Source organism: Pholis gunnellus, assembly GCF_910591455.1.
Source record: "Pholis gunnellus genome assembly, chromosome: 16".
Lineage (NCBI taxonomy): Eukaryota > Metazoa > Chordata > Actinopteri > Perciformes > Pholidae > Pholis > Pholis gunnellus.
The window spans coordinates 14709077-14779971 of NC_136543.1; the positions used below are offsets into that span (position 1 = coordinate 14709077).

General features: G+C 42.5%; 2 protein-coding genes across 3 annotated transcripts in view; one reads left to right on the top strand and one right to left on the bottom strand.

Moving 5' to 3' along the window:
• Window positions 1-3444: 3444 nt before the first annotated feature.
• Window positions 3445-58706, top strand: col16a1 (collagen, type XVI, alpha 1). Of its 2 annotated transcripts, XM_079175853.1 has the most exons (70): window positions 3445-3684; window positions 8808-8913; window positions 16172-16240; window positions 16319-16436; window positions 21351-21474; window positions 22142-22423; window positions 23298-23378; window positions 25424-25492; window positions 28598-28630; window positions 31511-31546; window positions 31890-31922; window positions 32067-32111; window positions 32562-32600; window positions 32748-32810; window positions 33789-33830; window positions 33932-34027; window positions 34425-34463; window positions 34679-34723; window positions 34843-34878; window positions 34972-35094; window positions 35763-35798; window positions 36220-36255; window positions 36535-36663; window positions 36902-36946; window positions 37320-37355; window positions 37444-37497; window positions 37996-38046; window positions 38134-38262; window positions 39097-39132; window positions 39800-39907; window positions 40294-40416; window positions 40545-40598; window positions 40706-40747; window positions 41284-41319; window positions 41401-41454; window positions 41568-41636; window positions 41733-41786; window positions 42157-42183; window positions 43036-43092; window positions 43390-43434; window positions 43585-43656; window positions 44373-44426; window positions 47023-47076; window positions 47281-47403; window positions 47609-47650; window positions 47756-47821; window positions 47932-47976; window positions 48612-48656; window positions 50231-50284; window positions 50374-50427; window positions 50543-50596; window positions 50682-50726; window positions 50839-50892; window positions 50986-51021; window positions 51109-51171; window positions 51259-51330; window positions 51450-51503; window positions 51635-51679; window positions 52895-52939; window positions 53188-53241; window positions 53389-53442; window positions 53543-53593; window positions 53740-53829; window positions 53958-53993; window positions 54106-54150; window positions 55462-55656; window positions 55872-55935; window positions 56071-56244; window positions 56366-56443; window positions 57208-58706. In XM_079175853.1, exons 2-70 carry the CDS (start codon window positions 8838-8840, stop codon window positions 57399-57401), a joined length of 4782 nt encoding a protein of 1593 aa, XP_079031979.1. In that variant the 5' UTR covers window positions 3445-3684; window positions 8808-8837; the 3' UTR covers window positions 57402-58706. The 2 variants fall into 2 exon arrangements, with proteins under 2 accessions (XP_079031979.1, XP_079031980.1); XM_079175854.1 differs by lacking the exon at window positions 44373-44426.
• A 2112-nt stretch (window positions 58707-60818) lies between these two features.
• col9a2 (procollagen, type IX, alpha 2) overlaps window positions 60819-70895 on the bottom strand; it is a gene marked incomplete at both ends in the record, with an annotated part of 14791 nt that continues 4714 nt past the window's right edge. The window contains 26 exons of the mRNA XM_079175732.1: window positions 60819-61024; window positions 61428-61505; window positions 61594-61782; window positions 61940-61994; window positions 62080-62226; window positions 62363-62395; window positions 62826-62870; window positions 63010-63045; window positions 63392-63463; window positions 63544-63597; window positions 63679-63732; window positions 63837-63890; window positions 63989-64033; window positions 64785-64838; window positions 64938-64991; window positions 65096-65149; window positions 65259-65312; window positions 65419-65472; window positions 65951-66004; window positions 66154-66207; window positions 67856-67909; window positions 68018-68074; window positions 68167-68217; window positions 69831-69884; window positions 70004-70057; window positions 70175-70198. Coding sequence (XP_079031858.1) covers window positions 60819-61024; window positions 61428-61505; window positions 61594-61782; window positions 61940-61994; window positions 62080-62226; window positions 62363-62395; window positions 62826-62870; window positions 63010-63045; window positions 63392-63463; window positions 63544-63597; window positions 63679-63732; window positions 63837-63890; window positions 63989-64033; window positions 64785-64838; window positions 64938-64991; window positions 65096-65149; window positions 65259-65312; window positions 65419-65472; window positions 65951-66004; window positions 66154-66207; window positions 67856-67909; window positions 68018-68074; window positions 68167-68217; window positions 69831-69884; window positions 70004-70057; window positions 70175-70198 — 1740 coding nt within the window. The remainder of the gene's footprint in view (window positions 61025-61427; window positions 61506-61593; window positions 61783-61939; window positions 61995-62079; window positions 62227-62362; window positions 62396-62825; window positions 62871-63009; window positions 63046-63391; window positions 63464-63543; window positions 63598-63678; window positions 63733-63836; window positions 63891-63988; window positions 64034-64784; window positions 64839-64937; window positions 64992-65095; window positions 65150-65258; window positions 65313-65418; window positions 65473-65950; window positions 66005-66153; window positions 66208-67855; window positions 67910-68017; window positions 68075-68166; window positions 68218-69830; window positions 69885-70003; window positions 70058-70174; window positions 70199-70895) is intronic.

A 70895-nucleotide genomic window follows, 5' to 3' on the forward strand; every position in this document is an offset into this window, starting at 1 on the left:
ACATGCAATGCATCAGGACTGGTTTTGAACATATTTGTTGGAAATCCCTGCTCAGTATATGACAAATGCATTCTAAAAAACTGCCTTTGTGTTGAAGGTCTCTATCCTCCACCTAGCTATTTCCTCTTAGGTGATAAAGGCTATCCATGCCATGAAAATCCCATTACAATCATAACCCACTTATGGCCAGCCGCCAAAGGATTGCACCCAAGAACCGTTCAGCAGACCCCATTCTCAGGCTCGTTCTTTGATTGAGCAGACCTTTAGGGGGGGATGAAAACAAAGTGTGGCAACCCTGATTAAAGCTCTGGAGGTGGAAACACATTTTTGAGGTAATCTGAGGTAATCCTTACTTGTGCCTTCCTGCACAATATATATATATATACCTGTATATGACATTGTAGGAGATGCCATCGAGGAGGACATTTTGCCGGTTCTCGAGAACGACAAGAATATGTGGGCTTCAAGAGGTGTTCATATTTCCATATTTCACCTGCCAATTCAGCTGAGAGAACATGATTATGCAGCTCTGCAAACTATGTGTACATTTCTTTTATTTTTTTAGGTTTACACCTTTCATTGTGCTTGTGTTTCAGAAATACTTTCTGTGTTTTCTTTTATACAAAACAAGTGAAGCAACATATAGTAATAAACAATGGCTTACAAAAACACAGAGCTGAGTCAATTAATGTTGGCAACAATTTTGCCAAATAAGGAGATTCATTTGTCTAGTTGGTCTTTTCTGTTCTCTCCTCTCTGACTGGTCCTCCAGGTACCTTATGCCTTTGCATTTGTTGGTCTGTGTATTCCCTAAGAAACTCTAGTGGTTCACCGTGTCTTTTTTTATTGGAAGATTGACTGGGTGAGGCTTGACTGGATAAGGCTTGGTGGACTAAGGCAGCTGCAGGTGGTGATACCAGGGGTTCTGGTGAAGCTCTAGAAGAGTGATAAGCTGTGGAGGGGTCAGGTATACTATGTTTGTTTCCAATGGCACGGTGCATGGCAGGAAGAATTTCCAGCTTGCAGCTGTTGCTTCTCCACCCTCTGTACCCATTCCAGTTTATAAAAGAATGAGATTGTGTTGAAAAAAAGGTAAGGATGAATAATTAGCGACCCCTTTTTTACACCAGCGACGTTCAGAAACCGCCCCAATTCACCAAGCAAATTGAACAGAATATCGGTTTCCAGCTATCTGTTGTTTTATCCTGTATCTCCTTTTGGGGTTCTCCCTTTTCTTTTTGGCTTGCTCCCTCGTCTCAGGACCATTTAGCTTAATTTTATTGAAAAATATTCTGGCGAGAATCCACAGCATTCTACAGAAACGTCTCTTTCATTTTCTTCTGCTATGCATAATGAAACATGTGCCACTAAGTCGGTTTAGCATAATCCATCATTACCATACTCGCACAAAGCCCTCAGCTGGGGAATGCCTCACACCTGAGAACAGGTGGTCCTATTGCTCATGCGAGTTGATGAATCTCAGTGTCTGCTCATATGTCTCTGTAGATTAAAGGCTTTTTTTGTGAGTGAACAAATTATATTCATACATTTCTATAAACATATAGGCTACATTTAAATACAGAAATGTTTGGAAATAGCAGATTAATTGTTTTTGTTTTTTATACTACATATTTCTGTGTCATGATGTGGTTTCATTATATTTCTAGCCCACATGATTCAAGTCACATTTTAAAACCGTAGTCTTTTTCACATTCTTAATCAATTTTGTTTTTGTGGTCGGCAATTGGAAAAAAAACGATGTGGGTAATTAAATCAGTGAAGTCTGCATCCCAGTCTGATATCCCTTGTGGACCTAATGAATTGTAGATTTGGACAGCCCTCCCAGACTCCCCAGGAAGTCCACAAGTGTGGTGAAATCCAGACAGTTTATCTTTCTGTGCAAAATGTTGTGCCAATCCATAAAGTAGATGTAGAGATGTCTCACAGGATAAGTGAAAACTTTGATTTTCACTTATCAGAAAAGGAAAACTATATTCATGTTCCTTTAAATTAATTCTTTTAAGTAAATTAAGATTAAAATCTGATAGCAATTGGTTTGGAGAAATTCAACAAATTCCAATTTAAACATACTGTCTGCCAAAAATGAGCAATCGATCCTTGCTGAATTTGCACTTAAAATGAAATTACTGGAAATTTCAAAGAGAAGAAATCAAACCACGAAGATGAAACCATTTCATTGCTATTCAGTTGAATTTGGATTTGAACATTAAGTATTCAGCAGTGGGTATTTCAAAACAAGGTGTAAAGTTGCACATAAAGTTATTACGGCCTTTGTTTGCTTCCATTTTATTGTGCCACCAGCACATATGAAGGCACATGCATGCACACAAACACACACTTATCCAGATTCCCCACAGGCAGTGGCCTAATGACTTTGTTTTCACTAATATTAGTTCAAAGGGGTCGTATCCAGATGTCCTTGCAGTTCAAAGGTTGCAGGATTGCTAGACAGCTGCTAAAGTCATCCATGGAGCCTGAACGTCTTGTTCCTGTCATATGCAGAGAGGCTTTGCTAGAATGCACCAAGTTGTTGTCAAGCCTTCTTTCTTATTATGCTGTTTGAACTTTTTTTTTTCCTGAGCTAAAGGTTGAAACTAATGAGAAAGTTAAAGATAATGGCTCGGTGGAAGATTTGACCTCTGATCATAGTACAGAAATAAATACCTTGAAGATGTGAGCACTCCTCAGTACCTATTCAGCCACAACAGGGGGGGAGGCACATATAAATCAAATGCTCGAGTGATATTTATTCACCTCCTGAACTATTTACTTACTGACAATAAAGGTGGAATTTATGTGGCTATTAAGACAAGTGTTTCTGAATGATCAAGGGTTGGAACTGAGACCACTTTATGGATTGGATGCAATAAAACCCAGTGATAAAACAATATGGAGGCTGTGGACCTGCGCCGTCAATCAAAGGTAAGTATGATAAGCAAGTTCATTAATTTTAATGGAATAAATTCTTCTCAATAATGCACCAGCCATTACCGCAGTTATCCATATTTCTTGTCCTAATACAGTGCTTTAACCCCAGACGGAATGGACGTTTTCCTCACCCCTCCGGTAAGCCATGAATCAAACCGTGAAAGGTGAAGGATAGATGGAGGGAGGAAGAGGAGGTGAGGGTAGAGAGTAAGGAGAGGGAATGAGCTTGCTAGAGAAGAGACTAGAGAGATGCTCCAGGCTCATTTTCCAGCACTGTGGACAAGGTGATGTCACTACACGTTTTACTGAGGGATCTCCCACAGAGAGGATGGGAGAGGGGGGGGGCAGGAAGGGATTTCGGGATGTAGAAGAGTTAAGAGACCGAGAGGGGGAAAAAGTAAGGAAGTAGGGGAAAACCAGAACGACGCAGAGAAAGCAAAGGGAGAGTAGAAGAGGGAGAGAGGGATTTAGGACTTGGATTGTGCAGCAGTGGGAGAGAGAGAAAGAAAGGGGAGGGGGAAAAGTTGGACACGGACGATCTTGCCCTAACTTTTGTCTTATTTCCTTTCTCCGTGGAAGAAGCCTCGGGAAAATAAGTCAACGGGACGGAGGACAAGCTGGATTACATCTGAATTGCATTAGCGTCGCCCCACACGATTTTTTCCTGGATACACACACGCATTTATTTCCGGATTAATGTGGTCGCAAGTTTGTGGATTTATCAATAGTTAAAAGGTATGGATTGTGTCCACTTTTACGGGCGTGTTGGCGATGCTTGAAGTGTGCAAAAGCGATGTCAGTTCTAAAGTAACGTCGCAGTCGAGGCAGTAAAGCAAGGCTGCAGTTTGTAAAGTCACTGTTTAGTGGAACTATATGCTCGAACTTTTGCAGTAGGTTCATATTGCAACAGGCGTATTCATATTAAGGCTACATCCCACGGTAAATATTATAGGCGCGTTACATAGCAGATGACAAAAACAACTGTAAAGTCTCAGCTGAGAACTGTCCCTATGATGGTGATGCTGAAGAAAAGTGTCAAGATGTCAGTGGGATCCAGTGGGGATCATTGAAGTTATATCTGCTGAGTAGGCTAGTATTTGCTCATAGTAGATTTGTTGTATTTCTTAATTGGTTCTTGCGAGAAACTTTTAAACCACAGCTATGATGTAGCTGCTGGCAAAAGTGATGCTGATTTTCCCTTCATATCCTAAGCAGGCCTTAATTCAACACATTATGGGCTGAGTTGTTACTGTGAATGTTTGTGGCTTGCGTTCAACCCCTGTGGCATGGAAAAGGCTGTGAGCTGAACCGTTTTTTGGGGATCTGCGGCATGCATATTATTCAAGCTAAGTAATGTCTAGAGCATAGCACTGCACTGATTTGAGACCAGTGTCCAAAATCTAATTTGCCTCTACCTGAGGGGGGGGGGGGGGGGGGGGGGAACAGGCAAAGGAAGAAGCTTGAATGCTACAGTCACATCTGTTTTCTTCATCACTCAGCCATCCCATGTGTGCTGGCTTTTGCATCCTGCCTGCGCACCCATCTTAAAAGTTTTCTGTGAGTCCCCCACCCCCCCCTTCCATGCAAAATGTGGAACAGCTCATGGTTGCATGTATTTAATTTGCCAGACAGCTGCCTCTTGACACACAGTACGATTTATTTGTCTGATCAGAGGTTTCCATCTCTCCACTGTTACCTCTTGACCTTCGGTAAACAACAGATGTATTTTTGTTGAACGTCGATTCAACCCTTGTATGCTGCAGTATCTCCAGGAAAGCGTCCCCCCCCCCCCAGCAGTAACAGGTTTTACTATACTTCTTTAGACCCTGGGGAATATAACCATGTAAACATTACAAATTGTTGTCCTTGAATTCTACAAGACATTGTGTTGCTCACTTAACCTGCTGCAGGGTGAACAGGCCATGCAGTATCTGTTTCATTTACTCCTTCCAATGCTCGCCTGCAGCTAATTGTGTCGTCCGCTTGACTCTTTGCTTATTCAAGTTTGCAGTGATGTGAACGTTAAGCAGAAATGGTCAGCCTCCAGCCGGTCATCGGCCTGCTGAAGGCTGACTAAACCATGCGTAGCATGGGCTTGAGGCCAACCAGTTCATGCCATCAGAGTAGGCGTCACATTACATCGTAACTTTTGAAAGTGGACCAAAAAAGTCCATGGCAGTGGAACTTTGAGGCATCCCTGAGCAGAGCGAGGGTTACATGCATCAACACTCCTTTTTTCCACAATCTACAACTGTGCTGGCCTGTTTCTCACTCACAGATGTTCAAGTATAGGCCGTGAACATAACCCAGTATGTAAGGCTAGTAAAAACATGCCTCAGTCTCCTTTGTGTGTCATCCAGCTTGAGATATTGCCTTTGCTAGTTTGCAAGTCTTTTAACACTTCCTGGTCTGTTGATATCTGGAGTGTCTATCAAGGCCTCGGGGCATCTTTAGTTACTTTTATTCACTCCAAGTTCCCCGTTGTAACAGGCCTGCAATGCACTCTCAGGTTTGGGCTGAAGTGCATCCAAAATTTCAAGCGCCATGAGTGTAGGTGTACATGTTGTTGTGTTCATCATGACATATCAGCATGACAGTAAAGAGAAGCTTCTGATGGTCACAAAACATTTGATGACAGAATGACCCTAACGAAGGCCACAAGCAGAAACATGCTAGTCTAAACAATAAAGTTGTACAGGGCCTCTTCACCCCATTAAAAAACATTCGACACAAATGTATTGATTCTTTTATCTGTCAAAAATAATTCCAGGAGTAGCTGATAAGATGGCAGCATATTGACTGAACAGCGTGGCTCTTGGGATGGCAGTGTCAGTCTATCGAGCCGCCACTTTGGTCCAGACATAAATTTGTCAACAGTTATTTCATATGTTGCGATCACATTTTGTACAGACATTCATTGTCCCCAGAGGATGAATCCTAATAACTTTGGTGATCCCATAACATTTCCTATAGCACCATCAGCAGGTCAAAGTTCTGACTTATCCTGTGAAATATCGCAACCGCTACTAAAAATGCCCCAGAGACATGCATGGTTTCCAGAAAATGAGCCTACTGACTTAAGAGATCCTCTGACTTTTCCTGCAAAACTCATCACATTTCCATCAGAATTGACCGTACTTAGTGTTAAGTTGTAATTGGCAATTAGCATGCTAACATATTTACATAAAGATGGTGAATATGGTAAATATTCCAGTCAACTTCTAGTGGACTTTCCTGCTCATCCTCTGCTGAGAGATGACTTTCTCTGCAGGATTCAGTCAGGGTCACAATAAAAAGGTCTGAGCAGGAGGTTATTTTCAATGCACAGCGCCTAAAACCACTCTTGACTGTGTGTGTTTGTGTGTGATGATGTGATAGAGCAGGGAAGATTGGAAACAGATAACCTGTTAGCGAGCTGTCCATCAATCTTCTTGGTACAGAATGCTGGGAGAGACAGCAGGAAAGACAGTGAACCCACACATTTTACATGACCGACACATTTATGCTGGGTTCTCCCATTAAAACAGATGGAAAGTAGTCTAAACAGTGGGCTACTGGTGCACTGCTATTTAATCATCCGTGTCTTGGTGGCTAATAAGCAATTCTCCTGTCAGGCCATAGAGAGGACATGTTTCATTTAACTCTGTCAGAGTGTGTTCCTCTAAACAGGCTTGTGTTGGGGCTGTTTTTCCATCTTTAAGTGGTGGCAATGATGATGAAATGTGTGACAACAGAAATCGCTTAGCATTAAGCACAACTGACCTGCTTTGTTAGAGGACAGTATCAGTGCCGCTTTTTTCCGTGTATTCAAACCATAAAATGTACTGGAATCGGCATTTGTACTGGATATAGAAAATAGTCAAAAGGTCTGAACCTCGAACCGAAATGACCCCAAGAAATACTGAGCATGTCTGTATCTTCAAGGGAGACACATTGTTGTCGTTGTAAAAAAGAAAATGTCCAAGCTGAAATGATGAGGCGTGTGTTTTGATTGTCGATGTCGGTCACCAATTGACTGTCTGCCTGCGCTTTTCTTCAGGCTTTTAATGCTGGAAGACTTTCAAATTTGCCATTGTTTTCCTTCCTGTATTGGCTTCATATTCAGTGACCCGATCACTCGCAGGCCTGCTTTCCGGGCTCATGGCCAGCCCAGCGGCCAAGCCCAGTGGCCTAACCCCACATTGCCTTTATCTGCTGTAGCCAGCTGTGTGGCCCGTGAAGCTGCAGATGGAATGCAGGGAGAGAAGGAGAAAGAGAGACATCCATAGCAATACATATTAGGAAGCCTATTAAATTGTTTTGGATTATGGCCAGATAATAATAGCAATGAGCTGTAACTTTTCCCTCAGCCTATGTTCTCTGGACTGTGATGCATTATGCATTATGTACTGTGTGAACTTTTTTTATTATTGCAATCATGTGGCATGAAGCCTATAATAATGGCTGCAGCTTTAAAGTGCTCACACTCAGCCGTCTAAGGCATTGATTAACTTTCAACCCTAACTGCAGGGGAAGACTTTTTTTTTTTTAGCAGTCTAGCTTGCAGCTACTTTTGCATAAAAAGTGTCCATGTTGTCAACAGTTGTGCACTCGGATAAATCGTGCCACATTATTATACAATGTCTTGCTAAGACCTTGCTCTTGTCATGAAATGGTAACCTCGAACCTGGAAAACAAGGGAAGCAACCACACCTCGAGTCAGCAGCCCTCAATATTGAATGCATAATTCAAAATGTGGAGCGTGTCAAGCTGTCCTTGTTATTTCAGTATATCATGTGGAACTCTGTCCTCCACCACATTGTCTGTTAGCAGCAAGCTGCAGGCAGTCAGGTCAGGCTAAGAGGTGTCCTCTGCCGGGCAGGAACGCCACATTGTGCACCCCCGGGGGAGCATGGGGGTCATTTCTCCCGGCAGACGGGACAGGTGTGTGTACAGACACACAGTCTGCTCGCCCACCTGCCTTGAGGGCCCTGCTGTACCTGTAAACACTGAAGAGTTATGGGGGCCTACTCGCATGCTGAGGGCAAGTCCAGGTCACCTGGGATGTGTGGAGCGGGCGATGTTGGTGTGTAAATGTGTGTGCATTCTTGACTGCGTTTATGAAAAGGCCCTGTAGGAATGGAGAGTGACCGTGGAGACCGAATATAATGATTGTCTAGACGTGGCACATATTTTAATCTGTGCAGGTTTGAGTGTGTGTGTGTGTGTGTGTGTGTACTTGTTGTTGGGCCACGTGGAAGCATCTGGTGCGACACAACCATGGCTCCAGTGGAATAGTCTCCAGATGTGTTTGTGTGTTTTGGCCCCACTGTGTGTTTGCCTGGGGACCAACCAGCCTGCATGCAGATCTTTTTTTATTTATTTCATGCATGCATTTTGCTTTGTTGTCTTGGTATTTGTTTGCAGCAGAATGTGTACGTTCTTTTTGACTTTGAATTCTTTCCCAGATATGGTCACCCGTGTGTGTGTGTGTGTGTGTGTGTAGGTGTGTGTGTGTTTGTACACTTAAGTGCACTCTGTCAGACAAATTCACATGCGTGTGTGCTTGTGTGTAGCAGCTGCCCAGTCAAAGGCCAACCAGATGGACAGGATAATGAATATGATCAGACTTTATAGAGTTACACTCCTTAATGAGGGACATTCTGCTTAATTCATATGCCTTTAACAAAGGCCGCATCATACCACATAATTAACACATCAAATGTGACTGACTCATAAATATACATGGACGTCTATTTAGGAGTCAAGTATAATGTGCAGCTGTCAGCGAGTGAGCAGACTGGGTGGCATTCTGACAGAATGTACGAAGGATTTGACTTTTTTTTGACTTTCTCTTTTTCTGTTTGTTCATCCATCAGCTGGTGGCTGAGGTGAGGCGCTGTGAAACCATGTGGCTTCTCTGGTCCTGTCTGACTCTGTTGGCACTCAGCTTTGGCTCATGTGACATGCTGACATCTGAGCAAGGTGAGTTTCCTCTGCTGGAGCTTTAAAAAAAAAAAAGTAAACTCCAGTAGTGGTAAAACATGTGAACTTGACGAAAGACTAAATCTTGCTGTAAAATAATCATTCGCTCGACACACCCTCATTTGTTTCCTTTCAGAGAGATAGATGAGAAGATGGATACCACTCTCATATCTGTCCTTTAATGCCACAGCCAGCTGCCAGTTCACTCATCCTAGAATGAAAAATGCTAGTCTCTGTAACACCTGTCCACCAGTACCTTTTTAAAAAGCGCTACATTAGCAATCTAGTGAGCTTAAGAGGCATTGAGTCTCGACTGGTTGCCTGGTCAGTCTGTTGAGTCTCTGCTCCAAGAAATAGTCTGCAAAAATCCAACCAAGGCTCGCTGTTTGTCTCTAATCCAGGCTTTACACTAACCTAAACTAACAAGCTGCTCGCTGTGACTTTATATTTACGTTACACATATAGCAGTATGAATCTTCTCCTCTAACTCACGGCAAGAAAACAGATCTGCTAATTTCTAAAAAAAGTTGTCATAGACAAGGTAGCGGCTCATTGACTGCAGTTCGCTTTTGCTGCTGGACGCTGGCTATATTTAACTCATCTTCACTTCCCCGCAGCACGTCTGGAACCACGAGCCAAGCTATCGGTCCTCTCCTAAAGGGAGACGTTGTGGCCGTTCGCAGCAATACCGGGAGCCAAGAAATAGGCCCGTTCAAGCGGCCACGCGCTCCAAACAGGCACACCGCGAACTGGCGCTGCACTGTTCATTTAAATGCTAAAAAGACAATAAAGTCCCCAAAACATTCGAACAGTTATAAATTAGACATATTTTTAATCTGGAGTTTTATGCTTGACTAACTCGTCACGCTTTTGAACCCCTCTGAGTTTGATGGAACTGCGTCCGTCTGTGTCTGGGTGTGCGTGCGGGTGATGGGGCCGAATGCTACAATGAAAGCGGACTGTAATTACAGTTTATGTGTGTTTCAAGCGAGTGGCTGTTGGTGGCAGGGTGGTCAGGCTGTGGCAAGGAGGCGTGTGTGTTTACCATGTGCGGTTGTGAGCCATCAATCATTCTAAGTTTCTGTGAGCAGAGGTTTGAAGATTTTGAGTGCCTGTATGTACATATATGGAATTGGGAGAATGTTGAAATGTCAGTTTAATTCTCTGTTGGTGTGTGAGAGACTGTGTGCTTGTGAAGAAACCAAGAGGTAGAGAGAATCTATTTTTGTTTTATTCATTACCTTCCCAACTGTCATACTCCCTCTCCACGTTGTCAGTGTGTTGTCAGGGTCCAGCTCTGAGATATCACCTGGTGGGCCCGAGCAATCTTCCATAGCTTGTGGAGCTCTGAAGCCTGCTTTGTGAAGGAGGGGGGGGGGTCCCTCTTGGGAGACCCAGAGCTTTTCAGATGAGACTGAGTCAGCTTGCAGCTCCCCTGAGTCATCTCCCCCAGTGGTGGGAAGAAAGTGCTTTCTCAAGTGCAGCTATAACACTTTGTCACAGCAAGCACCACACACACTCACACACGCTCATACACACATTTCTCTGACTCATCCGAATCTCTACTTACTGGTAATTTGCTGACATTACAGCAGGAAAGCGGGTTTAAGTAAAACTAGTGTTGAGGAGTCAAGCTGGATGATTGCTCTGCAGTTCTGCAATGTATCAGCCAGAGAGACTAGTCCCCCATAGTTGAATTAAATTGCTGAGATTCCCTCCATTTGGGAAAGTGTTGCTGATATGGTTGCTTTGTGTGCACCACATACCCTACGCCGTCTGAAGTAATGGATTTGTGTATTGATTTGTTTTTCACTCAGTTTCCCTCTGGCTGTGTCTGAGCTAAGTTGCATGTTTTCTGGTGCCAGTGAATTGTGGTAGTTATAAGCTCATTTGCACAAAATTGGAAGTTAGAGAAGACGAGCAGCAGAAGCAGACACATATCTGGTTAGGGGTACGCCTTATTGTTTGGGTTAGGATATAAATATTTAAAGTGAATATTCTAAACGCTGTGCTGTATTTGCTTCTACACTGAGAACAGGTTATATTATGTAGCCTCTTACTATCACTAAACACTGCATCCCTTCATATAGATTCTAATATATATTTAAATGATCTGAAAAGTGTGCTTTGAGAAATAATCGTGATGAGAAACTCTCAAATGTCTTGAAGAATTTGACTGAACAGACATGGTCAGACGTCTTTGTCCCACGGGAGGGTTTGGAGGTCTAACAATGAGTCAAGATTTTAGCAGAGTATATATGCTATATATTCTTCCAGCTGCACATTATAAGTCTAGTTAAAAGTATATATTTATTCAACACCCTGATACCATAGGCACATATAAGATAAGTCACTGTACCCATACATCCTCACATCCTCTACTGCAGGTTTCAGCAGTCTGAGTTAGCAAACATATGTAATGTGAGTGTTGTAGTTAAACTTCCAAAAATTCTATTATCCAATGCAAACCAATGAAATAGGGGAGAGAGGCTGTCAGATTTGAGAGGAAGGGCAGACGAGCGTGATAGCTTAAAAACATGTGAAAGCTTTGTTAGTTGGATTTTTCTGATCACAGGCAGTCCCAGAACTTCACTAAAGAACTGGCGCAAAACACTTAAACTTGTCACTGCTTCATGGATGAACTTGTCCTGTTGTGTCTCTACTTTCTGCAGAAAAAAACCTCCATTGCAGTAAAGTAACATTGAGTTACATCTCAAAACCGCAGGGTACATAAAAAACGACTAACAGGTGACAAATGTGATCAGTCAAAAACATGATAATGTTTGAAATGAATGTTGAACACTTTGACCTGACATGTAAGCAACCAGTTTCCTGTAAAGTGTATGTGTCGTATATGTCCTGTTCTCTGACTCGGTCTGATCCAGCCCCACTTACCAATATGTATATATTCACACTTTGCACATACAAACACACAGGTTGCCAGACATCATGTCAAACAACACCAATCTAATTTGAGTAGTGTACAGCATGTACTCTCTAAATGATTGTTGTGAAAAGCTTGTCAATGTATGTCATGAGTCCAGTCTGTGTCTGTTTGAGCTTGTGAGAGTGCATTGAATGTGGGCCAGAGGCCTTCAAAGGGGAAAATGAGTGAGCTCATCCCTCTGAAGTGCAGCGTTTTAAGTCTTTCCACTCCTCTGTGCTGTCGATTTATCTCTGGAAAAAACAGGAATGTTCTCTCTTGTCTGTCTCATTTGGCCGGGAAAACAAGTGAGAAACACACTCTCACCCTCTGTCTCAATCCCTCCTTTATTTATTATCCAGTCAGTTTGTCATTTTACCCACACTTTAACCTTACATAGGCTACATTGAATCATTGGGTTGAATCATCAACTACACCACCCAGAATGCCCTTCTCCTCTCCATATGTTGCATGTGTTTAATAGTCTCGGGACTTGGATGAGTCTGACTTTCTGCTGATCAGCAGCCCAGTCCAATTATCTTGGAATGCCACGTTGTAAAGCACATTCAATAACTACCATACCCTCTCTTATTGCAAACCACACATCAAACAGTCTGTGAGCACTTGTGACCTCTTCTCCCTAATGAAAGTGCTCTGCCAAGTGCTCGCTGCTGCGGAAACAGTATTAAAACCCAGGGGCAGTTGGTTTCAGTAGACCCCGGCCACAACAAGGCACTGTTTGATAAGGCCATACATATCTTGCAAGATGCAAAAAAAAAAAGGTCACACATCAGTTATTTTAGCCGGGAAATTGCAGTGGGGCAGCTAAAGTTGAGTTGTTCTTTGTCATAATGAATGCCCGAGTGGGAGAATTTCTGCCTGTGCACAAAGTAATGTGTTTATTGATGCATTTACCATAATCAAATCATCAATGTTTGCCCTTGTCTGCCACCTTTTCACTTGTACACTCTCTAAATGAAGTGCAAGTCTCTCCATCAAAATGCAGAATTCCACTTCCGTAAAGACCCAAAATGTCCTGAATTTGTATCTTTGGCAAGGTGGAAACTTGGGGGAACTCTCACAGCAATGTACTGCATGGCTGCCAGTGTAGTATCATTACCTGCTTGGGCAAGAATCAAACACAACCCATCAAAGAGGTAGTGAACCCAGCCAAGACCTTCCAATCTCTTTAAGGCTACATGCAGCTGCTAGCAGGATCCTGGAGTGACACTCATACTACGTACTAATTAGCTTGTCAACAAGCAAACGCTTTCCTTTGATCACAGCTTGAGAGGAAATGGGGTTCAAGTTCTGCAGTGTGTCCTCTTGCCAAACGGCCAAGTGCCTGAGTACGCAACAGTCCACTGAAATATCATCCATCCGCTGAGTGATGTAGAAATAGCCTGTGTATCCCATGAAAGCGAGCAAACATCTCTTCCAAGTAAACACGTTTAACTTGAATCGCAGCTTTAAAAGCGGCAACAAAGGACAAAGTTAGCAACTAGCTGGACCAAAACGGCTAAATCAAGATTCGATCAGCTGGCCAGAAACACAAAAGACCAATCAATGCTCATGTTGCTTTGCGTCTTCTGGATCTGTAAATAGAAACGGTTTTCTAACACTTTCGTCGTATCAACTTCATGAGGTGGTGATATGCCGATGTTGTTGTTACAGCTTGATGCGTTGCTACATTTAATAACACGAGACAAGGCTAACTTCTTCCGCAGAGATGGCCTCATCTAAAAAAAAAAAAAACTTTAATGGCACCAAAAGGTGGGTGGAAAAATTGGGGTGCACCTTAATTATGTAAAGCATGCTAAAATACAGCTCAGACTTATGAAAGTTGAGCCAGGTCTGAGACCACTGGTGAGACAACGCAGTCTTTCGGGTAAAAAACAAACAAAACAGCTAATATAAAATGTTCACCTTCCTTCTTTCTGCTCTCTGTTCTTCCTCCTCTCTCCACCTTCGCCTGTCTGTGTGTTGCTTATCTTTTCATTGGGCCTTGCCTCTAGCCACTCCTGACAAAGCCTTCCTCGTGATGTTGTTCGATGGAAAGTGGGAATAAAAACAAAACAGGAAAAAAAGAGACTAAGTAGCGACAAAAGGTAGATCTTACTTGATTGATTAAAAAAACCTGTGATGGCAGATATGAAGATAAGCTCTTGATGTATGTGTGATTATGTTTTTTTTTTATGGAAGGAGAGTCTTTGTGAGACTGCAGAGTGTGCACATTTCAGGATGGACCCGTCAAGTTGTGTGTGTGTGTGTGTGTGTGTGGGAGAGAGAGAGAGAGAGCCAGAGTAAACGAAAAAAGGTTGTACTGTCAGACGGTGTATCAGAGAGTATCAGAGGGCTCAGAAGACTGCTTGATGTTTCCTGTACTCTTCACTGTATCTGTCCCTTTGTTCAGAAGTCATTCAATTCACACAATTTCTTGAGTTTTCATCTCAAGTTTCGCTTAACGTATACTACGACACCACTGTTTGACATCTCTTATCCGCGACATGACTTGTACTTGCAGACAGCAACAAGAGACCGACACACAGGCACGCTGAAATGTGCCGTGCTTCCAAACAGTTTTATGTTTTGAACCCGAGATGAGCAGAAGCTGCAGGGTGTCAACCGATGAACGTGATCGGAGGTGATGAAGCGCCGCAAGTGATTCAATTCTTTCTTGAGCCGGCCTGCGTGAAATTAATTTTCTAACTCTTAATTAAAGTCAGTTAATGTTATTATTCAAGTAATTATATTAGGCTCCCTTCCTTTTGTTACGATGTGACTTCCAGTCTGGATAAAGTTTAATTGTGGTTGGAAACATAGACTGTGTGTTGCTGCTGTTGCATGCTGCAAGGCAACTCACCATGCAGTGCACTCACTGTTTCTTCAAAAAGATGTTCTCAACAACTCAAACCATGAATCCAGGAGACACATAAACGTTACTTATGTAGGTAAGCAGGGAGCAGTCAAGACCAACTTAATCGAGTCCCAAGTCAAGACCAGGGGCAGTTGGATGTCAGATTCAAGACCAAGTCCAGAGAAAATCGAGTGCTGCTGAAGACCAGAATAGGCAACAGTGTCTTTCCGATGCTAATCCTCAGCTCATTTTGGTTAATGCAGTCCAAATGCATAGTCAATAACTAGTGACGGAGGTATTGAGCAAATGTATCAAAGTTATAAGTAGATTACTGGGCCATACAACCTAATCGTTTGCATTACTCGTTACTACTCATCCCTGTTGTAGACCTTGAATGAAGCCAAAAAAAGAGCTGATGAACATGTGTGACATCGGGTGTTGTATACTTGCCATGTGTAACTTGTTTTACAATGGCAGTTGACGTTCTCTGACGTTCTTTACCTTTCTGCCTGGGCCCCCTAGTGGCGAGGAGTCCCTAGGCATGTGCCAAGAATGCCTATGCATAGATCCTGCTCTGCGTTTGCAGCTTTAAGTTAGAGCAAAAAAAACAAAAAAAACATCAGTTTAACCAAGTTCTTGTACTTTTATGTTTTCCGTTTAGAAAAGATGCAGCATTGTACCTGGGTAAATTAAAATGTCTCGCCTTCAGCTTTAGCAGAAGGCACACAGTAATCATTTAGGATATTACTGACAGCAACACAGCTCAAAGAAAATAAGTTCTGGTTAATGCAGGGTACCACCTGCTTCCACATTCTCTGCAGTCATAATACAAATTTAAAAAGAATAAAGTTTCTGAAAAACTGTTCCTTGTAGAACGTCTAGCTCGGGGCCTTGGTCCTTGGCCCCAAAGAGATCAATTAGCTGTGGATCACAGTGATTCACAGGGTCCTTGTCTACCTGTAAAAGTACAATTTTTCTACACATCTCACGTCTTCCCTCTGTACTGAGGCAGGCCGCTCTGACAGGCACCACTTTTCTCTGTAACCTCCCCTGACAGGGTGAGAACATATCCATCAAACGTAGGCTACACCGCGACAGACAAGCTTGGTGCAAGACAACCTGTCAGATCGGGCTGTCTTCCTCTCGCCACAGCTTTGCCCTCATTTCATCGCACACTTTGTGTTTTACACTCTTGACTCTCTTTCAACCCCACCAACTCCTCTTCCAGATCAATATTTCTATTTCTCACGTATGTTTTGCAGTCGCTTCTTCGCTCTCACACAAAACTCTGTCCATTTCACCCAGCAGTAAGTGTGAAAGCTAACTTTTAAAGTTACCTCTCCAAAGACCGATGTGTTCTTCTTGACATTTCATCAGTGTTTGAATAGTAGTAAATGTCAGGGGTTTTCGCTATTTACACACCCGATTTTTGACTTTTTTCCTACTTAACCCCCTGTGTTATCTATTTGTCTCCACAGATGACCAATGCCCATCCTTGCAAGTGGATGAGTGGAAGTTCCCTCAGACGGCCAGGCAGAATATCACAGGTGAAAAGACTAGCTGAAATATGCAAACAGACATATTTTGTCTTCATGTGGGTGCTGATATACGCCATTTGTTGTCAGGTTTTAATCTGGTGAGGCGATTCTCCCTGCTCAAGAGCAAAGATGTCAAGAAGATCCGCAACCCTCGAGGACCGGTCATCCTACGCCTGGGCAAAACTGCACTCCTACGCCCCACTGAGTACGTTCACACTAACCCACTGCCGCCTTTTCCGGCAACCTATAGACAAACGCATCTCACACAGACACATTTTGTACAGCTGCAGGTGGTAGGACGTGAAATAAAGCACATCTTCTGCTGGATTTTCAGCTTTCTGGCAGGCTTATGTCAACATGTTCTCTCTTCTCATGCCATGTCTATACAAAGAAATAAGCAGAGAGACTGAATACCCAGCGGCTAATAGCCTCTGAACTCTCACTCAACATGTCAGCGCTGTCCAATGGCTGTTGTGTAAAAAGCAGACAGTTGGCGAGCTAAACAGCACGGGTCAATCTCTGATTGCTTTTCCAGAAATACCACTTCTATTCCTTCACCACTGACACTGGCTTGTATAAGTGAACTCTTTACAGCCTTTTTGGTTTTCCGGTTTGCGACCGCATATACTTATTGTAACTAGTTTTCACATGAAATGTCTGGCTTATTTGCTTGAGCGCAAACTATAGGAGTGATGCCTTAATTAGTAGGCATGGTGCAGTTTCCAGTAAAGACGTTACAAGGATAGGAATTTAATAGCATCATTTTAGAGCCGTAGCTTGTTCTGAGCTGGTTTCTGGGCAAAGAGAGCAGCAGCCATAAAATCCACCAGAGCACGGCTTCCCTGCACATTATTTCGCAGTATGACATGGTGTAATTATGCTTTCCTGGGTTTTCATTTTGTTATTACACAGTAGTTGGTTGTAGATTTTGTTTGGAGTTGTGTGACAAATGGTTATTAGGTTTATGCGCTTGCTGTTTTTTTTTTCAGTCCTTTTTTTCCTTTTCCAGTTCTTGCAAATACTGGGGGAAAAAAACTGCAGGTTTTCAGACGACTGAGCTTCTTTTTACCCACCGATAAAGCAGTTTTTCAGAACTTGTGAAATGGGTCATCCCAGAGTATTTTATCACTCTGTCCAGCCCTGAAAGCTTCACTTTCTTAAAAAGCCTGACAAATTCGTCTACAAAACACTCTTTTTTTTTTTTGGTATAGAGACATTCTGTGCTAAAAGTGTTACATATATTGTTTGTCACAGGCTGAGAGAGCATCCTCTATCTGGTTTAGATTCTGTGATGATGCAGCATTTATTGAGCTGTGGATGCCATTGAGAACTCTGCTGTCCGTTTTATCATTGAAGAATGTTACCTGGGTGACTTCATTTGAACTCAGACAGAGATTAATCAATGTTAGCACATCGGCCTTGCCTGCCAGCTGCCTTTCATTGTGCTTCTCTCTGCACATAGAACTCCCTGTCCCCTATACATGTCCCTAAAAATGACTAAACATTAGAATTAGAGGAGATTCTTGATTTCTTATTCTCTTTTGCCTACATGCCTCACGGAAAAGTAGATACAAGTCTTTCTGCATCAGTTAGTCATAATGTTCCCTTTTTTTTACTTTATTAATTAATTTTGTTGAACTTTTGCTTTCTCTAATTGCATTATATGTAAGGGCTTCACGCGTTTAGTAAAGAGCGGAGGCAGAGAAGAGTTGGGCCAGATGTGGTGGGGAAACAACCAGTTTAAAGGTTTAAATCCAGGCTCTAGGTGAATGCATCAGAACAAACTCTCAGGCTTGTTCCATGCCTTTTTCTCTCAGTGTGTGTGTGTGTGTGTGTGTGTGCGCTCAGCATGTATGCATGTACTTATGTGTGATGCTGATCATGCGTGTGTGTGCTAGTCTGCTTAAATCTCTGTGTGTGTGTACAGTACTTATGCAGTTGCACCATCACACATGAGATCCCCTCCCCCTCCACACACACATCACTCCCCCCCCCACCCCGCCACCCGCCCCATGTTATTTGTCCAGTCCGAGAGTATATTGTATCGATTTCTGAAGCTGTACCACATGGCTCTTATCCACCACAGACTCCCCGTCACTCAGGCAGCTTTTTTAATTCATTGCCGGTTAGGTTGACTGAAGTGCAAGACGTGTGTGTAGTAATTGGAAAGCAGCGTTTTGCTTCGTATCAGAGGCTGATCCTTTCAGCTAATCCAAGCTAACACAGATGAGTGACAGCCAGATGAAGCTACTTGTCTCCCTCCTCTCTCAGTTGTCTGCAGACAGTGAAATGGGCACCGGTCACAGCTGGCCACATGCATTTTAATTTCTGCAAAATATGATTTGATTGCTTTTCTTTTGTGCAGCTACAGTGTGTAGGAGAGATGGGAAGCAATTCTGTGATAATATGGCATGAGGCCACAATATTTATGACAGAATTAAAACGCATTTGATGAATTTAACTTGTTTTATCACATAGCAAAAGTGGTAAAATGTTTTATCAACCAAATAATGAGTGAAGAGGTGATGATACCGGTGCTCTTAAAATATCTCTACGACCATGGAAGGATCATAAATGAGCAAACATGTATTTGAGTAATCCCTGGACTTTTTTTGTACTTTGTATTTAGCTAATTAGCAAATATTGCTAAACAAACATTTAACCTACCAAACATCAGCATGTTAACATTGCCATGCTAACACAGTTATAATGCTGATGTTAGCATTTACTCAAAGCACAATGTTGCTTTGAGCAGCCTTACAGAGCTACTAGCATGGCTGTGTAGACAAATGGCCTTGTTGTGAGTTTGGCCTCTGGTCACCTTATCCAGTATTTAATAAGTGAATCAAATTCTGCTTAGAGCCTTTAGAAGGTTTATGCCACTGATGGTAATTGTGATATAAACCATTGAACTGCACCATCAGCACATTCCCATATCCCAAAATGTTTTACAATAGTTATGAAGTATGTGCTACTGTCTGCACAGATAGAAGATAGACATAGGGGGGAAAAAAAATGCAACTTAAAACACAATTTGTCCATTATAGCTTCTTTTACAGCTTCTTTTACAGTGTCATCCCCTAGCTCTTTGAGATTCCTTCCAGTGTGTATAAGACATTCAGAGATAGAAACCCTTTCCACTGAATGTAATTGATTCCAGCTCAGTTAGAAACCGGTACAAGGGTGCTCCAAGTGATATTCCCATCCAACGATCTGCTTTTTTTTAACATTAGATTTCGTCTCCCCATCTTCCCCTGTGTTTCTCTGGCTTGCACTCACTTTCCTCTACCGCTCTCTTTAAAAAACAAAACAAAACAAGAAAAGCAGAAGTAACTTTCTTTCAGAGTTGGGAAAGGCTAGATCTGAATATGTCTGGCCCATACTGAGTGATTTATCTCCCCACTGCATGTTTGTGTATACTGTACGTGTGTGTGTGTGTGTGTGTGTGTGTGTGTCTGCGAGGCTTATGTGTGGTTTTCCCCAGAACTCTGAATGTAAAAGGCTATGGTGGAGTACTTTTAACTTAAAAGTCAATACTTTGTGAGTGGTTTTGTTCCCTCCAGCTTATGTCACTAATCGACAGCAAAACAATCTCTGCTCTCTACGTCGTTTTCTTTCTTTCCTTTGTCTTTCTGTCTCCCTCACGCACACTCTCTTTCTATCTCTACCCACATACTGTTCTGTTGAGAGCTTCACTTTTGCAAAGTTGTGCCATATTTTTCTCGTAAGCCAATCAGAGCAGGCTGGGTTTAAAGAAACAAAGCGTTTCAAACAGAGGCTGACTACAGGTACATTCAGACGTGCAGCATGACATAAGGTGATTTTGGATAAATAAAGCATATTTTATCTTCAAAATGTATTTATCCCACACCATATTTTTCTCCCACTCGATGCCTCTCTTTTTGTTTGCATACCCCCCCCCCCCTCTCTCTTTCTCTGAAGGTCTCCAGGTTGAATGTGGTTTCTTCCTCGCCTTTTTCTCCTCCTCATCCTCTCTTTGTTTTGATGTCCTGTAGTTGGCTGTTTTCCCTTGGATCATCCCTTAGTCATAAATCACTGTCACCCCACTTCTAGGAGCGGGAAACCAGCTGCCAGCATCAACAATTGTGTGTGTGTGTGTGTGTGTGCAAAGAGAGAGAAAGAGATAGAGAGTGAGCAAGTGAGGATATTTCAAAGTCTTCACCATCTCAGTGAGCATGCATTTCACATGACTTGTTTGTGAACCCTTCATCTCTCAACACATCTACACACATCCATGCAGTAAATATTTGTGTGTGTATATTTGTGTGCTTAGATGCCCTTGACCAAGACTGAGGGATGAGGCTTGCTGGACTGCATCTGCTGTGAAAATGAATGCTATACACACAGCTTTGTATTGTGCTGCTGGCGGCATTCACAGATTCTATAGGGAGAAATGCAAAAAGTAGAAGAAGCTCACACAGGAAACGGATTACTTTGTTGTTTTACTCAGGCGGACATCAAGGACAGATATTTGACTTCCAAAGTTGTCCTAAAATAATTTGTCAAAATCTTAATTGCATGTTATGTTAACTCCCTGGCTACCAACTGTGTTTATGTCAAGTGTGATAGATACTTAATTGTTCCAGAGTGAAATTAGTTTTCACAGCTTGCGTACTCGCACGTCAAATGAAAAATGTACAAATACACACAATAAATACCTGGACACTGACGCATACGCACACAGCCATTCATGCTCCTACACCTTACCCGTACCTCTACACACACATACAGTACAGACACATTGAGTACATTTTAAAGTAGCATGCCTGGCATTGTTCATTGATGTTTTATTAAGGGCTGCTATGTCAGAAGCAACAAAGGCAAGCCCCCCACAGGTCCTCCTATCTGTAAGCAGAATAAATTGAAATCAAGAGTGATTTAAGGAGGCTGGTCTGGCGTCAATTGGCTGTTTAATGCCCACTGTGTTAAAACTCTATACTTTCAGTTTGTAACACAGGCTCGATGTTATAATTTGCAATCTCCAAGCCAAGATAACCCTCAGGACATCCTCAGGAGTTCCCCAGAAACCTTCCTGTAATTAGCATCACCGTATGGAGGAGTGACGTGTCCCTGCCCCTTCTGATCTTCTGTCTTCCAGTGAGGTGTTTCCTCATGGCCTTCCTGAGGAGTTCACCTTGATCTTCACTCTGGTGTTGAAGAAGGCCGCCCTGAGAGACACTATCTACCTCTTCCAGATATCTGACCAGCAGGGATACCCCCAGGTGCCGCTCACTCTTGTTTCCTGATTGCCTGTTTTGCCCCGCCTCTTTTCCTCCATCACTTTTCCTCCGCTCCCTTCATTGACGTCTTACCTTTTATTCATCACACCTTTTGTCTACTCATTTCTCCCGTCTCTCATCTCTCTTTTGCATAGTCATCCACTTTTCCCTTTGATTTCTTTTCTCTCTTGACACCTTTTCAATTCTCTCCCCCTCTCTTTCCACCCGTCTTTTGTCCTCTCTTTATTTTTCATCTGATCCCCTCCCCGTCTCTCCGTTCCTCTTCCCTCCATCATCATCTTCTGCTCTCCTCTCTCATTCACCTTCATTGTTATTCATGGCTGTTCCATGATGAAGCACTGGAGTCCCTCAGAGTCCCCATAATCACCAACAGTCTGAGGCCAGATTTAAATACTCAATGTGTATGATGGATGAAGGCCAAGTCGCCTCATTAGGAGTGATTGATTGGCTGTACTGCCTGCGTGTGTAATTAATATGTGTTCGTCTTTACCTCATCTCTTCGACTGTGTTCTACAGCTTTGTTGGGTGGTAGCAGCATGTACCACTCTTTGTGGAAACCAGTTCCAGTCTTTACAGTTCATTTTTCTTGTGCATTGTTATACTTAACACATAATCTGGTGTTTAATTAGCGCTTGTGTCAAAAACCCAGCTCTCTGTAGACTTCAACGGCCCCGATGGCACCCTGTCCCTTCGTGCCAGGGGCGTAGATCCCGCAGCTGACCTGGTGAGCTGCATTTTCACCGGGGAGGGGGTGGAGGCCCTGATGGACTTGCGCTGGCACAAGGTGGCCCTCAGCGTGCAACACGAAGCCGCCTCCCTCCATGTGGATTGCAACTCCGTTGAGACCAAACCGCTGGAGCCCCTTGGAGTTTTGCCCACCGACGGACACACTTTGCTGGGCATCCGGGCTTCAGATGCTGGGCCTGCGCAGGTATGGATCTATGAAGGAGTGGGGAAGGAAATACTGAAATGAGAGGAGAGTATCTGTGTGCTTTTCATTAAATATGCAGTGCGTGACTGCCCTTGGCTATTGAAGAGCTTTTGATCTAGTTTAAGCTATGTAATGTAAATGCCATCTAAACTTAGTATTTGAAAGTGTGGTGACCTTTTGTCCTTCTTTGTGAAAAGAACAAACTGTTTCTCATCTGTTTGAACCAAAGTCCCTTATTCGGATCTGTACCATTGAAAATGGTTGGTAGTGATGCTGCATAATATAATTCAATAAACCTTTGGTATTGACAATTTACTATAACAGGCATTTTCCAGAACCCCCTGTTTACAGCAGGATGGACAAAGATTTCTAATGAACCAACCACCCAAAAAGGCCCTTTCTCTTCATGCATGTTATGTGTGTAGTCACTTTTGTGTGCGTTTGTGTGCATTTTAGACCGTAGGCTATGCCCCTGAAGTGCGGTTTTCTTTGAGGCAATCTCATTCAGTACTGATTAAAAAAAGCGTGTGGACTACCTGGGAGAAGGTGCCTGAAGTGAGCCGGGACTATTAATGCTGATTAGATCCAGTAATCCAGGCACTTAGTTTGACGATCAATTAACCAGCCTAGTTAGAAAGCAGGCAGGGTGTTTTGCTAGCGCAGGGAGGAAGTGTTCAAACACACACACGCACGCGTGTAAACCTTCGGATGAAGTGCTTTCCTAATACTTTGTATAAATGATAATTTAATTAGCTCGCAGCCTTGCTCACTCCCTAATTTAAACTTTATTTACATTATTAACCAAACAAAACAGAGGACTTATGGAGACCTGCTTGTTAATATATCAATCTCTTTCCCTCCCTCTCCTTCTTAGATGGACATTCAGCAGGTGATGCTGTATTGCGACCCCTCCCTCGCCATTCAGGAGACTTGCTGTGATATACCTGGAGCACGGGTGAGAGTGGCAACCGTCATTAACTGATAAACTATGATTCACAATAAACAATGAATTGTGTGGGAGCAGAGAATTTTCACACCTGCTCGACACTGAATTATCTCCTACATTGTCCTAAATATAAAAAAAAATGATGAACCTGGAATTCAAAAGGTAAGTTAACATCTTTTGGGGGAATGTTCTTTGCGTTCTTTGCGTTAGATGTGACAATAGATACCACAATTTTGTCTGAACACTAAATATCAAGCTTGAGCCAGCAGCTGCTTAGCCAGGCTAGCCGTTCCCCTCGTTTCCAGTTTTTGCTATGCTAAGCTAACTAGTTGCTGGCTGTATAGCTTTGTATTTAATTTATACAAGACCAGTTTCTAACCTCGGTCTTTACATGGGCATAAGGGTCGGGTATGAGTGTGGAGCAACATCATTCGAGGAAAAGCCTCTGCTGGGGCTTCAAAACTGTGTTTTAAGAGGTTTCAGGCTCACACAAATATTAGCTACAGTCGACAGGAGCCTGGCACTCTGGAACTTCTTTCCTCTGTGAAAACCTCGACCTGATTTAGTTATTTGCTAGAGGGTCACTATGCAACAGAGTTTGCATTATCCGAATCAAATGAACCATAAACAGTCCCTGCATTTGCTCTGGAGGCGTATTCTTGTTGTTATTCAGCAGCATATTGTCTTCACAATGTTTTATGTTTAACTGTTTTTTTTCCCAACTCATTATAGGTGGACAGAAAGAAAAATATTGGACTCAATCAATCACTTAGGCTTCCACAGATATAATTAAGCCTGTCTATTAGTAAACACAATATTCTCCAGAAGCTTTTTTTAAACATAGGGTATTTTGTATACAAATTGACTTGGGCTGAGAGTAATTCCATTGTGTGCAATTATGTCACATCAACTGCGGTTTTGCCAATGTTGTTTGTACTCCTAAAGTGTGACTAAAAGGCTAATTGAAAGTATCACTTTCTTTGTTTTGCAGCCTCAGAAATACCATTTTCTACACTATTTATTTATGTTTCTCTGTCTTTCTCTTACCCATTTACCTCTTGTATTGATGTGTATTTCTGTGCAGTTATTGTTTTCAGGCTTCAGAGAAGTAGAAAACAGATTCATTGGACCTAAATACAACAGCATGTTTCTGTTAGACAGGGAAAAACAGAGCGAGTGATTCTTCACTTCAGGTATGGGGAGAATTGCAAACAGCCAGTTCTGGGGTTTATTTTTAAGCTGACGGTATTTTTGTGCTCAGCCAACTTTTTGTCAGAATTCTCCAGGGTGTCTGTGCTTGCGTGTCTGTGCGTGCATGTGTGTCTTCTTCATTACCAAATACATTTTTGAGAGAGATACAAATACGGTGAGAAGTTCCCTCAGAAGTTTGAAACTGTGGAGTCCTCCAGAGAGGGACGACTGACTGCTGTGGAATTGTTGATTAGAGGAAACCTCTTCTGCTTTGCTCAAGGCATTTGTGCTGCAGGGCTCCCTGCAAGCTGCGTTTAAGTTTGGAATGAAAAGTGGAAGAGCGTGTGTAGCAGCTACGCACTGAAGGCAGCTCACCCGCATGCTCACACACCCATGAAGCCCCGAGCTTCGTGAGACACAAAAGAAAGATGGAACTGCTTGTTGTCAATAGCGCTGACATTGTGGTCTGACTGCTACATGTGTATATGGCGTTACATGGTACAGAAATGAGACATTTTAGCTCAATATCACTGTGTTAAAGATTGTCTGGTTCTGTTCATCAAACCATTAATTAAATGTCATTATTTGGATTGAGCCGCTAGCATGGCCATAGACTCTTAGTCTTGTTTTAGATACAGTCACAATTTGACAGGTTCCATTATTCCTTGAAGGAGAGACTTTTTTTTTCCAGAGTAATATTTCAAATATTGGAATATACAGTAAAGCATGAGGCTAAATGAAGAAATATTAAACTCTTCAGGTCAGATTGTTACATCCAGCCCAGAGTAGAATTATAGGATTCACGTAGGAAATCACAATGTTCTTTTACCCTGTCTTAAAGTATGTCTATTGTATATTCGCAGTGCCCACCAGACGTTGCCAAGAGCCGCCGCGCCGCAGAGAATGACCTGTCGGATAACACCTTTAACCAGGTAAATCAACAAATGCACACAGACATATTTTACCAATGCAAAACATATGTGGTCACACACAAACTCAGTATACAAAAGTATACATGCAATTACTCCATATACAGTATTGTACACTGAAAATACTATTCACATACTATATTTCAGTTGTTGTCAAATCAATGACAAGCACGTAAAACCATTAAAAAATAGATGTTTGAATTTTCCATAAACACTTCCATCATGAATTATCACAAAGCATGGCTCCCATCAGGCACAAACATAACACACAAAGACACAGACAAGGACTTGGCCTCAAACAGCTTTGTTCTTGAGACAGTTTGAGATGTCCTACTGATGCTGCTGCTGGCAAGCAAACACTGTTCTGTATGACTTTTGCCAAATAGCTAAGTTGTTGTTCCTTGAAACTCTTCTGTGGAAAACATGTTTTCTACTCCGCTGCAGTCTTTAGTGCCTCTGAGTTTTATGTAACTTTCAGTTCAGTTAAGTCCGCTGGTAGCAATCTTTCCCACAGTGTCCACGGGCAGTGTCGAATGCATGACGAATAGAGCCTTGTGCAACGCATGGGCGGCGTTTCTCAACACATTTCCATGGTGTTCTTTATGGCCGCTTCAATGCTGCGTGATACATGAAGTTTGTCCAGTATAACTTAAAAGACAATTTCTTTTTTTGTTTCCACAGCCGCTTCTTTCATTATTCATATTAATGGGATCTATATCCAGTTATCTATTCATTAGAGCCTGTTGTTTGTCTTGTGGAGAGCTGGTGTTAACGTAGAGCTCTGGCAGACTTAGGACACAGTAATCAATCCCATAGGTGATTTCAGCCAGACACGGTTACAGTAACTCAGGCATGCCATCGCTCTCTGTTTTTATTTCTCTCTCTCTCTGACCTGTCATTCTTTCTCTCCTTCTCCTCTGCTATTAGTTACAGGCTGACTGTTTTGATATGTGCATTATGACGTTTAGACTTATAGTCCAATATGCCGCGCCTGGTAACGTTTCCAACATCTTCCTTACAGATGTGTAAACGCAGCCCAGACTCATTTCTGTCCTCATTTTTATATCTATGCCGTCTACTTTCTCTTTTGCCCTATATTTTACAACAAGCTCATATGTGCACAGACGGACTTGAGTGGTTTCTATTTTTATCGGTGTGTTAGCTTTATACACAGTATATATGGCCAATGTAATCCGAGATTCCAGTGTGCAGGCCAGATGTTACTGAGTCATAGCACTGCTTTCATTAGACTAAGCCTCACTGAGTAACAGCGTATTCAACTCTGCATACGTGGAATGTCAGGTGTTCTGTATATAAAGAGAGTAATGGACATTATTGGTATGAGCACAGGGTAAGCTGAGGTCAGCTTTTGGTAAAATGTGTATGCCTTCGTTAACCAAGTAACATACAGATGTATGAAAGTCTGTTTACACGTCTTGAGGACTACTACTGAATATGTGAAAAAAGTTGTATTAACCCTTTTGTTACTCCGTTAGTCTCGTGAATTGCCTCAAGTGACGTCACTGGAATCGGTGTCGGTTCGGTCTGAAGACTACTAAGTTCGAAATTGAAGCCCGCTTCTGATCTCTGCTCGTGTTTTGCTCAAGGCTACATTAACCGCTACTAGCGTAACACGCCCGTACCTCTAACCGAATTGTCGTTGGTCCAGTTGCATTGTGGGTAAAGTAGGCGCCAGGTTTCGACAAGGAAGACGAATGTGTGGAATATAACATCTGTGGTTCTGCCGCATTAATATTGGCTTTTTTTTTAAGTGTTGAGATAATTGTATAGGAGTGCAACGTTAAGTACTCTTTTAAAGCAACAGTTCAATATTTTTTAGAGTTAGATTGGAAGATCGATACCACCTGCAGTGATGTTAAACAACCTGCTTTTGCAATTAACAGTCAAATTAGGTTTGGTGCAGAGGTATTGCTTGTGTCTGGTGTTTGGGTCACAGTAGTTAATGCCTTCCTGAGGTGTGACAAATCTCACCAACACTGTCCCATTTCTCATTTCCCAGCACTGTAAACGTCCTTTTTTTTTCTGTCTTGTTTTCAACCCAGCTCCCAACTGAAAGGTCATCTGATCCTCAGAGGAGCCACAGGCTTCTTTGTATTTTATTCCCCGGTCTCAAGCGTGTTTCTACTTGACTTTTATGTTGAAGTCCAAAACTAGCTGTAAAATGTCTTCTCCCTTCTTCCCTTAGCTGAAACTCTTCCCTATTTCCACCCCTTCTAACTTGCCTTCTTGAACAAATTGTTTCCGTTCAGCTTTCCAGTCCTTCGTCTGTGTTTCTTGTCATCAACTCTTTTTTTTTTGTGCCTGATTTGTAACTCTGTGCACAGCAGGGTCCATCTCTTCATTTGCCTCCGTGCTCATGGGGTACTGTACTTCTCTTTTTCTCTCTGCTTATCCTCTTTCATGTCTTTTTTCACTCTGACTGTTAATGACCCGTGTATGGAACAATGATGGCCCTTATTTCTCCTTTCTTTGTTGTGTATCTGATGCAATGAATTGTAATGGCAACCAGGTTTAAAGGGACGCACTCCACATGCAACAGGAAACAACAGTTTGCCTACGCCAAAGATGTCATATGATGTTGATATTATGGAGACTTTCAAGTGCAATTGCTGCCATTCTTCAGAACATCTAGAACAATAGTTGTAGTCACTATGAACTGCAGCAGAGCTGCCAGTGACTTTGAAGAGAAACTATTACGCTCAAAGGTTTGAAAAGAATTTAGAAAATTTAGATTCATTTCTTGATAAAAATTGGGCAAGAGTCAGGGCTGAAACCAGAACTAGGTTCTGTTGCTGTCAAAATGGGGGAAACCAGGCTGAATAACATGTCTGTGGCTGCTCTTCAAAGCTATTGGATTTCATATTTGTCTGAATATGATTTGAGCGAGTTTTGGCCATGAAACTGTCAGCATTAGTGTCTAAACATAGACACACTTTTGGACCAATCTAAAGCCAGAAATTGTACTGTAGTAATAATGAGGTCATGTTCAGATATAATGTGAAAGGAAAAAGGCCTGACGTTTTCTTTCTTTTTTTTTCACTTTCCTTCGTTCTTTCGATCTCTTCTTCCTTTTCTATCTTCCAACAGGAGATTTTTGCATCAAAGGATCTGGCAGAGAAAGTAAGCCTCACAATTAACACACACACACACTTGATGTTATAGTATTGAATTCCTAACGCAACTTGTTTGACAGCACAGTGGTTCAAATCAAGACAGTTGCCTCAAAGCAAGCCTCAAGCAAATTGGAGCCTCAAAACGTACGTAGGGTCCAGGAAGCATATGGGTTGATAAACTTATTATCTGCTGAAATTCAACACCTTTGTGTTGTGTGTATGCGTGATGTGCATGGGGAAAAAAATAAATCGTTTATATCCTCTGACCTCTGACTGATTTACACTTCATTATGCGCCGAGCCTCAGTCGGGAGTTGCTGCTGCCTATTAATTTTATCATTCACCTACAATAGACATGTTGTGTTCACAAATAGAATACAAAACTCCAGACACTTCATTATGTTGCTCCTGTGTGTGCTTACTAATGCAGCTGGCCACCTCCCCTGACTTCCTCAATGTAGGTTATTACCCGGGTTGGAGAACTCAGCCTGCTTTGCCACTGGGTGGGCAAACACTGGTGAAGAAACAAGAGTGACTTTTCATCTGTTCTGTGAATTTAATACGGTCAAATTACACAGTAGAGAGTTTTTTCTAGGGTCAAAATAGGCACAATAAAGGAATCCATTGATAATACAACCTGATAATATGTAATGCAACACAAAAAACAACAAATCTAACCTAGCAGGCCCGTGTATTAATGTGATAATGGTAATAAACGGTCTGAATAAGGGATTTGGCTTCTGCTGCACAATGCTAAAGCTCAGTCAGAAACCAATTTTCATCTCACTGTTCATGTCTTGCTGCTTCAGCTATTCCTCTGTAGCTTGTTCCTGCTACACAAGTGGCTTCATGGTTATGTGAGTCAAAAGGCTCACCGGGAATCTATTAACTCAAAGGGCTTTTCCAAAGCGTCATCATTTATTTTCTGTCTTTTGCCATTCGATTAAGAGTCAGAGTAAGTAATGCTTTTGAGAAAGCGACCCTTAAACCCAGATGAAATAGTTTGTACATATATTGAAACATACATCCCAGGCAGGTAGTAATATATGTTTATGATGTGATTCAGTTTGTATTAGAGTGCTGGGATTTGCCCTTGATCTGTCAAGTCCTGGCAGCTAGAGAGAGACGAATGGGAAGAAAAAATGAGCCCATTGGGATGTTTAATACCAAAAAAAAACAAGACTCAATGACAGGATTTTGGTGCCAGGATTTTGAGATGTTTCTGCTAATAAATGAGCATAGATTTTGGCATGCATGATGTAGAATTACCACCTGTGTATTGGGATGTTGGATGTCAAAAAGTGAGCCTATTTATTTGGATGTAATACTTAATATGGGACTACTGACTAGGATATTTATGCCAAAGCGAAACTTTGTACCCAGGTGCCAACAATTTTAAAGACGGAAACACTTAAGGGTCCACCAGTCAATATTGATATATTACCAATGGATAAAATGGCTATGTGTTGCATGATAAAGATTGTTTGTGGTGCGTGAGATGATTCAGATGCAAAACTTCTGGAATGAGGCACCAACAGCCAGGGGAGGGAGGGAGGGAGGGAGAGAGAGAGAGGTCAGAGGATGACTGATGGTCCTGCACATAGCCTGAGTAAAAAGAGAGGACAAGGAAGAGGAAATAGGGAGAGGAAGAGAGAGAGAGAGGAAGGCACATAGTGTGTTTGTGAGGCAACAAACATTCAGTGAGTTAGATAGATGCTGAGGTTTTCACAAAACCAATGCATCTCACTGTATGAATACATACAGTATGAATACAAACATCAAAACCCTATGGATATACCAACTTTATATGCAGTGAGCGTGGTGTGTATGATCTTCAGAGATCCACACGTCTGCTCTTTGAATTGAGAGTGAGTAGTAAAGACGGCATAATGTGCTTGGCTACAAGGATATGTTGATGCCATTTCATAATGCACAGCGAAAGTGTTCTGCCCTTTTGCAACAATCTGACTCTTCCATTTCAAAGCTGAATGTAGATAATAAACAATAAAGGCAAGGCTGCTGAGGTTTGAAGTGGAACTATATCAGGACTTGACTAAGCCCACGGCCAGACAAGAGCTCGGAAAGAGTGACTCGTCATTGCAGCCGGGCGAGCCAGCCATTGATGGATTCGTAGCTCGTAGGAGGGATGATGGGGGGGGGGGGGGGGGGAGGGAAGGGAGAATTACACATTGTCTCTGTGCTGTTACTACCACCCTGTCATCATCTCGGCGAGCTCATAGTCACTGCTTCAATATATGCAAACTTTCTGGCGTCTGAAAGCATGACTCCCAGAAACACTGGGCTGGATTCAGCTTTAATTACTCGCTTCTGCCAAAAGAAAATTGCTTTGGTTATTTATAATGGTTATCCTTATTTGGTATGTGTTTGAGTGTGTGTGCCCTCCTGTGAGGAGCAGCTGGTCTCCTCACTCCTGTGCTGTGGGAATCAGACATTCCTATTGATCTCCGTCTCCGTCTCCCGTGGGAGCTGGCGGTGTGTTTTCTGAGTGCGTGTCTATGTGTTTGTGAGTGTGCGTGCCCGCTCACCCTAACTCCCATCCTTTTTTTTTTTAGCTGTGTTACTGTAGCAGCTCAGGGGTTCAGCACACTTTTGTTTTGTGTAACAGTGTCACCAGCTGGCGACTACACAAACTACAACCCATTTGACTTCCTTCACAAACTTTTACTCAGCCACGCAACACGTTCGGGGAATATCCAACACAGTATAATTATCTCTCTCTGTGTCTATCTGTCTGTAGTGTGCTGGTTGTTTACTCCCGAATAGGGAAGAAAATATAAGCTTTACTTTCACGTCTTTCCAATCTAATGTTATAAGTCGACCACTGGGGAGTGTGTAACTGTGTGTGTGTGTGTGTGTGTGTGTTGCAGGTAGTTGCTGGCTTTAAAGGGGAAAAAGGCAACAGGGTGAGTACGACAAAATGCATACAGACACACAACTCTGCGTGTGTGTGTGTGTGTGTGTGTGTGTGTGTGTGTGTGTGTAGGTGTGTGTGTGTGTGTGTGTGTGTATTCAGACTAATATCAGCGGAATGTGTGATGTCATCACATGTGCTCAGACATGCCTAGTAATGAGCACTGATTCCTAGCCACAGACACACACACACATACACTTTGATGTCCCTGTAGTCTAATACAATGCTGGCTTGGGACCAATCCACCACCGAGCTGATATGCATTCTCCACTCGCTGGTTCTGTTCCTGACCCTCAAGCAATCGTTCTTCTTTTCTGCCTCCCTCTCCATCTTAGGGTGACGACTGTTCTGGCTCCCATTCAGGTCCAGTAAGTAACTTTTCCATTGCCTCTCACTATCGCACCGTGCCTCCTTTTGCAGAAAAGCATTGTTTAATTTTTTTGGCATGCAGCACAGCATGAACAAAAAGTGATCTGCGATAATACATGCCAACTAAGTGTCTCTAACCTCAGTGCACAGAGGGACCCAAGGGCCAGAAGGGAGAGAGAGGCGAGCTGGTGAGTGCCAATCTTCTGCCACAGGTTACAGAACCACATCCCACTGCTTTTAGACCTCGCCAACCCTTCAGCTGTGTATTCAAAATTCAGATTTTCAAGCATCGGGTCCCAAAATCAATAATGCAGTGAGAATTAGTGTGTGCCGAGACTTTGGGTGTCCATGAATTTGTTCATGCAGGTCTCTGTGAGTGTGTTCATGTATATGTGTCTAAGTATCCGTTTGATGTGTCTGATTCAAGTATATACATCTGTATGTACCTGCATGCCCATGTGTGTGTGTGTGTGTGTGAGTTGAGCATACGGGTCCTGCTGTTAGTTCATACGGGTTGCTGACTGGTCACTGTGTTGTTTGCTATTCACCAGTGTGTGTGTGTGTGTGTGTGTGTGTGTGATGTGTCTTTAGAGTGTGGTCATTGATCTGGGCCTTGTTTCCATTCCTCCTCTCCACAGACTCTGCCTGCCAACTGGGACGAAGCAGCAGGCTACAAGGTGAAAGGTTTAAGAAACCTTCAGTGATGAATAATGAAGATTCGACCTCTCAATGTCCATCTAATTCATATCTAACCCCTTATTATTTAAAGTTGTCTCTTTCGTATGTTTCTCACCTTTTTTTTTTTTTACTCGGTCTCTGTCTAGGGAGAAAAGGGTCAGAAGGGAGATATTGGTGCACAGGGTCTCACGGGCACTCCAGGGAAGAATGTAGGTCTTTCCTTTTTTTGTATGTATTTTGTCTTTAGTTTCTCTAATGACAATCAATGAAGGCATGATATTTGCTTTGAGGTGAAGTCATTTGGAAATCTGTATTTTCTCTTACACAAATGCTAAAGTGAGCATGCACTCATGAACACACTAATACAGCTACACTCACACACACACACATATGCACTTACAAGGCCCACTATTATCAGACTAAGAGCGGATATTCAGTAAACTTATATGGTATTACTCTTTAAGCTAAGACTCCCACTGAGATCCGCTCTCTCTCCCCTCCACTCTCCCATGGCGTTAAGTCGGCCTGTTAATGCCTGTTAGATTAGGCTAGAGCAACAAAGCTTGCACAATCAATGCTGCCTCATTGACTCTGCTGTTCATCTCCCACACAGGCAGGCACCTATTCAGGAAGACTTAAACCTTTTAATCTTCCCTGTTCAGCGCAGTGATCCTGTAGACGCATGAAAAGTTTTGAAGAACAAATTACAACGTGTGTGTGTGTGTGCTCTTGTGATATTCTGCTGGTTTTCACACACACAGACACACACACACACACACACACACACACACACACACACACACACGTTTAGCTGTTCACCAGGCTAAGTGCTTGTTGTGGACAGATGGATCTGGTTGAGGATAGATTTTCTTAAGCCTGCCAGCCATCTGACATTGTGAATATGAATGTGCTTGTTGATGTGACTTGAGTCAGGCAGCCAGAAAATATTGCATATGCACCGCTGAAGACAATGCAACTTACAGGCTCTACAATTCTCTCTTTGTAATTCCAATCGTAAAAATGTCAAACGAATGAGGTAAATCAACAGGTGTTTTTTTAACAATTCATGAAAACCTTTTGGAGGTAGATTTCTGGGGAGCTTGCTTTATTGTTCTGGGCTATCACTGATGATGTCACCGACCATAATGACGCCGTCACTTCCCTCTCTGTCTGTCACCATTTCCCAGGGTCGAGGGTCCATCTGCGTAGTTGGCCCCAAGGGACAGAAGGTCTGCTTTCATTAAGTCCGGGAGTTTCCACCATCAATCTATCTGTCACATACATTCAGTTCAGTGGATTTAATAGAGCTGTGTGCATCTTGTTTTCCCAGGGTACCCCAGGTTTGGTGGGTCCCGAGGGGTTGGCTGGGGAGCCAGGGAAGACCGGATTTCCGGGCCCACCGGGAGTTGGAAAGCCAGGCTTACCAGTAAGTGTGTGTTTTTCGCTGCGACTAGCAGCTCTATAGCTCGGTTGGTCGGTCGGTTCACAAGAACATCCCCAGGAGGCAGGAATTTTGCATCGGGGGTCAAGTGGTTGTGAGGTTGTGTGTTTGTGAATTTATGAACGCGTAGTGCATGCACATCCATGGTCGCAGCTATTGCAAATGCACACTTGTTTTTTGTTAAAAGAACTTAAATAGAGGAGGAAATAAAGAAACATATATGCACCTATTGGATGGTGTAACCCATTATCTTATTAACCTTGCATTTGTCTTAATTTGACTTTTATTAGTTTATTATTTGCATTCATTGACCATGACAGAAGTCTAAAAGCGTCTTAAAAACAGCTTTTGAAAAGACTTCTGTACTTCTACTTCCTGTCAGGGCCCTCCCGGTGTAGCGGCTGATGCAAAGGGAGACAAGGTAGGTTCACCATTCGGCACATGACAAATGATATTTTAAAAGCCCCCATACATAATCCATTTCATTTATTCGCCACTGATCTAGACAAACATATTAACATGTTCACTCCATTTTATGTTTTCACTTTGGACTTCGACAATTTAAAATGTATGGATAGTTTTCAGTTTACGTGTAACAATGATCTGAAGACAAATGCTGTGATTTGTGTTTAACAGGGAGATACAGGACCTCAGGGAGACGATGGATTGCCAGGGGATCCAGTGAGAGACTCTTTTAAACATTGATTGATATTCAGCAATGTCTGCATGAGCTTCCAATATACAGTATTCTAACTGAGCTGATACATCAGTGTTTGACTGGGAATCTGCTGTTTTCATAGGGACCAAGAGGACCAACAGGGTTTAAAGGAGAGAAGGTATCTTTAAACATTGCCTTTAATCTCTTAATCTACACGCCTGTGTGCTCTCTTATCCACATATTGTGATTCTGACTCGTGTTCATTCATCAGGGTGACGCATGCGAAGTGTGCCCTGTGCTGCCTGCAGACATGGGTAACACAGTGGCTCTGCAAGGGAAGTCAGGCCCTAAAGGAGAGCCTGGATTACCAGGGATCGGAGAGAGAGGACTGCCTGTAAGTACAAAAGTTTGAACGTATACTGTAATGTCAAACTGTTATGTATTCTGAACTTGCCCCGAGTGTTCATTTTAGCATTTTTATGATCTTGCTCCGTGTTTTATTAGAAAGTCGTAGACTGTAGCTGTGGCTGACGATTGAACCTTGAGCACTTTTATTTTATTTTCCTTATCACTCCGAGGGAAGGTATGGCGTTTATTTGTAGCTTGGGGTTATATTTGCCCTTGTAATTCTCACAGAAGCTCAAGGAGAGACAGCGTGACACGCTGTCAAAAGTGTATTCTCTCAGGCAAAGGTCATTTTGTTAATACAATCTCAGCACATCTTTTTGTTTTTCTTTCCGGTGAGGGTGGACACAACATATACTGTGCATTGTGTTTCTCTTTCTGTTCATTCTACATCTTCCCACTTACCCCAGCAGGTGAAATGGGGAATGATTTGTGTGTGTGTGGGGGGGGGGTAATATAAATCTAGAGCCTTATGAGATTCTCTGTACAACGATTTCCAATAATGCCAGCATCCATCTGTCATACCTGGTTAGGGCAAAGGGAGAAAGATGTAGAGCAACAGAGAGAGAGAGAGAGAGAGAGATGACCTCACTGCATCAAAGTTGAACTTACAATATTTTTGGCTCATCCCTGCTCTTTTTTCCCTGTTTTTACTAGGGGCTTCTGGGTACAGATGGCAAGGCAGGACAGAAGGTACAGAGCTCCCCCCTCATTCATTTACAGCTTATGGTTCATTCATATTCTGTGGAAGCGTGACCTATACACACTCATCTGCATGCCTACACATTTAGATATGCTAACATCAGCAGTGCAGAAGGCTCCCTCCTAAAGCAGATGCAAGCAAACTAGCTGAACTAAACTCCACAGAGAGACAACCAAAGTTCACTCACAGACATTCAGTACTGCTGCAAATGGCCACCTTACCCACATGTGGCCAGTCTATACCCACATGTGCATGGATGCCAACCCGCTCCAATCCATTATTGATATACTCCAACATCTGCTGAATGGCACCGCTGTATGCTTCCAATGCCATCTCAAAGCAAACACATTCATCATAGTCAGCTCGGACTACTTTGCCATCTTGAATGTCTATTTTTGTATGTTTTGGCAGGGCGAACCAGGATCAGGGGGCTTCAAAGGAGAAAAGGTCAGGTTTTATTCGGCTTGATGCGAAACAATTTCTTCTCTAGATAACTTTATGCTGCTGTCAGCCAGCTGAAGTACCCTAATTAATGAACTTTCACAGTGTATGTCTTGCTAAAGCTGTACGTATAATTTGTCATGTCGCATTCGTTGCACCTGTCGTGGACCACCAGACGATTTCTAACCATGTTCATTTAGTTTGTTTTTATTTAAATGAGACCTGATGTGGATAATTATACGGAGACAATCTCTGATCCTCCTCCAATCGGCCCACATGCTTTAGGGAGAGCCGTGTTCTGTGTGCCCAACTCTCGGAGAGTTGCCCCCGAACCTCGTCCCCGGTGTCCGGACCCAAACCCTGCAGCAGAAGGGAGAGAAAGGAGCGCCTGGGATTGGACAAAGAGGAGAACAAGTAAGTCTGTTTGAGGTAGAATTTATGTTATTCTGGTAAACTCATAAAAACAACCAAGACAAAAAAATACAAAAATGTATCTTATTGAAATAAACTGTAAAACACATGGTAGAAGAAAACTGATTGGCTAATGATTTCTTTGTGATTTTGTTACTGCCAGTGTGTTTGCTTGCATGTGTGAGCAGTTATAAGCACCTTCATTAAAATGATGTATCGTTCAATTTTGTCTGCTCCATAGGGAGAGCCTGGACATGTGGGATCACCTGGCCTTGGAGGAGAAAAGGTAAGTGATGTAACATGAAAAGAAACAGCAGTGAGAGTCGGTGACCTCAATAGTAGACTATGCTTACGTGAGGGGAACTCACTCAGTGGGAGGCTGAATGGGGCTCATAATAGACTCCACGAGGAAGATAATCACAGCGGTGTGCTAATTTTAGGGGCTAAAACTGTCAGCCAAAGGGATTTTACTCAGCAGGGAACTTATTAGTGAAAGCTTAGGTAGTGAAAACCCAAAATCTTTTGACTTAGCTGCCTGCAGGGTGCACCTTACTATGAAATGTGAATTACCAATTTAAAAGTCCCATCCATTTTTGTCAATCGGGGAAATTCAGATACTGTAGTGATTTTTTTATTTTATTTTTTTCACTTGCCTGCAGGGTAGCGCAGGCAGCAAAGGAGCTGATGGTAAGACGGTAAGTTCAGATTCAGTTCTTCGAAACAGAATGTCTTGCATCACATTCTGATTCGGGGATGTTAAATGAATTTGTTTCCATGTGACAGGGAAAGCCTGGACCAAAAGGACCCGGTGGAAAGGATGGACAGAGAGGCTCAAAGGTGAGAGGGCAGTGACAAGCTTTTACTGTGAAGCAGGATCTTCGATGGATTTTTAGCTTCAAATGTTTGTAGACTGAAAAGTGTGGAATTGTCATTAGTTTATTTATTCTCGGGGACGATGCACATCGCTCAACATCATTGCAGCTGTGCCAGTGTTAGCCAAAAGGCTAAATCTCAACCATAGCCAGATGTTAAATAAGGCATTTAAACACAAAACATCAGTAAATAGAACCAGAAAAAAGCTTGTATATTAATATATAGTATTTCTGTTTTGTCAATAACTACTTCAGTGCTTAATCACATAATTATATGCCAGATTTCTAGATGCTAAAAGCTAATTATGCACTCTTGAACTGAAAGGAGAGTTGGGCTATTGAAGATTTTTCCACATGTTACTTTTGCGACTTGTGCACAAGCCTCTCACAATTACATGTAGAAACCCATTTGTATGTGCACATTATTCTGTTGCATTTTAATATTCTATTTATCTTTTGACAGGGAGAGCAAGGGCTGCCAGGTCTTGGTCTTCCCGGCCTTAAGGGTGAGAAGGTAAGTGTAGACGTATGTATTGCATTATGCACTCTTTAGCCTTATTGTCGTGCAAACTAACCCTCCGGACTGCCTGCCCTTTGATAGGGTGAGTGCGGCCAATGCCAGCCGGCCGAGGTGGGTAGTGGACCAGCGGGCATAAAAATGCCTGATGGAGCAATAGTAGGCCTTCCAGGTCCACCCGGACCTCCAGGACTCGGAGCTGATGGCAAACAGGTACGACTGCTCTGTAAGAGAAACCTGGATAGCACAACACAAAGAGAAACACACAGAATGAATAGTCCGATGAGAAAAGGCCAGGGCCTCTCAAGACTTTCCTGGTCCCTCCTTCAATAGTCCGTTGAGTGATGCTCTCTCCGCTCCTAAAGCCTAGAACAAAAAAAGGGACTCTTTATTCCCTGCTGCATATATTATTGTATATAGTACTGTGTATATTGCTACCATTTGTTTTATTTTGCTTTATGTTATTGCATTCTACGTTATTTTGCATTTTATTGTTTATTATGTTCGTGGCTGTGTATTTGCTCTTTTACAAACTGAATGAAACAAAGCGCAACTTGACTGAATGAACATAGAACAGTATTGCAGTGTAGATCCAAAACATTATTTGATAGAATCCTTTAACAGTTAAACTCGGCTGTAGAAGTCTTGCAAACACCACCACAGACAGAATGATCCGTTTTTAATCTGAATTAATGACAGACATTTGGTCATATCAATTCCACAAAACCAGCTTCTTGTTATCCTATCCCCCCCCCCCCCCCCCCCCCCCCCCCCCCCCAGTGTGAATCAACCAAGAAAGTTATTGTACAAATAGGATATGCAGGGATTCTCCTCTTACCGCAGAATTGTTATTTAGTGAAATGAATCTGTCTGCTTCTCTCATACCTCCCAATTACATGGCATGTGCCTCTGCGGTTAGCTTTATTTCAACAATTATTTTTACCTGAATGGATAAAGGCTTGCACGATACTTTCAGATGACCGCACTTTTGCATGTGTATCATATATCTGCGTGCATTTGAACATCACCTTCTATCTGCTTCCACAGGGCCCAACAGGTCTTGCTGGTGCAAAAGGAGAAAAGGTAAGTTTCTTACATATATATATATGAAAAAATAACCTATTGGATAAACTGGAGGAGTTAGACTATTTGGAGTCATTTGGAGTCTTTAAAGACAGTCAGACTTTCTTAACTAATTTGACATCTATTGGGACAAAGAGTGTCTGCAGGAAAATCACCCCAAATGGTTTGGCCTAATGTTCCCCACGGAGCCCAGGCACTCTGCTTTATTTCAGGTCACCAAGTCTGTCTTTTAGAGTGTTCACATCACTTTACCCCAAAAAAACTGGGAAATAAATCTGCCATCAACGGAGACAGGCTACTTTGAATTACCTTGAGGCTCTCCCTCATTCACTGTGTCTGGACTTCAGAGCAGAGTCAGACAAACGGAGGATGGTTATTAAGGCTGATACCGTTGTCCGTTTTTGACTTTTAAATAAATCTCATGATAAAAAAAGAAATATGAGTTGGCACATTACTCCCACAACTCTTGATCAGTGGGATATTGTGTGACTAATGGTGTTGGTGTTTATATTAAACAAACACAATAAAACCCACTCGTAAAAACATTTCTCGATAGCTCCACTACTGTAGTGGTCAAAAACTCTACAAGGTATCTTTGATGTAATCATTGTGAGAGCTATAGAGTTGACTGTTAGGCCCTCTTATAATCATATTTCAATATAACTAGGGTGAAGAAGGCGATCAAGGAGACAGAGGACTCGACGGAGCTTCTGGAGCCCCAGGACTGCCTGGAGAGCCTGGTCGGGACGGACTAATGGGCTTGAGGGGAGCGAAGGTACAGAGTACCTGAACTCTTAAGTCAGATCAACTTTGCTGTGCCTTAGTTGCATCTGGTGACTGATTTTATAACTAACATAGCATCAATTGTAAATTGCTTACAGTATAAAAAGTAGCAGCCATGCTTTCTGCATAGCATACGATAGAGATCCACAGGTATTTGGGTCTGTTTTGACTTTGAATGAATTTAGCTTTTGTCTCTCCATCCTTGGAGACATCAAATAACAAGTGATATCTTCGATACCACTTTCACACTTTTGGACCAATGACGGTTTTTAATAGGGTAAATGAACATTGATTGTCTGAATGGAGGACCTTTCCTTTTTCAATTTAAGTTTTATTTTTCCAAAAGGTCCTGGATCATGATTTGTTGTGTTTTCTCAGGGCGACGCTTGCACCAGCTGTTCTTCTACAGGCACTGCAGTGGGTGATGGTGTAGCTGTGCAAGGCCCCAAAGGAGAGAGAGGAGACCCTGGTCCCACAGGGGAAGGGAAGCCTGGCAAAAACGTTAGGGAGTTTTTTATTCATAATATAGATATTATGTGTTTTATATATAGGTATGCTTGTGTGGGTGTACTTCTGGCTTTCTGTGCTAGACAAATTGTTGATTATAATCGTACATGTTTTCTCTTTAGGGAAAACCAGGTTTACCAGGTGTGCAGGGGCCTTCTGGTCCCAAAGGAAGCAAGGTGTGAATGTCTATTTATTGTATTATCATGTCTATAAATACATGCGGAGGATTGTGTCTAATCATGTATCACATATTCTAATCTGTGTTGTCTTGTGCCCCCTGTAGGGAGAGGTTGGAGTTGCAGGAGTTGGCCTTCCAGGACCACAAGTAAGACTGATGTGTTCACATCTGGAGTTTTATGTCGACAGCTCTGTCATACAAAGTATACTCACAGCTCCAAGGTGGATATGGTCCTGCTGTGATCTCAGTAATGAACACCATATCCAAGATAGTGGTGCTTTCCTGTCTCCTAGAACTAAAAATACGTTCATGAGGTTGTAAATAACTATCTAAAGATAACCCTAGGCTGTTCTCTCTGAAGTCATTTGATTCATTGTGGAATCTTTAATCCTTTTTTTACTTAGGGAAGCTGGTCTTTCCCTACTACTTACATAGTACTACTTTTGTAACTTTGAGAGCAGTTGTTCAGGGAGTATACTTTTGCCAAAGATGGGTTTACATTGTAAATAGTTGAAAGCTCGGTACGTCTCATACAGACGCTAAAGGGCACCTCGTGCTTTTGTCTCAGACGCAGACGCGCGTGACAAAGTGTCTGTATTTGACGACCTAATGAAACCGAGCTGCCTCAGACCACCTAAACCTCCTGCCTTTTTGATGTTTTATCTTTTTGATTTTTGTCATAGGGTGAAGAGGGACCAAGAGCGCTCCCAGGACCTGTAGTAAGTTCAGCTCATATTTCTCAAGTCCAACTTTTCTACACTACAATTCATATTTTGGTCTAATATGTGTGTTTTGTACAGGGACCTCCTGGAGCCAGAGGATTAACTGGACCTGTTGGCCCTGCAGGGGACAAGGTAGTATACAATAGAGAGGTGGAAGCCCAACTTATTGTTGCAATATGCAATCAAATGTACCTCCTTTTTTTTGAGACAGTGAAACCATGAGATACTGAGTTTCCTCTTTATAGGGCTCCAAAGGAGAAGCTGGGCCTCCAGGACCGCGTGGGCCTGAGGGCATCGGAGTAGCAGGCCCCCCAGTACGACATTAATACACCTTTTGCATATTCATATGGGCATATAATGTCATGCTGTTATATTGTCAAACACTGTTTCCTATTTACTTTTTCACCCAGGGTAGAGATGCAATCCCTGGGTCTGAAGGATTGCCAGGGGCTGATGGCAGACCTGTAAGCTGTTTCATTCCTTTAATGTCTGTTTTTCATTTGCATCTTTTTGTACATATGCATCAACAATTAGAAGAGATTTATTTATTTTATCTCAGTAGAAAACCTGAGTTTTTGCATTTTGCGTCTGCTCAGAGTTTTTTTTTAATTTTCTTTGAGCTTCTTTGGGAATTGTCCTTGATTTAGGCATCATTTGTAACCAAGGATGTCTGCCTCGATCCATAACAGAGGCAATGTCTGCTTCCATCTCATCCTCTGTCCCCTGATCTACACTCAGCTCACTGCCCCGTGAGCCTTCTTCTGGAACAACAAAGCAAGAGTAACTAAGTGCTTGTGTGCGTGTCTTTGTGTGTGCTGTCCCCTTCTCTTGCAGGGACTTGATGGAGCTACGGGGGACAAGGTAAGTCTACCGTTTTGTTTGGATGAAGGGATCTGGAGGGGTTTGAATATAAGGGGGTAGAACAGATGGTAATCACAAGAGATGGTTCCCCTCATCTTTCACAAACACACACACACACACACACATACATGCTCTCACACACACATGCACACACCGGCCTCGAGCCACAGATAGAGTAGCAGCGAAGGTGACGAGTGTACTGTTGCTGGCAAACAAGAGGAGTTTCGGGGCCTTAAGAGAGAAAGTGTGTGAGACTATTAATTACCGCATTCATCAGAGCCACCAGTCCAGACTGGGAGAGATGAAGAAGCTGGTGGAGGCAGTGCTTAAGGGTCGGGAGGGTTGTGACATGTGGGACACAGTTCAAGATGAAACAAATCGAGAAAAACTAAGAGAAAGAAAAATAGTTACAATTTTGCAGAGGACTCTGAATCTTTATTTAGTGTATTTAGTCTTGGGCTATGCTGGAGAGCTGATGTGCAGTAAAAAACAGACTTGGATGTTAAAGTAAAGTCGTGAGAGCAGATGTGTAATTGGGTCTATCATTGGCTCTTCATTTTACAGATGTTAGGTGAAATGCACCTTTCTTTGCTTTATAATACTATACATGTATTGTGTTCTTACACTACATTAAGGTTTGTAGGTAATGTAAGGCAAAAGTACATACATACTACATAGCATTTCGCCCCCCTGCAGTTTTCAATGTCTTTGTGATGCAAGATTAAGGAAAACTGCACAGAAGAGTCCTGGAAGCTCAAAGGGTTCTGACTTTTTCTTACGCTAACTGGAGTTTTAATGTTGAATGAGGACTCTGTTTGGGAGCATGTGCTTAACATCTAATGTATATTTCAGGGTGAACCAGGAGAGTGCAACTGCATAATACCTGTGCACACAGGCATAGGCGGACCTGTGAGTACACCCACACACACACACTGAAATAAACAAATAGAGATGTTCAATTACTTTAATCTAGAGACCTTTGTTGTGGTTATTGTTGAGTTTGAATACACATTGATTTTTATGATGACTCCATAGTATTGACTTTTCCATATTGAGAAAAACATGCGTTCAAACTCAGTTATTTTCCCTCTGCATCATTCTGCTCTTTGACATTTGTTGTATTATTCTAAACTTCACACTGTGCATTTTCTGCACATTTTTGCAAGCACAAGTGCTGCTGTGATTTTCTTTACTTTTTCCTTCCAGGGAGCTCCAGGAACTCCAATAAACACATGGCAGCCCGGGCCTCAGGTCTGATCTGTCAACCAGCAGTCCTGTCTGATAACTTGGGCTTTGTTTGCAAGCTTGTGTTGTTACCTTGCAAAGTTTGTTCACACAATTCTCCATTTGTTTTTGAATATGAACGTGAGTATCATTTGTGGCCATGTCTTTGTGTTCTAGGGCCCACCAGGACCTCCCGGCCCTCCTGGCCTACCTGGGCTTCAAGGTGTTATTGGAACAGAAGGACTACAGGTAAGATAAATGGACAGTAGGATGGTAAGGGCGTCCCTCTGCCCGAAATTCGGTGTAGCTGCTCCATCAGCGTGCAGTAAACTACAAGCTACTTATGATTTCAGCTTGGGCAACTGGGTTACTTACCAAAGGCAATGCTTTGACATGCTAAAATAAAGTTAATAATATGCATGTAGGAAACGGAGCAACATCATATACTAAATGTGTGTAATAGCTTGGTTTGAAAACGGCTTTGATAATCCAAATCAAAAAGGATAAATGCACTAACCTGTCCAGTGCTTAAAGCTTTAACCCATGTGGGAAGCAACTGAGCAAGCTTTGGGAATATCCGTCAAGACATGAACAGTTATTTGAAGGTCTTAAATATAAATGTAAAAAAAAAAATGCAATGCTTATTTAAAGAACCAGTTTGACTAATTTCTAGAGTTTGTAACTTGAGCAGACCTTCAAATAAGGTGTTACTATAATCTGTGTTGCGGAATTTAAAGGTGTAGGAAAGACATCAAAAGTGGTGATGGAAGTGGTCATGTCTTTGTACATTTGTAACAGTGGCTGAATGCAAAATAGTGCAACGTTTCATACGACTTGTTAAAGAAAGGAGCCGGTTTGATCATTTCGACCATGACCCTTTGACTCTGCCTTGGCCATTGGTGGAGATGGGAGTGGCCAGCCTTCGATTGGCAACAAGCCAGTTCAACCTCAGTTCCTTCTTTCAGGGTATCCCTGGAAACGACGGGATACAGGGGAAACCGGGTTTGCCTGGATTAATCGTAAGTAAAAATAGAGAAATAGGAGGAGAGGTGGCTCTTATCTACTGACTTAAGATCTGGGGCCTGATGTATAAATTATGCAAATGCACCAACAAAAAAATGAATGTGTCAGGATATTAAAAAAAGTCCCATTCTTCCATGGGTACTTTATTTGATCTGAGAACTTTTTTTAAATTTACAAATTATTCAGTTGAGGAAACTAAGTAAGTAATACAAGGTTATTATTTGTAACATTTAGGACAACTTTGACTCCATAATGTAAAAAATACTGCAGTTCAGGTCATAACACTTATAATGGGGGTATGTGTTAACACCTTTTATTTTTTTATCGGGATTTTATTGTCTCATTATTGAAGGGGAATACTGTTGAATCATGAACATTGAGCGTGTGCTGCTGTTGCACTGTTAACGGATGCTCCATATGCCAGAGTAAGGACAGAGCAAAGACGGGTTGATGTCGCACAACATTAAAAAGGGGTTTGTTGATATCTGTATATATAAGGAAGGTTCCTGCATATATCATTTATTACATGAAACATGCTGGCATTTAGCAAACCCCACATACCCATATTCCGAGTTTTAGCCTTTTGTGCATCTGGCCTCAGATCAGTTTGAAACTTCAGAAGGTTTGGCGTGTTCTTGTGGACACCGCTAGGTTACCTGAAGTAAGTGCAAGGACAACATCAAAGTAGAGAAACGAGGTAACGTTTTGTGAAGTTGTCTGTGGATTCTTGTCCTGCGCACGGTGTCAGCTTTGTTTCTTTCAAGTCTGCTGATTGCTTAATTTCGTTAAAGAAACATCAATGCTGATCTCACGCCAGCACTCGAGGGGAACTTCGCCTTCATCACAGGAATTAAAGTAATGGAGGAAAGGGAGGCGCTTGAAAATCAGTAAACCACTCTGGAAAATATTTAAGACTGATTGTAGAGAAACTTTGTGTTTATTGCATTACAAGCCACACCTGTTTGAAATGACTACAGACATATACAAACACTTAGCGTGGCCTTAATCTTGGTAGATGAACCCCTCGATGTCTCTCTTTCTTCCATGGTTCTGCACGGTATTATGTTACTCGAAGTAGCCGCATAATTCTCAAAAGCCTCAAAAATTGCCTTGTCCCCGAAACATAACAGTATGTTGCTCAGAAAAATCACAAAGTAAGCAATTTGCAGATCCCTTTCAGTGTGTCAGACGTGAACATTGCACAGTGACATATAATTATAGGGAACCTTCTGTTTGAGCAGGTCTGTTTCTGCACAAAGCCCTGTGCCCGTAAAACAGCCAATAGCTTGCGGCATAGAATAGCTTTTCTAGCTAATGGCTCCAGTTTGAACAATGTAAAATGGGTTTGTAATGACTTTGAAACCCGGCCAGGTGGTATTGACAGTCCCTCTCAGTGGAAAAGGTCCCACTGCTATGATAGGGAGCAGACCGCCTTCCACTGTGAATGTGATTGGGCTTGTGGAGTGAGCGGTTCTATTTCAGAACTCATAAATAGGCAGAGTAACTCCATTGTGGCATTTGTCTCTCATGTGCCTCTTGCACATTTTCAGCATGTCTGTTTGTACATATGTGCACGTACAAGATGTGTGGGCAGAGCCACCGACCGTGGGTCCGTCCTGCTTTCTTGGTGCAACGTTCTACGCTTTCAATTTAAAACCTTTCTTGAGGTCTCGGTAGACTTTAATTACAGCTTCCCAGCCATTAGTTGAAATGGGTACTGATGTTTTGTTTTTCTTGTATATATCTGCTATGGTTTTGTATATTCATATTTGTCATATATCTGTCTTTCTATAAGAATCAAGTACAGCATGTAGTGTCAACACTGCTGAATTCCAAGGTTTCATATCGGTAACTCCTTTCATCATACAAAACCTTTTGTTGAAAACTCAGCTTTGTACATAGAGCCATAAACAGAGAGTTTGCATCATGTGTGGTGCAGTGAGGGTGTACTAGGGATGACCCTCTGTATTTCAATGGGAACATTTATTTTGATTTTTACAGAAAACATTGTAGGGCAAAAGAGAAGTACGGCTGTTCTGAACTGAATAAGACTCTTGGATGAGGGGATGAAATATTTTCAATTCTGTAATCTCAACTATTTTGTATTGTGCTGAATGAGATGGTCCTAAACAGACATGTTGTTTGGAAAGCTTATGATGCTTTGTACCATTTTTTTTTTAATTATTTTCAGCTTGATGAAGCATCTTGTGTGTAATTTTGGCAGACTCTGCAAATTGGAATTGTATACTTTATTTTGCCTCTTCTTCTCTCTGAATGCCCAAACTTATCCTGGTTAGAATTAGCATGCAGCATTTAACTGGCACCAAAGGAGTGCTTTTATCATGTTGAGCCATACACAACTCAAGGTTATACAATGAGTTGCATAAAATTGGGAAGAGGTGTCGTTGCATACTTTATTGTAACGCTGTCCTTGAACTGTATTTGGAGAGAAACATTAGTGAACTTTGTTTGGGTTTATCGAATGTGGAAGAAAACAGCTGATTTTGATCATTAGGGTTTCCCCCTAACTATTGTATATGATGACACAAAGTACATTTTAATTATATTTTCGTTTTCCTTTCCCTTCTCTAGAGGCACATTGGACCACACCAGCTGCCTCAAGACTCTGCTGGAGGAGAGGGTGATGTACGTTCATGTCTAACACTGCATTTTGGGGAATGGGGTTTTTATTGTATCCTTTTCATTTATATTCTTGCTTTGTCATTTTTTCTTTGCATGAAAACTCTTGATTAGTGTGTTTGTATATAAATGCATATATGTACACTGTATATATATATAGTATATACATATTTATATATGCTCTGTCTGTGTGTGTGTTTTACAACACAGGAGGGCTGTAAAGAAGGGGACTGCTCCAAAGGACTTCCAGGGGTGCAAGGCACAGTTGGTGCCAAGGGAGAAAAAGGAGACCAGGGCAAGCCCGGTGTAACCCCCTTGGACAGCTGTGACAAGGTACGACTTGGAGGGACCAGGAGTTTTTTGTTGATCCGGAATCATATGAAATGCCACTTAAAGGTTTTCTCTCACTGTTTGTCGTTGTGCTTTGATTCAATCCCTCGTTTTGTATTTGAGTTTTCATGGCTTGATGTGAGTAGCTATCCAACCGGCATGTCGTGTCAGCAGTGAGGCATTACTCCAATAACTTGTCTGCTTCCAGTGTTTGGAGAGACTGCAGAGAGAGCAGGCGACACAACCAGCGGTCAGTTGAAATCAGTTTTTTATATTCTAAGGACATGCACAAATAATTGTACACATACAAAATTACACAGAGAGGTGAGACGTAATGTATGTCTTTGTCTCATAGGACGACCGAGCGGGAATGCCCGGAGTTCCAGGAATGCCTGGATCACCAGGAATAAGAGGAGAGGGAGTGAGTCTGTGACGCACATACTGCTAATTTTACCTGAGAATTGATGTGTGTCTGTCTTCGTCCAAGTGAAAATTACTCTACAGAGTTTTATTTTGTTATCTTTACTACAGGGTATACCGGGAGAAAGAGGCCAAGCTGGAGCACCAGGAATCATGGTGAGATTCAGCAGCACATCTTTCTCTTATTGAACCATTCCAGACCGCTCAACTCTGACTGCTATGGAGCTCATTCATAGTATAGTTTAGTATAGTTATTTAACACACACATGATTGAGACTAGAACGCTTTAATGGTGGACTCTTATTCTGAAATTCTCATCCACTGATGTGTAGATTTATCTGTATGCAGACTTTTTAAGTTTCTCAGTACTTTGATGACAACTGTTTCCAACTTACCACTCTGGTTTGAAAACTAGGATATGTATTCTAATCCCCTCCTTTCAGTACTTCTGTGAAGGAAGAGATTTTTAGTTTTTTATTTTAGTACAGCACCGACGGGTTTTTGTCTCAAAGTTAAAGATTTGACTTGAGAGTAGCTTGTGTTTGCCACTTTCCATGATTTCTTACAGCCCCCCTACTGGTCTCAGTGAAATGATGTACAATGAGGCCCAACACACACTGTCAACACCCTCTTAAACACTGATTTACACACTAGCTGTCTTGCTGTGTTTCCAGGAATCATTAATTGTCAGGAACAAGTTCAAACCTGCTTGAAGATGTGTTAGTATAGTTTAATTCCATTGCTAAGTTATTCTTGTCTCAGGTGTTCATTTCAATGTTTTCTGTCCACAGGGACCTCCCGGTTTCCAAGGTCCTCAGGGCCCACCTGGTTCACCTGTAAGCTTAATGCACACTTCCAACTTTTTTTTTTTCCTCTTACTTTCTTTTAATCAGTGATGAAAGAAGGACTCGCATCATTTAATTACGTAAATGTCTGTAAAAATACTTCAATGCAAGTAAAAAATAGTTCATTTAACATGAACATGATCACAATGGACTTATAACATCAAAGGGAAAGTACAAGTTGTACAAAATATATCCAAACCAAGGATATAGTAGATTATCATTGAAACATCAGTATTTACAATTAAATAAAGGAGAAATCCCTCTTTCGTAACGGCAAAGAACTCCTGAAAGAAGATTGGAAACCACTGTAATGATCAACAATCAATTGTATTTTAGAAGATCTTACATATTATTTAATTTCTTGTAATGTAGAATCTTAATCTGAAAAGTAAATAGCAACTCTAGCTCCCAGATAAATGTAGTGGAGTAAACATTTTCCCCTGACAAGTAATGAAGTACAAGTATATTGTAGCATTTGATAAACATAGTAACGTACACCCAAAAAAAGCAACAGTACTTGAGTAATTGTACTTTCCACTTCGGATTTGAAGAGATGTTAAAATGGATGAGCCGTGTGACCGCTGCATGGAATCCATTTGCCTACATAGGAGCACTTTATCACAAGTGTGTATCTGTTTATGTGTGCGAGGGATAGAAGTATAACCCCGCTGATGAATATATGACTCATGTTCGGTGGTGAGGAAGTTACTCACAATGATGAGCTACTAATTAGTTTCTCCTCAGTCTAATCAATCACTAATTACTTTCTCTATATTACCACCCTCAGTAATCACTCTAATAACTAATACTTCACAGTGACATTCTTACCGCTTTTGGAAGTTTTATTCATGTGTTCTAAAGGAGTAACTCGCATTAATACACGGTTTAGCTTAACAGCTAATTATCACTCACAGATGCCACCGTTTTAAAAAACAGCCAGCTTTCACTGGCATTCTTTTATTCACTCATCAAAGAAAAAGACTTCTTTGTTTTTTATTTTCTTCCAGCACTCGCGTGCCTTCCGCTTACAGCAGACTGTTGCTAAGCAACAGATCACACTCGCACATGCATATTAATGTTTACCTCAAAACAACATTCAATATTCACTTCGAATTTAAATGTTTTGCAGTGCAGAAGTAAAGTCTGTCTTTGGTTTGATCGCAATATTGTGTTGGTTAGTAACGAATTAACCCCATAATGCTGCACATTTTCCTTGTTTGTTAGATGAAGGAATAAATGACTTAATGGATTCTGCAGCTTTGGAAGAACATAGGAAGGGAGGAAGGGATAAATAGGGAGGGAAGCAACATCTAGGCCGGCTTGGAGGAGCAGGCAATGTTCAGGCTCCCGGATATCACCGTCACAAGCCTGAATCACCATCCTGAAGCCTGATGGAGGTGTAGAGCAGAGGACAAAATCAAATGTAGTCCGTCCCAGTAGGAGACGGCACAGGCCAGTTAGCCGTTTTGTCTCTTTGATATTGACTTGCCTGGTCACCAAGGGAGCATACATATCACCTCGTCTCCTTCGCTTTTCTAATTATTCCTCGCTCTCATCATTCTCAGGGTCAGAACGGCGAGGCGGGGTCAACTGGCCTCCCAGGGATTAAGGGCGAGCAGGTACGTGTCTGCCAATCACTTTCCCTACAATCGTAGAAGAAAAATCATTTATTTCTAGGTTTGATTGAGTGTATGATCTCGAACCTCAGGGCCCTTCGGGGACGCCCGGCTATCCAGGATCCATGGGACCACCTGGGCTTCCTGTAAGTTACTCTCACCTTCCTCATTATGAAGGAAGTATGAGAGATTGACAGCAGTCTGAAACTTTAGTAGACGGATCGTTGGCTACATTGATTAACTGTCATTTGTATTTGTCAGGGACTGAAGAGCGAACGTGGGAGCCCAGGAAGCATTGGTCAGAAAGGGGAATCAGTAAGTATATCAATGTTTTATACTACACAATGCATCTGCAGTTCATATTGCATATTGCCAGCTAACGTGTCCTTCTCCTCCGCAGGGTGCTGCTGGTAACCCTGGGTACCAAGGACAGGCTGGCTCCCCGGTTAGCGTTTCATCCTACATTTATGCCAGCAATATTTAAAGCCTGGCTTCCTCGTTTATCATCACAAACTTTTAATAACTGAGAATAATTTGAGCCAACCATGTGTCTGCAGGGCATTAAAGGAGACACGGGACCAGCTGGGCCTGTTGGTGCCAAAGGGGAGCAGGTGTGTATCACATATACATGAAAATAATAGAAGATTGTGACCTTCAGAACCTAAATCCATATTCTTATGTTACTCTTTTTTTTTTATTTCAAGGGTTTCCAAGGACAACCAGGTTTCCCGGGACCACCAGTATGTGAACGTTTTGACTCCTCAATGGAAAAGCTTTGCCTTCGGAGTAGTTGGAGTGACTTTCTTTGTTCCCGTGTGTATTTCTAGGGTGCACCAGGTATTGCCGGGAAAACTGGAAGGGAAGGGCTCAATGGGCTGAAAGGTGAAAAAGTGAGTAGAAATCACACATTGAGCTGATTTCTCTGCATCCACAATGATCATGATTGATTGGTGTACTAAATATAACCGCTTTCAAAGGGCAATGATGGAACTCAAGGATCTCAGGGACCAACTGGGCCCTCAGGCTCACCAGGCTCCCCCGGGCTGATGGTACATGCATGCTATATTATTATATATTATCCACGTTTGACCAATTCCAACATATTCATGAACTGTATAATATTTCGAATTTCATCATTTACACTCTTTGTCTGCGTTTGCAATGAAAGGGTCCCCCGGGCATTGAGGGGTTGGATGGAAAAGATGGAAAACTAGGGCTGCGGGTAAGTTTACACACAAGCATTCCCACACACAAGCAGCGTAGTCCAACACACACTGAGGTCATGCTATGGTTGGAAGCGTTAAATACATGCAACAGTTGACCTTCTGCACTGACTGTTGTTTTCATTGCCAGGGAGAGGCAGGCCCTCCAGGCCCAGCGGGACCACGAGGAATCCCAGTAAGTATCACCTCTGACATCTAGATGACCTCTTTTGATTCTCCATCTGTCCAGTGCAGTAAACAACGTGGATTGGGTTTGAGAAGTACAGAGCACACTATCCAAAGCGGACCTCAATATAGAAAATGATGTATTTTTATGAATCACTTGTAGCCCTTTGGTTTTGTGTATTATGTATATGTAAGGTTTTAATTCATTATATGTCGGAATCTGTTTCTTTTTTTTAGCCATGCAAGTTGCAAGACTTTTCCTCTAGCCCCGCCATGAGGTTACAATTTGTGGTTTTGAGTAAATTGTCTGAACAATTATTGGATGGATTGCCATGAAGTTTGGTACAGATATTGATGTCCCCCTCAGGATCAATTGTAATCATTTACTTCTGCTTTAACCTTTCCTCTAGCACCATCATCAAGTCAGATTTTGAATTTGTCCAGAACATTGGTTTATTATCAAATACCTGAAAAATGGTTACATTTCCATCAGCCTTGGTTGTACTTTGTGTTTAGTGCTAATAAGCAAATGTTAGCATGCTAACATCTTAAGATTTGTTTGCTCAAAGTCGAAACACAACCTCACGGAACCGTTATCATTACTCTAATTTGTGTTAAAACTCAAGCGATTTCGTCGTTATTTGTCACATACAGCAACTTGTTTTGGTAGAAACAACCTGGGAGGCATGCTTTTTATACAATCCATTAGAAGCGCATTGCCATGGCTCACCTTGGCAAACTAGTATGCAAATCAGCCTGCATAACTAAACCTTTTCTCATTGAAAACCTATCTAAAGCTCTTAATGGAGAGATGGATTGCCAACGATGGATGAATTTATTGTGCTCTTGAGATTGTGACTTGCGTCCTGACTCATGTATGTGCAATCAATACCGAGTCTTGTTATTGTTGAAGATGTCGCTAGTGATGTGACCGCATTTGAAACTTCTAAGCTTCCCATCTTATTCTAAGATCTTCTAACATCTTAGAGGGGGATAGTGAGTCCACACGCTGTAGTCGGCGTGAGTGAATAAAGGAGTAGCTGCCTATCGACCTCCCTTCGCTTTCTTTTTTATTTATCTCACTCACCCTCTGTATTTCGGTTTGTGTTGTACCCAAGAGCAGGTGTTCGGGATTTCAAAGACCCGCCTGCCTGTTCTTTGGCAGCCTTGACTTTGTGAATTTTGATACTGTACTAATCACATTCTCTCTGATGTCTCTCCTCAGGGATTCAAAGGGAAAAGTGGCCATGCTGGCTTCCCTGGACAGAAGGTTAGTGAACGACTCATTGCTTCACCATCACACTATGTCTATCGGTTTGCCTGATAGACACAAGCAGCAGGAGCAACACTCCTACTGCTTGTGCGTTAGGCCAAGTTGTTTTATCAAACTGATGATAACTTTCATGACACAACTCTGGGTGTTATTATTTTTGCTACCTGATTGTTTTTAGTCTAGTAGCAGAGAATTCCACTCACGCTTCCTCCATTACCTTTTTCATTACTTTGCCATTCCTTCAGGGTGAAGCTGGACCTTCAGGTCCACCTGGACCACCAGGCAGAGTGGGACACGAGGTCAGTATTTTCGCTTTCTTTCTGGATTTTGAGAAAGACTAAAGCGCAAATCAATCATCTGCCGCATACAAGCACAATGCAGGAGTAGATAAATCAAAGTCAGTGTAACCCTGGAGATTTTATAAAGGTCGATCTGTATCTTTCCAGGGTGATCCTGGTACCCCAGGAGCTCCGGGGAGACCTGGACCCTCCGGCCACATTGTAAGTTCACCGCCCTTTATGCTGTTCATGCATGTTTGGTTAATATTGTAATATTTGATTGTGTTAATCTTCAATAATGTGAGTTTACTATTCTCATTAGGGTTCTACAGGTCCAGCTGGACCACCAGGACCTCCGGGTCCATCAGGATTGGTATGCAAAATGCTGTGAAACATATGACCTTTAATCAGGGCGGAAATGTGTTGTTTTATAAGCTATGTTGTGTGTGTTTGTGTGCTAAAGTGCAAACAATAGAAGAGAATCTGAGAATCTGAATTCTCCCCATTTTCCCTTTGTAGGGCGTAAAAGGAGACAAGGGCCAAGGTGGTGAGAGGGGTCTTCCAGGGATGGGAGGAGCCCCAGGACCACCCGGGCACCCTGGCTCCATGGTTAATACCTCTCAACTTGTGTCTACGTCCAAATTTGTCGCCCAGAAATGGAATCAAATATCATTGTGGCTGCTCCCATGCCAATATAACTTTCTTAACTTTTTCCCTGCTATGACTTTGGCTTTTAGGGAGAACCAGGCAGCGATGGTGCAGCTGGTAAAGATGTGAGTAATGTTTTGGTGTGATGTTTGTCACCCATTAAAATGTAATGGGGAGAGATAAATGTGGTGATAGGCAGTTTTCATTGCTTTTATGGATCTTTGTCTGTTTTGAAAGGGAGCGGGCGGCCTACCAGGGGACAACGGGCAGTCGGGTCAAAAGGTAAGAGCTGACTGGTACAGTTACAGTAAATAATGCGAGTGTGTGTGTGTGTGTGTGTTCAAACAGAGCAAAAACCATCCTTTCTATAGACCATCTAAATGCAGAGAAATGGTCCCCTTTTCTAATGGCAACTTAGGCCAGAGCACTATGGTGCAGAACACGCTCGCTCTCTCCATTTCTGCCCACTCAGCACCCGCATTTAACACAGTCATCAGTTCACTAACCCTCCGACCCTCCCACTGACACCTTCCTTCCTGCTTACCTCACTTCACCCCTCTCAAAAACTGGCAGCCGGCCGTCTGCTAGCCCTCTCTAGCTGTAGAGTGTGTTGGATCTCTCCTCAGACACAGGCTTACAGTACTGTAGGTGGAAGCAGTGATAAAGTTATTCTCTGCCTCTGGGATAATGCTATTAAGCCTGAGGGGAGATGCTGGATGAGGCTATTTGTCAAGCTGACAGGATGGCATTGTCATGGTTTTAGCTGCATAGAAGTGGAGAACAGGGGAGAAATCCAAGAACGGACTCCTCTATTCTTCTTCCTCCTCTCTATTTCAAGAGGCGCCTGTCTGTCGGTGATGTGTAAACATTAGACGTCCATTATGGGCTGCTTTGTCCTTGATTAATCACTGTCGCTAATGTAGAAGGGCAGTTTTTTGAGAGCTTTTAAGCAACCTGAATGGTGGAAAATGATATAGACGTATCCAAAAGCTCTGTGAGACGGCTTGCTTCTTCTCTGTAATAGGGGTTGAAATAATCTTCATATCTTTCTCATATTTAAAACAAATTTTTTAAAGCTTTTAACTTTGAAGAAGAAAAGGACATTTGAAGAAGAACATAATAGTTGACCATTTGATTTGATTCTTTGCAATAGAGGAGAAAGTTGACTCTCATATATGTCCGTTAAAAATGAATTTATATAACTTATTTTATGACGTTTTTCTTTTTTTTACAATTTTTTTTTACAAAGGCCAAAGCACTATGACTTTTATTTTTACTTTTTTGACGTACTATACTATTACTTTTTATCGACATTACGACTATGACTTATTTTTCAACTTTCTTCGACATACTATGACTTTTTTAAATCTTTCGACATTCTATATTATGACTTATTTCCGACACACTATATTATGACTTTTTGACATGTTGTACTATGAATGTTTTTAACTTTTTTTGACAAACTATACTATGACTTTTTTTTACTTTATTTTTCAACAAAAAAAATTAACAGTTCAAAAGTAGCTACATGACTGACATTGTTGTGTATCTACTAACTACGTACGTGTGTGTGTGTGTGTGTGTCCGTCCCAGGGTGAACCAGGGGCAGCAGGCCAGCGTGGTTCTCCAGGTGAAAGAGGTAGACCGGGGCCCCCCGGCGGTGGAGGTTACCATTCCAAGGATGCACAGCCAATGATTGGCCCAGCCGGCCCCAGAGGAGAGAGAGGAAGCCCAGGTTCAGAGGGCTCTCCGGGGGGCCCTGGACCTGCTGGGTCACCAGGAAATGACGTGAGATACAGTTCAATTACACTTACCTAATTGTAAACTTATTATTAAAAAAAAAAGAAAACGTTAAATCGGCTCCAAATAATGCATTATGCAATCTACAGTGCAGAGGCGCTCACTCGCTCCAATTTGCTCTTGTAAATGATTCATTTTAAATGATCTTCCTTGATTAACGTTTGCCCTTTTGCTTTTCTCTTTACTTCACTATTCTTAAACAGGCGGTTGTTAATTATGATGAAGTCAAGAACTTCATCCGCCAGCAGGTCATCAAGATCTTTGATGGTGAGGGCATGTGCATTCTTGCAATGTTTACAGTGTTTACAGTGTATAAAGCCGCAGTTTTTTTTTCCATATCTCTCTTCCAAAGAGATATTGCTACTAATCATTATTTGTTATTGCATTTTTTCCCCTCCCCAGAGAGAATGGCCTACTACATGTCGCGCATGCAGATGCCAATGGAGGTAGCATCCCCAGGTCGGCCTGGGCCCCCAGGGAAAGACGGATCTCCGGGTAATCCTGGGAACCCAGGTGCATCTGGAATCCCGGGACAGATTGGCAGACAAGGACGGTCAGGAGGTCCAGGGCCCGCTGGTGAGCCATCAGATACCAAAAATCTTTCAAGCATCACGACAGTGATAGAAGTGTCATTATCAACTAGCAGAAAAACGGTTTAAACTGTCATGTGGTCAAAACGAGTGGTCTCTTTCTGCAGGACCACATGGACCACGTGGAGAAAAAGGAGATAAGGGGGTTGGAGAGATGGGAGATGGAGGACCTCCAGGAGCACCAGGTAATTACCCCACTGGTCCACGGATCAGTGAGTATTAGAATGGCAGCCATACTGTGTTTCAGCCTAACGTAAAGCTGGAGATAGTAGTTAACATTTGGCACATTTCACTGTGCATTTGAACTGTAATTTCAGTTACAGACGATCCCTTCTCCAGTCCCATTTTAGTGATGCGCTTAACATCTGCAACAATCTTCCACTAGATATTCAAGCTGATGCTAAACCCCTCTGTCAGACGTCACATAAATTATGCTAATTACAAAGTTTGCGTTTGTTGCTGCTGCATAGTAAATTACCAGCGCAATGAAAGTAATGTTGCATCATTCTTAGACTGTCTTGATTAAAATTACCAGGCTAATTCATACAACCCAAATCAACAACGGAGAATCCTTAATCATCATCTAATAGCTTTTGCTGAATTTGCAAATTTGCATCTGCAGTCACTTAACATGGCACGGTTCATTTATTTTGGGTTGACAAGTGATTTTGGTGAAAAAAGCAACCGTGCGCACATCAAATGACCAAAATAGGGTTTTAATGTTTGTAATGCGCCATTTTCCTTTAATACAGACATGGTAGTTAGCACTTCATCTGTTACAGATTCTTTGAGTTATTTTGGACATATTTTCTTGTTTCTGCATTGTACTGGTACAATGTTAAATGGCAACACACTATTCCTTTAACTTTTCCCCCTTTAAGAGGACATATTCAAAAAGATAAACCAAAAGATTTGGTCATTACAATCTCTCTTTCTCCCTTTCTTTCAGGTGTCCCAGGCCCCCAAGGCTATGGTAAGATGGGACCCCCGGGTCCTGTTGGCCAGCAGGGTGTTCCTGGGATCTCAGGCTCCCCTGGGCAGCCTGGTACAAAGGGACACGATGGCCGGTGTAATCCAGGAGACTGTATGAGCCGTCAAACAGAGTACAGCCCCAAGGGCCCACCTATCAAGGGCCCCTGGTAGAGGTGATAGAGTAGAAGGGCAGAAGGACTGAAGCAAAGAGACTTCGGAGAAGACAGGAAGCCAACGTAATTAAATCTGACGACCAGATGAAATCCAGGAGTAACTTTGTTGTTGAATTGTACAGATTCACCCGCACAGATTTGGACTGAAGTCCTAAGCAAAAACCCTTAACATCTTTCTAAGAGCCCTGCTGGAATGAGGCCTGCAAAGAAATACTAGCAGCACATTTTTGTTTTTTTGCCGTATTGCCAATCCATTGCAATATTACAGTCTCTTATTTTGGTCTTGCTTCTTTATTCTCACTGTTTCACTCCTTTTGTACATTTTCAAACAACCGAGGGGAGGTGACAAGAATCACAATTTGTATTTTTTTTTTTTTTACTCTCGCCTCTTATTTTTCATTTTCTTCGTCTACATTTGTAGAATTCCAGTTATTTTAGCACTTTGCTTGCACCTCTCATATCTTTGTTCCCTTCTCACAGAATCACATTTAGAGTGCACCCCGTGCATTTCTAACTTTACGTCTTAGTGCTTGTGGTGTGTAAGAGATTATCCCAAGAAATGTATTCCAGTTCTGTAGAAACAGATGTCAAGAACTCACGTCCATGCCCTTTTTGATGAATTGACTGTTTTGTATATATTTATATTTATATATTGTGGCTTTTTCTACTTTTTTTTAACATATTTGATACAAGACATGGCTAGCCACCTATTTCTGATGGGTATTAAGCAACACAAAAGCCAAAGGGATATTTTTTTTATCTAAAGGTCTGTAAGCTTTTAAAATCAAATAATCTGTTCAGTTAAAGACATAATTATTTATAAAAGAAAACTGTTTTCACAAAAAAACACAACTGTTTCTCTAATTGTGTTGCTAAAGTTCATTTTCTGTCATTTTTGCCATACAGCCACTTAAAGCATCTCATTTATTTCTGTATTCCAAAGCTGTAATAGCATCTGTCTGCTGCAACAGGAACTTAATTAGGACAATATGAGCAATATTTGAGCCCATTTACCACAGGTACTGTAATGCAACACAGTGAGCACGGCCAGTCACGCAAGGATAAAGACAATATTCTAAAAAGCATCACAAATGGATTTCGTAGAATTACGTGTTACTGTATTTTTGGGGTTGTTATATTTCTTACAAACTATTTTTTTATATCTGGAAGTCTATGGAGTTTTATATCGCTACCATCTCAATCAGCATTTTTAAACTATGAGCATGGTCAGACTTCTGTTTCTCACAAACTAACCCATGGGAAATGTTAAAAGTTAAAACTGAATTAAATTACTTTTGAAAGATGCTGTATCATGTTATCATTGTCAACCAGTGTTGTATCAAACACTGTTGAAATACTGTCAAGACAATCGGATCCTGAGCATAGACGGGGACCTAAAGTAAAGTTGCAAATATCTTCTTCTCTTGTTCTTTTGTGTCTCTTTTTATAGTTGATTTGCATCTCCTTGTAGTTCCTTTGCATGCCTTTGTATGTTGTTTTGCCTCATTTTAAGTAAACTACAAAATGAAAACAGAGGTTCCAGGGGCGCCTGTATGCCTGCTGCTATCCATCAACTCTACAGTCTGTGTATTTGTACAACGGGAGTAGATTTTGGAGAAGAAGCGTTCTGGTTTCCATTTGTTGTCAGAGCCGTGTTGACCAATCACGTTCGAGCAGGCTTTGGTTGTAAGCATTACATTACAATACAGTCATTGTATGCTGTTATCCGAAGTAACTTACAATTCAGATTCTATCACATTCATACACCATAGGCACAGCTACGGGAGCAATGTCTTGCTCAAGGACACGTCGACATGCGACTAGCCGGGGATTAAACCGCCGATCCTCTGATTGAAGGACGGCCCTGCTCGCCACTTAGCCACAGTCGCCCCCCACAGCTGTTCTTGTGGAGAGACGTGGACACATTGGCTGAAATGCAATCTCAGAACCCACCAGCTATCGTCGGACAATGCTTTCGATTTTTGTTGGTTTAAAATCAGCTTCTGAACAATCCAGTCGTACATGTCGTCTCTCAACCTCAAGTCTCACATCTCAAGTTGCTAATTGGATTTCAAACAATGAGCAGCACGCGGAAAAAGAAAGTCTCGACACCGAATAGCCGTTGGCTACACCTGAACCCCCCCCCCCAAAAAAAAATAACCCCTTGCCCTCGGAGGCGTATTCCTCATCAGACAGTATCTTAGTATAGTGGGAACTTTCGGCGATGCAAGAATATTGACAAAAGCTGAGAAACCTGCAGCTTTGGAAGCATGAGACTTTATTAACATGCATGAATCGATATTATTAAAGATTTCAAATCGGAGATATGACAAGAAAAAAAGAGCTGAAACTAAAAATAATTGTTTCCATTCCGCACATGATACAGAAGAGCATTGGACTTGATAAAAAGTTTCTCTTTATTGGTTTGGGTTGACCTGAGAAGCCAAAAAAAGAACCCTAACAAATGATTATATTAACAATAAATAGCTGACACCCTGTGGAACATGGACAGTGGCATAGGAAGCACATTCGGGCTGATTCGTCTTGAGAAAGAAAATAGTTATTTCTGTCGGAATGTTTTATTACTCACTGAAATCAGTAATGCAGGACTTTTTGTTGGTGCATATCAAAACCCATTCTTTCTTCTCTACATAATAATCAACACACATTTACAAAGATTTACAGCACTGCATTGTGGGAGATGGGAGTGCCCATCGGGATATGCTGTTGCCAGGCAACAAGCGGACGAGATCAAGCTAGTCGTTCGTTTCTAAAATGAGACTTGGGGGGGAAAGGGGGGGGGGGGGGGGGGGGGGGTTGAGAGGGGAGTGGTGTTGGTGGCGAGGGGGGGGGGGGGGTTAAATTCGACTACTACATTTTACAATACGGTACAGTACGGAGTGTCACTTTCAATCATTTATTTGGTCCTTTTTGTACACTTTTAAGACATCAGGTGTGACGTCTCAAGAGAGGCAGGGGCATTTCAACTTCAAAAACACATCTCAAACAACATATTGCATAATGTAAAAAAAACATTTAACGTGACAACGGTGTGATGGACATTTACCTTTTCCCCCGTGCTCGCTTTTCAGCTCCTCTCAGCTCACCGGTGGTGGGGGACGGGGGAGACGCAACATAAATCTGTTCCCTCTTTCACTGCTAGAACAGGGCTGGGGTATTTTGAAGGGGACTGACACTGACATCATCCAAAAACACTACAGAATTCAGAAGGATGTGGGCGGGTGAGAGCTGCTGTTGTCATGGTGATGTGGGGGATTAAGATCAGAGTATGTCCCACCAGTCAAAACTTCAGGTCGTCAGTTTCAGAAGGGGGGCGCTACATATCCAGCCGCTATTATTGTCCCCTAACCCTTCGTTCTCGGTGGCGTCTCTCCGCTGATGGAGAGGCAGGTCTCTAAATATTGGGTCCTTTGATTGATCCCGCCTCCTGTAGTCTTGGGGATGTGTATGCTGACGCAGCTAAACACATTGCCGCCTCGCAAAAGCCGGGGAGACCTGTCGAACCCGCCGTACCGGGATAACCTGCCTCTCCGGCTGATCCCTGAGGTCCTCTCTCGCCGTGCCTACCGTCCCGAGCCACACCATCAACTCCTGCAGGACCTGTGGAAGGTGAGGGTTCGACATTGGATTTTAAAATGAATCCCAGGCTTCGAGATGACTGACAGCACTGACGTTTATGTTGAGAGCATCTCTCCTAACCCCGCCCTAGGATTACACACGTGTACTGTCTGTATGCATATATTTAAATTGTGTGCACAGGGGAGAGCGAGAGTGTTTTTCCACTGTTTGAAGTAGCGTGTATTGTTGCATCCTATTATATTCTCATTCAAGAGCATCTCTTAAATGACTGGAGTTAATGATGCTTTTAAAATGCATCCGAGCAGCCTCCCCTGTGGCAAAAGCTGTAATGCCTTCAATTTCGTACTGCACCCTTACTCCTCTGAACCTCTGTTCAGTACATACTGCTTTACATTTCCACGTATGTATAGGCTTCAGCTCTTACCTTGTATTCCTGGGGGTCCTGGTGCTCCTGGGTGGGGTTTACCAGGATCTCCTCTGTCTCCCTTTGCCCCTCTCTTTCCTGGGGAACACAAAAAAAAAAGAAGGGTGGTGTCAAATGTAGCCGAAAAAGCTATTCTTTCAACTGTGTACTCGTCATATATTTCCACCTTTAAGTCCTGTGTTTCCAATCTGTCCAGCTCCTCCAATCATGCCGGGAATGCCGCGGGAACCAGGTAAGCCATGTGGCCCCTGAGGGCCAGCTGACCCCGAGGGTCCGGGGGGCCCGGGAGGTCCCATTACACCTGCTCCACCAAGCACAGCCCTCTTGGCGCTCACTGCCACAGCAGCTAGCCTCTCTGTTACGGAAGAGACAGCATCATCATTTTTGATTAACTTCCCTTTGATAATGGGGCAACTGATTGCTCAGGAGATAAAAGTTGCTTTCGGGTAATGGGCTAATCTAATCTCCACTCTGGGCATCAGAAGGTGAATATTCAGGTCTGGAACGCTCACCCTGCAACATCTTCAACACCACTTCAATAATATGCTGGTCAGATGCATCGCGTCCCTGGAGAAAAGAAGAGGAGACTGAGCAAAGAGGAGGCAACTAACCAAGCGCATGAGTCAATATCAGTCCGTGCACATGGACTCACTGATGAACCCTGAATGCCTGGCATGCCAGGTACTCCTCGCTCCCCGTTGAGTCCCCTAGGACCGGGCAGTCCTAGTGGTCCCAGGTCTCCGGGTTTACCAGGGTCTCCAGGGGGTCCATTGTGTCCGGAGTCGCCCCTAATTCCTTGCTGCGAAGAGAGGAGCATTACGGAGGGGTGAATGGAAGTTGATGATGTTAAAAGGAAAAAGGAAAACAACAAATAAATAAAGAAGGGAACAGATGAAGAACAGGAGAAATCAGATTTCCATATAGCACAACCTCACCTGTCCTTTAGGGCCGGGTTCACCAGACAAACCCTGTCACAGCAAACAAGAGACTGTCAATTTCACATTCATCACTTGCATCTATCATTTCCGCCTCAGAGACACCCATTGAGCAATAATTCAAGGATGAATATTGTAAATGAATGCTGAAAAAGGGCTGCTTCAAAGAGCCAACGTGCATCATTGCCTCACTGTCATGTAAATAGCTCATTTGCCATCTTGACTATAATGGGGATTTGTATGCAAATTCAAAAGCAGACTACCTCTCCGTCTTAACTTCTGTAACTCGATGACTTTTTCTGCTATGTATCACTTAGCTTTGATGCCTTCGGAGCCGAATGTTTAAACCTTCTCGTCTAAAGCCGGCAAGTTTTAGTATTTTGCATATTCGGAAACTTTTGTGGTTCTTTATCAGAAAAAGTTTTTAAACAGCTTTAGGTTGTGCGGTGATGATTTTTTTTACCTTATACCCTTTCTCGCCACCCAATCCCTCAACACCGGGGTCACCCTACAAGCCATGGAGAGAAAAAAAGATTAAGAGGAGACAGAGAGAAGGATGAGTGCAGAACATATTTGTTAGCATTGTAGCTGAAATACAACAACATGAGATACGTCTCTGACAATCCGGGCAAAAAACTGCAACTCACATCGTCTCCCTTTGACCCAACTTTTCCTTGGAAGCCCTGCAAAGAAAGATATTTTGAGTAGATATGAATGTGTATATGTCGAGATTGTAATATCCTCCAAAGAAACAAGAACTAAATGTTGATTCAAGCCACAGATCACAAAGAAAGATGTTGTATCATCTCTGAAACATGGAAGATGAGGATGCTCAGATTATCATTTATATTGGTTATTTATATTGCTTGCCTCATTCAGTGATTTACTATGGATTGGCATGACTTGAATTCATGGGTAAACACTGCCCCCAATGGACAAGTCAGGGTAACTGAACACATGTTCATCATTGCCTACATTCAAGCACATTTCACAAGGATTTAAAGTACAATCAATTTGTTGCACACACACCTTGTCTCCCGTGGTTCCGCTAAGACCCTGGGCACCTGGAACACCGATTGGTCCTATCTCTCCTTTGTTTCCCTGTTAAGATAAATTATAATTCATATGCGCTGCAGATGAGCTGCAGATGAGCTAAAAACAAATTCATAGAAGCAACTTACAGCCTTGCCGACAACTCCCTGTGGCCCAACTGCTCCTCGCTGGCCTCTGTCACCCTGTAACAGTCGGGGGAAAGGTCAGAATTCCTTCATAGTTGCAGTTGAAATGCTTTCATGTGCTAATTCTGGATTTTGTACCTTGGGTCCAGGAACTCCTTCCATACCAGCCTCACCAGGAAGACCAGGCTCACCCTAGGAGCATGCCGTTAAAGTGCAATTATTCACCCTACTGCACAATATAATAAATCTTTCGAAATAAAAGAAATCTTTGTTTTGTGTGTATGTTTATGTCTTACCAGAAATCCGGGAGAACCAGTCATGCCAACGTGACCCCTAGGTCCAGGCTCGCCCTAACAAGGAATAAATAATGATAAGAGAAAGGTATGTATATATAAAAAAAAAAATTGAAAGTTAAAGTCAATCAAACATATGACATGAAATGGCCTACCTTAGATCCAAGTCCACCTTTTGACCCTGGGCTGCCAGGCAATCCCTGCAGACACAATTAACAAGGAAAAAAACAAGTTACATCTGTAGCATGGTGTACGGTTTATTTCATACAGACAATGAACCTGAAAATGCAACTAGTAATGCGTGTGGATATATAAAGTATATGCGTGCTGGTAATAATGCTGATGCCTAATATAATAATAACTATGAAAATAGGCCGAGCTGCAGAGTCAGCTACTGGCATACACCTTGCAGCAGGTTCCTTTGCAGTGATTCTGTGTGTGTGTGTGTGTGTGTGTGTGTGTGTGAGTGAGTGATGGTATATCACAGTGTGGCATAAAGAAGGGTAAGTTAAGGTGTTTAAGTTTGCAGCAGGGTTGATGTCACTGCAATGACCATACAGCAAAGTGTGAATCTCATGCTTCATTACCCCTTAGTCAGAATGACACGCACACAAGCGCAACCACACACACAGACACACACACACACACACACACACACACAGTATACCCACTGGTCTGATTGTGATAAATCACTCGCGGTGGGAGGGAGAATGCTATTTCAAGGTGGTTTAAATTCTAAAACAGTGTGGGTCACAGGTTCTCTGTTGTTTGGATGAGTGCCCAGAAAACAAAACATACCAAAATTTACTGGCTGCCTCACACTGTTTTTTTCACTGTTTCTGGCCTTGTTGAATAGAGGAAGAGAACAGATTGACCCCCTACGTGTTCTGAGTGACAATAGGCCTTTATAAACAGACTTATTTGCATGTGCAACACTGAAGGAGCACTCACCGCTGTTCCCTGAGGACCAGGAGGACCAGGCATCCCAGCCTGGCCAGGGCCGCCCTGATAAAAAAAAAAAAAAAAAAAAAAGAAGAATAAATTGTCATATTTTACTGGGATTTAAGTCTCTCGTCATTATCGCAGCTGGTAACAACAACTTACCTTGATCCCTGGAATACCAGGTGTGCCATCTTTTCCATCAATACCCGGCAGACCCTGAAAAAGCCGGCAGATGAGTCAGTGGACTTCATTTGGCACACTCTCTGAACACCGCCGCAACTGTGCATGTAGTGCATAAACAAAATTGTGTGTTCACTCACATTCTCTCCCTTTTTGCCAACCGCACCCTGAGGGCCCTGGATACCTCGGCTGCCCTGCAGAAGATAACCAAACCAGTGTCAGTGTGTTTGCAATGCACATCAGGATCACTGTCCCCCTTTTCGAGTTCTGAGAAATGTATCAAACACAAGGAGAGTCACCTACTTTGTCTCCCTTGTCTCCTGCCCCTCCGGGTGGTCCCTGAGGCCCCTCCTCACCCTATAAACAATGGACAGACTTTGAGTAGCTTAGGTGTAGTGTGGGTACCCGTTTCAATATGAGTAGTCACATCTATTTGTGTGTGCTAGCATGTGTGTGTTCTTACAGGAGGCCCAGGTATTCCTACAGGTCCGTTGATGCCCTTGTAGCCACGAGGTCCCTACGGGAAAACCAAAAAAAAGTGCCATCAATCACGTCAGATCAGGGAGGATGCTAAGTCATGGTAGTCTACTATTCATTGTGATAAAGGGGTAATTAGCGCTTAACTCACTTCACTAATGGGAGCTACACAGAAAGCCAGCCACTCTTTCTTTGGCACTAAGCCGGGGCGCTAACTTGGCTAACGCGGCTAATGTTAACAGTAAGACGGATGGCTACAGCGGATCATTAACTACAGATGGAGGCACCGTAGACCCAGACAACCTCAACTCATTAGAGGAGGGGAGAGATTTGTGTTAGCATCATTTCCATATGTCCCCATTGCTGGTAATGGATGATGTTTGTATAGTGGGGGCAGGTCTGGCAGTGCCTCCTCGGTGCTCCTCTAAGAATGAGGGCAGCTTTGCACCCAAAGAGAAAGAGGACAAAAAAAAGTTGGAAGTAGCTGTGAAAAAAAAAAGAAAAAAGGTGGTACTCACTGCTTCCGCTTTGGGACCCATCATTCCTGGATAACCTCTCAGACCCATCGGACCCTGAGAAGGAAGCAAAGAAAAACAGATATAGAGCAAACGCTACAATACTGTGTTCTGTCAAATCAAGAGGATGCCATATGAAAAAGCGGCAACATAAGCCTATTGTTCTAACTTTGTCAAGTGACTAAAGAGTAGAATTTTCCGCATACCGGAGGTCCTGGGATGCCCTGTTCCCCAGAGATGCCCACTTCTCCCTTGGGACCCTGTTGGGAGGAAAGGAAAAAGAACAGGCTTGATTAGTTATTCTCTGAATTTTGATTTTGGCTTCATGTCCACAGAGTTTGACCCAAGAAACTCTGAGCCGGACAGAAAACAAACGGTTGAAAGTAGTCTATCATGGCTGCTGGCTGCTTCTGATGTCTGAACTGCTCTTTGATTGGTTGTATATGTTGCTGGTCAAGCTTGTTCCAAATCTAGCTCAAGCTAGTTAGCCAGATAAAGCTAGCTGGTCAAAAAAACGGTCAAACACCCCCCAAGAAGCAAGTCAAATAACCATCGTCGGGACTATGGGACCAAAACCCGTTCAAACTGGCTTATCTGTGTTGTTAATGGAATAGTTAGACATTTAGAGAAAAACACTCATTTGGTTTCTTCCCAAGAGTTAGATGAGAAGATCTGTCATGTCTGTTTTTTTAATTGCCAGAGACTGGGGGTGATTAGCTTAGATTAGCAGAAATAGCTGAAAAAGACAACATTAAAAAAATACCAACACCTCTAAAGCTTCTTAATTAACTCTAAAAAAGAACAAGGTGTGGTTTTCTTTAACTATTTCTAAGCCAGTGACTTTCTCAAGTTCCTTAAAACAACGAAGTATAAGACTCCAGAAAGTCAGTGCAGCCGCCCGCTGTGTTACAGCAACAACTAGTGGTTCTTATATTCCTGTTTGTGTACAAATTTAACAAATTAGTTAATTTAGCCATTTTCCTTTAAAAGTAGATTCTGAAGAGAGATTGGACTTAAATAGTCTTGTGTGAATCAGTCAGAGCTACTTTATCTGTTTCCCATTTACTGAGCCAGGGCTTAAACAGCTCGCACACTCTGAGGCGATAATTCGCTGAATTTGACAACACGCAAATTGGATTAGAGTCGACTGACTACATCTTTAAGAACAATCTTTAATGATTCTTTTGAGCTGATCGTATTGGTCTACCAGCATATCAGTGATCTAATGTACTACCCTCACCAGCATCATGTCATGTCAGTCCAGTATACGGTCAGTAAAATCAATGAAAAACAAAGCTCGGGTCACGAGCCACTTTTAACTAGTCTAGTTTATTTCCTATCATAAAGCATATTTATCACAGATGATATTTGGGTTAAACAGCTTGTGGGGATGTAGACAGCTTGTGCTTGCTTGTCTTTGCTAAAAAGAAGAAGAAAAAAAAGAGCAGCGCCACAGGTCACCCTTGAGTAAAAAGCAGGTCTTCTAAAATACCGGTCTGACTTGCAGGAGCAGTAAGATCAGAGGCTATTCCTGGGACCTGGCTAGCCTCTCCCTGCGAGCCCACTGTGCGCTCATTAGCTGTGCTTAATTCAGCAAGGTGAGAGGGCTGTGCGAGCCCCGACTCTCTCATCTTCCCCTTCATGTACCTGGCTCTTCACCACTCCTTTCATCTAGCGCGCTGCATGCTGACTGTAGGGCCCGGGCCAGGCCTGACTAATCGCAGCCAGATTAGTGCCAGTCCTGTGCCTCTAGGGGGGGCGGGGGGGGGGGGGGGGGGGGGGGGCTTCATTAAAGCTAATCCTCACCTCTGCTGGTCCTGAATGGTGGGCGAGTGTGCAACATGTACATGTGTGCGTGTTTTGAGTGTGAACGTGTGAATCCGTTCTACAAGAGATTGTGCAGCTCACCGATTTTCCTATGCTACCCGGCTCTCCGAGAACACCGCCACGTCCTTTGTGTCCCTAAAAAGGGCAACAATCAGTCAGTAGGGTGTCATACACATTGTTATATAACATAATCATTGATGCTGGAAAAAAAACTATGCTTATTCCTTCAGGGGGACTTCTCACCTTGATTCCCTGCAGTCCCTGGGGGCCTTTAGGTCCTGCTGGACAGTTAAGAGGACACTGTCGTCGGGAGAAGGAAACACACGGATTATGAAAAGTGAAGTCGTGTCAACAAACCGATTTGTAATAACGTGGATGTCTTTAGATCTTACCTGGAAGTCTGCACTTCCCTCTTCTCCACCAATGAACTTCCCTGGAGGACCCTAGATGGACAGAGAGGTGGATGGATGAAAAAAGTCACCCGGTCACAGTTGCCTCTGCTCCCATGAGCTCTCTCTTTTTCTCCCTCCATCTTTCCTTCTCTCCGTTTATAGATTGAGTTGGGAAGTAAAGTATCTGTACAGCGACTGATGCATTCCTGCTACAGTCAGGTGAGACACTGATCTAATGGGGGTTTATTTACCCCCGGGTAGCACTAAAGCTAAACAAATGCACTCCCCTGGGTTTGGGAACATCCTTCTCAATGAAGACACACCACCGCCTTGGACCCACTCGGAGATGCACACAGGGGACTACATACACCACGGGGGGGGGGGGGGAAAGACTTGAAAGTGTACCACAGAGAACTGTTTGTGATACTTTATCACTTGCTGTCTGTTGGAACCTGGAACCAAGCAGCAGGGAGCTCTGGCTGTGTTATCATACAGTACATTCTGATGTACAGTGCTACACTGCAATCCCATTCAATGATATAAGTAAACTGCAGTTAGATTGGTGTAACTGTATGCTTGATTGAGCCCCATTGTGCTCCTGGTAGCTCATTTGTCTCTCACTCTTTTTTTTACAGCTGTTGTCACCAAATCTCACTGAATGAAAAACTCTTCAGATGTGACATTATTTGCTGTGACATCTTTTGTGCGGATGAGGTTTGAGTTTATCCAAGCGGCACAGTTGTATTCACTGTCAATGCATCAGCCAATAAAAAGCATATTGCAGATATAGTAGCATGTCTGCCAGTACAACAAGAAATGACAGCACAGATATGCCAAAACTTAATGTTTAGAGTCAATTATAAACAGCTGTCTAGTTTGAACACCAGAGGGAAATTACAAGTTTATTTTGTAGTGCTGAAAAAAAGAGCACACTAAAACCCAAGTTAAGGGATCCTTATCAAATATTTTTCTTTGTGTTATATATTTATGTAAAAATATATATGGTTTTCAAATCTTATAAACTCTCAAATAGTAATATCAGTGCTGTTATGACTGTTGATGTTACCCAGTTATTGTGTACCCGAACAGTGCGCTGGGAGGAAACGATGTGGCGGATGAGCTGAGAAAACCAGGGCATGGTACAGCATCTCACAATCTCAGAAGATTGAGCGAGGCCACTAATCCGAAGATCGGCTGTTTGATCTCCCGGCACCGCAGGATTGCATGTCAACGTGTTCTTGGGAAAGATACTGTGGAACATGGCTCTACCTCCCGGAGGCTGTGCCTTGGGTGTGTGAATGTTGACATGTAGTGAAACATGATCTATATATACATACTGTATATATTCACTGTGCCAGGTTTATGTATCCTGAAAAGATTGTGAGCTTGTCAGGGTGGACAAAATAACAGGGATACCTGCACAGTGTAACACGATACCGGGGGTAGTTCTAGTTGTTCTTAGCTTGTGTTCAATGTTGTTGTGTGCTGCAAAGAGAATGGTCCTTCATCCATCCATACATACTACAACCACATGGTACTTAAAAGCTCTCCGACCTCTTGATCGCAGGTTTTCCCCAAGGCATGTCGCCACTAACATCATCTTTCTTTCCATTAAAAATCAGAGCGATATACCCTGGGACAACCAGTCCTTGGCGGACACTTACTGGCTTGCCAGGAGGTCCAGGAAGTCCTGGAGGTCCAAGTGATCCCACGATACCCTGAAGCAGAGGGAAAGAAGCTGTGATGAAGAAGGTAAGGCTTCTGCTAGCTTGTGACCTGCCTTTGAGATATTTGCAAGTCATGAAGGCAGTATAATAAACTGAAGATGGTGTCCTACCTTTGCACCAGATGATCCAATTTCACCTGGCAGACCAATTGGCCCTGGAGCGCCCTAGATAGAGAGACACAAGAGAGCAAAGAAATAACAATGCAGCCAACAATGTATTCCCACGCCTCAGAGCCATTAAGTGATAAGGCATAGCTGTGTTATACCATGCAAGCTACTTACAGCCAGTCCTGGAAGGCCGGGTCCCTGCGAGGACAGAAGGGACGAGGGGTTAAACTACTGTATGACAAGTGAAACCAATCCGTCAAAGCATCAATCAACATTTGCGAAAGCCAATTAATAAATGGCAGCAGTAATTCAATAATGCTAGTGTGCAGCGTAAACAGTGCTCAAGAAGAGCAAAGACACACAACACAATCAGTTTATGTTTGCTCTGTCTTTGCTTGGAATTAATTATAAAACAAAGTAATTAAATCAGTAAGCCTTTCTTGGAGGAAGAACAGCCCACAGGGCAGGATCGAGCACGAGGCAGCTGGGTGTACGAGACAGGACACCCGTTAATGCTAAACAAGGGATTTAAATAATAGTGTTGCATTCAAGCATGACATTGAACGACTCTGGACTGAATAGGAAGGATGCTGTCCGATAGATGGAGACTGAGCACCACCTAGTGGTGTTACAGGTGATGTGCTGGTACATCGGTTGGCCTTGCATTTGGGTGACAGCGGTCGCATTTAGGGATAATGTGCGCTTAAATTGCGAATCCTTGATGGCACCTTTCTTCTTTATTAAGGAATGTGTAGAAAATACGGCTCATGTCGTCTGCAGAAGGCGTATGTCACATCTGGGTAAGCTAAATCCAAAAAGGGGGCACAGCTGGTCAGGCATTCAGGCATGGAGAGAAAAAGGACTCGGGAGGTTGCCTTATGAGACCAGCTGGGTT

Coding starts and splice junctions, on each gene's coding strand:
- col16a1 (XM_079175853.1), top strand. CDS start 8,838: ATGTGGCTTCTCTGGTCCTGTCTGACTCTGTTGGCACTCAGCTTTGGC. Junction 41,455..41,567: donor TTGGCCCTGCAGGGGACAAG/GTAGTATACAAT, acceptor TCCTCTTTATAG/GGCTCCAAAGGAGAAGCTGG. Junction 55,936..56,070: donor GGTCATCAAGATCTTTGATG/GTGAGGGCATGT, acceptor TCCCCTCCCCAG/AGAGAATGGCCTACTACATG.